At 38.5% G+C, this 72,089-nt stretch overlaps 1 protein-coding gene across 1 annotated transcript; it reads right to left on the bottom strand.

The window, feature by feature from the left end:
- Positions 1-26,800: 26,800 nt before the first annotated feature.
- LOC149001922 (uncharacterized) lies at positions 26,801-64,270 on the bottom strand. Its single transcript, XM_089136184.1, has 8 exons — positions 63,924-64,270; positions 63,554-63,838; positions 62,064-62,123; positions 61,758-61,967; positions 47,701-47,837; positions 47,480-47,577; positions 27,407-27,531; positions 26,801-27,314 (listed from the first exon to the last, which is right to left on the bottom strand). Exons 1-8 carry the CDS (start codon positions 64,185-64,187, stop codon positions 27,150-27,152), a joined length of 1,344 nt encoding a protein of 447 aa, XP_088992310.1. The 5' UTR covers positions 64,188-64,270; the 3' UTR covers positions 26,801-27,149.
- Positions 64,271-72,089: the final 7,819 nt, after the last annotated feature.

The raw sequence follows: 72,089 nt of genomic DNA, 5'->3' as shown, positions 1-72,089 counted from the left end.
AGGTACTTTCCTTAGGGAGGTCACTTGGATAGGTGCCTTCCTATAGGGAGTTGAGCTGAATAGACACCCTCACAAAGAGTGGTGACTTTGCCCTTCCACACATAGCCTTTGGGGTTCTATATAAACCTATTTTTGAGTTCATTTTTTGACATTGAAATTTTTTTTTCTTCTCTCTCTCCCTATTGTTATTCTATTTAACAGTGAACATAACCTGATTATACCTTAAGTAATCTTTCTGGGGTACAACCTTAAAGGTTTGGGTTGACTAATCTTGGGGTGAAGACACATTTAGTACCCGTATCGCACAAATTGGGGTATCTAAATACCTTAAAGAAAGTACCTCTGGTACGTTTTAGCTTTGACAAAGTGTTGTGATTGTTCATTTTTTGACACTGAATCTCTCTCTCTCTCTCTCTCTCTCTCTCTCTCTCTCTCTCTCTCTCCTTGTTGTTATTTTATTTAACAGTGAATATAACCTGATTATACCTTAAGTAACCTTTCTGGGGTGCAACCTTAAAGGTTTAGGCTGACTGATCTTGGGGTGAAGACACATTTAGACCCGTATCGCACAAATTGGGGTATCTAAATACCTTAAAAAAAAGTACCTCTGGTACGCTTCAGCTCTGACAAAGTATTTTGATTACAACAACCGTTCAAGTGTTCGTGCAAGTTCCTCAACAATTATAATCCTAATATCATGTAACTCACAACTATAAGGTCTCAGCATTGTTATTATTGTACCAGTACACGTCATTGTTGTGTGCCTCTAGCATATCATCACATAAGCAATTATATGTAAATGTCAAAAGAGAGACCAACCTATATCTCATTAATTCCTAACCCCTACTAGAAGGGTTGGCAGTCCCAAGGTCAAATATTCCTTTTAATTTCCTTTATTTTACTGTACTTTAGTTGAGCATTGGTGCTTCTTTAATTTCTTTTTCTAACCTCTATTTTTAACCGATAAGTTTTTATCACAACTTTAAAGTGAATCCCTACCATCCACCTTATTATATAATGGACCTTAAAAGATTCTTAAAAAAACTCTCACTAATTCCATTTAATGAATACAAGGAAAACATGCATATGCATAAAAGGATCCTTTCATTTGTATGTTTATCTACAGTACTTTTCAATAATTCAAGCCTAAATTTTTTTTTTTTTATTGTCTCAACATTAAACTAGATCTTACAGATACTTAAATACGATTAAGATCTGTTCTACTTACTCTTGGAATAGAGGAAATATGCTTCAATTGTTAGAGATAAGATAGGATTCAAATCCTATCTTGTAGCATGCACTTATCCAGACTCTCTTATCCACATGAAATAACGAAATCAGACTTGAACTCAAATTCAAATGATGGATAATCACTTGCACTTGAACTCTATCCACATAAGCTAGTAGCAATCAAGAATTATAGAACAAACAAGAATCCTACATCAATAGTAACTATAGTTTGGTGAAATCACTTTTCAAATTCAAAATAGTTGTAAAACAAGAAGCAACTACACTGATGAGGATTTGGATAGATCAGATGTAACACGAACCCTTGGATCGGTTGATGAGGAAACAAGGATGGTGTAATAAAGCAATTATGAGAGGTAAGTCATCCCAAATAATGAAGCATTGAGTGAGAACAATTTAATAGTGGACGTAGGTTGCACACTGCAACCAAATAACTTTACATTTGTGTTTTTTGTCTTCTTTCTTCCCCTATTCTTCATTTTTTTCCTCTCTCTTAAATCTTAGTTTCAAAATCCATCATCTATACTAATCAACTTATATAAGTATCACTAATCACCTATAGTGTCAACCAATAGTGTAAAGTAGAAAAACCTAAATAGGTTCAATTTTTCCTAAATGACTTTGTGGGATCATATCCCTTTTCAATATAACTCGTCTTATTATGACTACAATACTCATAGGCCGCTTCTTAATAGATCAAATAATAAAGACAACTAAAGATATAAAAAAGGGGCTTAGAGTTTTTCTTTTTCCAAAGCTTAGAACAACTTGAACTCTTGATCTTCTTGACTAATATAATGATTTTTTCTCTCTTGTAACTTGTACCATTCCTAAAGCTCCTCTAATTTTTTTTTTTGCTCTTTCTTTCCTAGAGTGAAATGACTTAAATTGATCTGATAACCATCTCTTTGAAAGATTAAAGCAGGCTCTCTTTTTTTTCTTTTCGACAAAGTTTTGCAAACTATGTTTATTGCATCCGGTCTTCTTTAGCATGCTGATTCACTCATTCTTAGTTTATTTGTGACCCAAGAATATCGCCAACATGTAGAGGCGGGATGGAAAATTTTATCTAAACTAGAAAATATTGATTCAATTAAACTTTACAACCAAGTGGGATACAATTTGCTTGCCAAAAGATGAAGGTGATTTGGGTATCTGTCGTCTTCGTGATGTTAATTTGGCACGTCTTTGTAAATTAGCATAGATTATAAAACACAAGGAGAATTGTGGGGCTAGCTTCTTGAGAGAGCATTTCTTAGATTTTGATGCAAATTTAAAATCTCTTTTACACCACTCTTCCCTCTTGGGTAGTTTGAAAAAGGTGTGGAACTTTTTATAAAGGAAGGAGCAATGGGTAATTGGTAATGGTATAAGGTTAGATTTTGGTTTGACCAATGGTTGGGGAAGTTCTCTATTACAAAGTATGCTAACTTAGAAGAAGCAATGAGGTTGTCTTCCATCCATCATAGTGGCAGATTTTATGAGAGATGGTGCTTGCATATCTCCTGCTATTTTGTCAACACTATAAAAGAAAATTTTGATCTTATGCACACTATCTCTCTTCCTGATGAAAGTCAAAAGGATGTGTGCTTTTGGGTGGAATTACCTTAGGTTTTTTCTCCATAAAGTCAGCTTGGTCCTTATGTAGAAAGAAGACAAACAAAGTGGGATGCACCCATGGTTTGAAAAACTAAACTTCATCCTGAGCAACATATTTTATCTTGGTGTTTGTATCATGAGAAATTCTAGGTGGATGAATGGTTTAGCAAAGAGGGGTACCATTGGCCTCAAGATGTACTACGTGTTTAAAGGAAATGGAAGGTATTTTTCACCTCTTTTTTACTTGCCCTGTTGCTATTATATGTGATGCATAACAGTTATATTGATGCTGCTCCCGACTGAGCCCCCTTCAAGCCGAAGACGATGAGTCCTGCAAAAAGAGTTAGACGCGGGCCGGTTAGAGTGCCTCCGATGGCTAAGTCAGACAGTGAACAGACTAAAATCTCATGCAAGGATTACACAAGACTATGCTCAAAATGTATTGGATGCTTACTGAAGGGGTATGTCCCTCTTCTTATATTGTAAGTGTTACCTTTTATGTATTTGGCAAGTCTACCCAACGGAGGCTGTTGTTGCTCCTGAGATAATGCCTCCATGTCATTGGTCCTGCTCTATCAGTGATGGAGTTGACCTTCCTCATCGAGAATGGTTGCTATATTAGTCCAACGTGTGTTACGCCTTGACAAAGCCAGTCGTCTCTTATCCCGACTTAAGGTATGTGGAGCCCCGGCCGGGTCTGACCCGGTCGGGTAGGAAACTTCCGTATCAATATGCTGGGAACTTTTTGCTAGTCATTTTGGCAATGGATATCAAAACTATCATTCCAAGAGTATATTTCATGGTGGCAGCAACTAAAGAAGACCATTGCCTTGGGCTTTGTATGGATTTCAGAGTGCTTACTTGTTTGTTATTACCTCTAGCAAGGTAGAAATAAGCGTAGGTATGAGGGGACCATTTATGTGTCAGAGTAGGTGATATGACAAGTCTTCTATGGTCTTGGGCATGTTGAACTCAAAATTGAGGAGAGGAAGATGAGTTCACAAGTGCCCGCCCATGCAAAAAATATGGGGTCTTGTTGAAGATTTCTTAGTCTCCCACTCCATAAGAAATACATTGGGTTACTCCATTCAGATGATGGATAAAATTGAACATTGATATATGCTCGACGAGGAACCAAGTCAAGTAGGGGTCGGAGGTATTTTTCGTGACATGGCTACCGATATCTTAGGCTTGTTCCATGTTACTTGGGATTGCAAACAAATTTTGAAGTTGAGTTGTAACCCTTTATCTCGAGTTTAGAATGAGCAAAGCATTTACAGTTCTAAAAGGTTTGGATACAATGTGATTCAAAGGAGTTAATAGGCTTCTCCCAAAGAAAAAAATCTTCCATAGTGGATTCTAAAAAGGTTGGGAGGAATCCTACTGTACCTATAGGGCATGGAATGAAATATTGTACATTGCAATAGGGAAAATAACCTTGCAATAGATTATCTAGCAAAATTGGCAGCAATGGAGAAAAGTTCGCATGTGAATGCTCCTTGGCCATTGCTGATTCGGCTTGCCCTGAGATGGGACACAACAAGTAAACCAAGATTTTGGTTTACTCCCTATTTCAAAGCTTATTGAGTGTGTACTTTGTCCACTTTAGAGTTTTAGTGAGTGTAGGTGTATTGGGTGCAACTGCTGTTACGGAATGAGTGACAGTGGTTCATTGACATGGTAAATATTGTGGACTATAAATTTTTCTATTGCTATTTTAATGTGAATGACCTTTTAGCCAAAACAAAATGTTTATTATAATTAGGATCCCATCAGCAAAGCTTATCTGAAGATAGAAAGACATTAACTTAGGGCATCATGAACTAGCAAACAAGGTTGGGGCAAGTTATGTAATTTAAACGTATCCTTATAGTTGTCTTTAGTAGTACAAAAGGATGCCACTACAAAAGGTGTAACCTGTAGCCTAAAAGCCAAATGCTATATATAAGTATCATTTTCCTCCAACACTAACATCCACAATTATCCTAACAACCATGGGATAAATTCACAACTATTAGTAGGGTCACAACTACTATCAAGATACAATATATATATATATATATATATATATATATATATATATATATATATATATATATATATATATATATATATATATATATATATATATATTGAAAGGTTAATATGTATTAAAAAAGTGAAAAAGTTATACTACATGCACAATAAAAAGGGAACTACAATCACTCAACCCGCAATAACAATTGACCCCAATACACCTAACCTCACTGGTTCCCTAAAATAGCAAACACGATGCGAATGATTTATAAAGAGAATATCCTACTCTAATAAGACCTTAGAAGCGATATCTTAGTCAACCAGTGGCATCTCAAGCAAGATCATCCATCACCAATACGGGCCAATTCAAGTGACTTCCATACCAGAACTTTTTTTTTTCTAGCTACCAATTTTGCTAAATAGTCTGCAATTGGGTTTGTCTCCTTATAGTAATGAGAGATTTTCCAAATAGAGGATAGGAAGTATGCACTACGACCTCTCCAACGCTGTTGGGACTACCATGGAAAGGATTTATTCTAAAGCAAAACTACAATAGCTACCAAGTCACAACCCACAACATCACGATCCATTGTTGCTTCACCCATTCCATCCCTAACAGGCTTCCATTTCAACTTCAAAATTTGATCCCACACACAAATAGATGTGAAAGGCTCCTATTACATTAGCATTTTCATCTTGGAATACACCACCTGCACCAGCATGTCCAAGATTCCTTGGCGAGCACCCATCAATATTGAGCTTAATCCATCCACTAGAAGAAGCAACCCAAAAAACTTCTTGATGAGAAGGAACTTATATCACATTCAAAGAGATCATCATTCTCTTGGACAAAACCAACACATCTAGGTTTAATTTCCTCCCATCAATCTTAAGTACCTGTTGTCTTAGATCAAAGATAAAACATTTCGAAGTACCCACTCAAGATCACCAATGATGTTGTCATATTTATGTCTATTTCGACATTGTAATTGGTAATGATACATGAGGAGGCACACAATGGTCCAGGTAGCATCCAAAGCAAGTGCCCTCCTTTGTTTGCACCACCATAGAAATATTTCCTACAGGAATTGCATTGCTGTCCAAGTAACTTTAAAGCAACCAAAAATTTTCCCCCGCCAGCACATAGAAAAAGGGCATGATATGAAAATTATCCTCAGAAGTACTCAAGCATAACTCACACTTGGAGGCTAGGACCACCCTCCTCTGCTGTAGAAGAGTGTCTACCTGAAGCTTCTCATGAAACAAATGTCAAATGAAGAGTTGCTGTCTTGGTAAAAACTTCGATCTCCAAATCATTTGAGCCAAACTAGTTTTTGCAACATTTTTTCTATAAAAGGTTTTAGGCTAACTTTATGGAGAATTCCTCTGATATCAGCTCTCCAAAAGCAAATATCTTTGTGATTTGGGCTAAGAATAAGGGTCAAGTGAATGAGATCGAAAATCCCCTACAGAGCAGGCGACTGCATAGCTAGAGTTATCCACCTTTCATCTGCCATACAATCACCTACCCTTAGATCTGAGAAACCCATAGCATCTTCCAAGCCAGCATACCTAGCAATGGAAAAACCTCCTAACCATTGATCTGACTAGAGCGTAACCTTTCTCCCATTGTTCATTTCTTGCATAAATTTTTGGGCCTTTCTAAGATCACATAGAATGGAGGAATTTTGAATATTAAGTTTCAGATTTTCCTGAGAATCAGTCAATTTGCCTTTCAAAAAATTTGCACCAAGACCCTATTTATGTTTTATCATACATGCTAATTTATAGAGACAAACAATATTAATGTCTCAAAGATGTCGAATCCCCAAATTACCTTTTGATTTTGGCAAACAAACTAGCTTCCACCTTACTGTGATATTTTTTTGCTGACTCAATGTTTCCAGTTCATATAGAATTCCTCATCTAAGCTTTTGCCTATTTGATAATATTTATGGCAACAAGTAAACTAAAACATGTATTGGAATACTAGAAGTCACATATAAAACTAGTTCCACATGCCCAACCTGGGATAACAATTTCCTTTTTCATCCTTTGTAGTTTAGATTTTATTTTATCTAGAATAGGTAGTAGCCTAGCTCTGGTCACTCGCCCTCTAAAGACATTTACTCCAAGGTATTAAGTAGGAAAATGTGAGATTGGCATCTCCAGAAAATCAACCACTCTATGTTTGCTATGGGGGCCTATTTTTCCTAAGAAGAGCAAGGGATATTCTGTTGACCAGAATAGTCTTGGTATTTTTTCAAAAATTCCACTAGATTCTTAACATATTTGACCAAAGCATTATTGAAAATAAAAATATCATTAGCATATAATAAGTGGGTAGGGACCTTTACATTTCTAGGCCTGGTAGCGATTTTCACATTCCCTTACTCACTAAGAGTCTCAAGCCTCTGCACAAAACTTCTTCTGCAATTAAGGATAAAAGTGAAGATATTGGGTCCCCTTGTCCCAACCCCCTTTGGACACCATAAAAGCCTAATGAATCCCCATTTAGAAGCATATAAATTATTTTGGACAACAACATCTCATGGATCCACCCAATCCATCGATCAGAGTACCCAACACCTTAATACATCAAATGAAAATTTCTAGGACATAGTGTCATAGGCTTTCATGATATCTACTTTTAAACCCAATCCTCCCCCTCGAACGGACATATGCAATAAATTAGTTAATTCAGAAGCAACAAAGTTCTTCTCAAACATGATCTTACCTTTCTGAAACGCTCCTTGCTCTTCTGAAATTGGACGAGGGAGAAGGATAATGAGATGTGAAACCATCACTTTAGAAATGATCTCGCAGAGAAAGTTCCCCATATAGATAGGGAAAATTTTCTCCAGAGAGTCAGCATTTGACATCTTGGGAATGATAGTAATGAAGTAATTATTGAACCACATCCCAACATGCTCTATAAAATGAGTCAGGGAACCCATTAGGGCTAAGTCCACTGTCATGATTTGGATCCCAAACAACTTTCCTTAGAAGGAATTGCCTCCAACATTTTACAATTATCTGCAATTAGAATACAAGGGATTGCATCTAAAATGTCTAGCTGATTTGAGTATGTACTTGCCATATGAATTTTTTCATAAAAATCCACCACATGATCCTTCAGTTCCTCCACCCTAGATGTCATTGCCCCATCTCGTTTTCTCAAGAATTTGATTTGATTCTTAGCTCTATGAATTTTGGTGGAAAAATGAAAAATCTTATAGTTTCTGTCTCCATTGTGGAGCCACTTCATCCTAGCTTTTGGTGTATGAGGGAGTCCAAAAATTTGATAGCTTTCAAGAATTTTGTCTTCGTATCAACTTCTTGATGGAATATATTATTTGCTATCCCCTGAATATCAATTTGTTGTTGTACCGTTTCTAAATCAAGTTCAACCTTAGTGACTTCAAAAAATAAATTTGGAAACTTTTGCTTTGCCCGACCATTCAAAATGCCTTTCGATCTTTTCAATTTTTGTGCAAAAACATCAATCTCTTCTCCTTGAACTGAATCAACCCAAGAACATTCTACCACCTTGAGAAATTTGGACTTCAAGCCAAAAATTATTGAAATGAAAAGGGGTATTAGTGGGTCGCTCACCAAATTCAGAAGAAATAAAGATAGGATGATGATATGAAGCTTGAATTTTCAATTGCTACCTCACATACCCAAACAGATCCAACCATTTTTCATTACTGAAGCTCCGGTCAAGGTTGGCATGAACATTTCCCCTGCGATCGCGATTCAACCAAGTAAATTTACATCCTAAATAAGGAAGTTCAATTAGGCCACACATGTCAGTCATTGCCTGGAACTCCATTGCAAAGGCAAGATTAAAGCGCCCAAGACCCTTCTTCCTTGGTGATATCAATATAGTACTGAAATCCCCCAAATTGTCCATGGTAATGCATGCAAGGAAAGACTAACCACGTCCAACCATAGCTCTCTTTGTTCAGCTTTAAAACTGTGAAATCCCCTATGATCCTACTTGAAAACTCGTATTGTAGGTCCGAGAACTCAGAATACGAGTAGAAGACAACTATGGGCCATCTAGATAGAGACCATTGGATTGGAATTTGAAATCAATAGAAGTAGATGGTGATGATGTTGAAGCTGGAGTTTTCTTGAAGTTCGGAAGAAAATCTAAGTCGAATGTTGACGGAATTCGGAAAATAGATCAAGAGTTCATTGACGGAACTTTTAGAAGTCCCAAAGATCAAGTAAGAACCCACTAAAATGTGGGTTTAGAGTTGAAAAAGAGCCATGGGAAAACCACCCTTGAAACTCGCTCCTGGATTAAATTCCAAGGTCTCCCTAGGCGAACCCTATCCGATGCCCACTGGTAAAAAGGGGAATAATTGGAATTTTGAGTTTCGAACCTCTATTTAATGAGTTTTCAACCTAAATCTTATTATTTACTCCTAGTCGTCAGAGAATGTCAGAGAGAGCATTGCGAAGGAGGAGAACTTTGCGGAGATCATCTGGAGAGTTACCCACATACCAACTGCGAATCTTGAGGTTAGTTACTTCCTCCTTTAGTAATAGCTTGTTTCTTTTGATCTTTTGTCTAAGGAAGAGATTTGTAGAGAGAGTTGTAATTATGGGGAACCTAAACCCTATTTTACATTACTTCTAGAGTGATTTTGCAATCACTCTAATTAACCGATTTCTTCACGGATAGATTTTGGAGAGTCCTAAATTATGATTTGATAGGTTATTGTTTAGATTTGTGTTTTTAATTGATTGTTGTAGTTATATCTTGACCTTAGGATTTTTAGGAACTTCCTCTTTGTTCTCAAAGTAGTTTAGAACCCAAATTCGTAGCCGTCTTAGACCTTGTTGGTTGGCTGTTTGCACTCGGACAGGGGTTTCCCATCAAGGGTCTCCCCAGGTGACCCTACCTAGTTCTGACCAAGTGACCCTACCCCTGAGGGTCAATTGGCAAGAGTCTCCCCAAGCAACCCTACCTAGCACTATTTAAGCGACCCTACCCTAAGGGTCTCCCTGGGCAACCCCTTCAAATAACCCCTACTCTACTGTTTTGACTTTTGTTTCTATATTCGACATACGACTTTTAGGGTTGTTTCTAATGCCTAACAAGTGTTTAAATATGACTGTTTGGGAAGTGCTAGGCCGTTTTTTGCTTCACTTTGAAAAGAGGATAGTCTACTTGCAAGGTGAGGAATTCAACTGCATATGTTTATCTTTGAAGTCTAATTCAATATCGAATATGCATATTGACTTGTATACTATTGTTTATGACTTTTACATTTGTTTAATATTATAAAATTGCTAGAATCATGTTCAACTATTGCCTTGCTGATTTTAAAGTGTTGTCATTTAGTTTGCAATATAATGGACTTGACCTAGGGTTGTGGTACAACTACTGCCCTAGGAACCTTAGTATAGACATGTAACTTAAATTGCATTCTTAGGATGTTTATTAGGGTTAGGATTACCCCTAACATGTTATAACCCTATTAGCATGGGAATTGAGGTTGAGTGACCCATGGAATCGGTATTTGGTTGGTGGATGCCAAAGAATGTGAGAAGCATGAGGGGACACAATATTGCCATGGGGGCCATTCATTGGTATGGTTGCATATAATAGGCTTGGGCTTGTGACACCCAAGAATGTGAGAAGCATGAGGGAACATGAGAGCTTCCCACCTGTTATATGTGGATGACCAATAAGGTTACGAGTCGTTGTTTGAGTTCGTTGGTGCCATAGGATACAACAACCGTAGACTTGGGAGGATATTGAACTAAGAAGGCGAGCAGCATGAGGGGAGTTGGTTGGACCTCGAGTAATTTGTTAAAGTAGATGACTATGCATTGGCTAAGTAATACCCTGACACGTGCCAATACTCATGCCAATGGTTGTGATGAGAGAGTGGTGACCTAAACCTCAGCCAAGGTTGATGATGTGGACTGTACCCCTTTACCTGGGATCCGAGAAGGATCAAAGTGACAAGACTTACCTAGAGGAAGCAAGTGTCATATCTTAATGCGTATCTACCTAGATAGCTATTTGCATTGGTTAGTGTATAGGAGCATTATCTCATCACATTACATAATCATGTCACTTCGTATCATATCAACATATAATTATTGGCATATCATGTTTGAATGATGGATATGCATATTTATTTGATTTACTCGCTGAGTTCCTCGAAACTCATCTCTAATGGAATTGTTATTTTAGACTTTATTGCACATCAAGATGCCACGAAGTTTCAATATTACGAGATGTTGATGATTTATCCATATGATGTATTGGATTATGGGAGTGGTGACGTATAGGGTGACTCATGTGTATGTCACGACGGTGCTTACCGAGAGTAGTCCCACCCTTACCCTTAGGAAGATAGAGATTACTTGGGGAATTGGGACTCGAAATTCATTTTTATCATTTAATTAAAAACACTTTTTTGATGTAATTCCTTAAGTGACATGCCTTATTCCTTTTCAGTTTAACCTTCCTTAAAGGATTATGATTTTTATTAGTTTGACTTTGCTTCCGCTTATTGTTTTGAGATCCTTCTGAGATCATTTGTTTATTTTTTATATTTTTACTTCTAATATTAGATTCTTGATTTATTCTTGCTGCTGATTATGTTATTATGTGGAATGATGTGTGATATGACATGAAACCGAGTCTTGTGATTGTGGATCACTCCCTCCAGTATTTAGGTAAATGGATACCGACTGCGTGGATGTGACAAAAAAATTTCCCATGAGCTACTATTAGTCCACACTTAGTATGCTGCTAAGTAAACTCCACTGAAATGTGCTGCTTTGGAGAAGCCACCACTTGCAAACTATCTAAAATAGCCATAAACTTGGTACCTTACCCTCCTAGAATTATACAAGAGAGAGCTACAATACCCCTATCTGTTCAACAATAGCATCAAACATTTTGAAGCCTCCACTTTTGGTTATGCATGACAAAATAAATTGTGTGTTCTTAAGAATAGGTTTAATGCCCTCCTACCAGCTAATTTACAAACCCCTCTAATATTCCAAAAGAAAATCTTGATAATTGAGAAAGAAATTTAGTCAGCAGATCAGTCATCCCAAGAAGAATGACCCAAAGTAGTGGGCAAACACAAATGTTGGGTCTCTCAGATTGGTCTTGTCCACAACATTAAGATTTGTGTCTGAAATTTCCAAATTGAAATTAGAAACTGAATTTTCAAAGTTAAATTTCCTACCTTCCTTTCATTCATCTACACATCTTTTGAATCCGACATGGCTTCGTCATGAGAATTTTTGGGTCCGACTTGTTGCTGTAATTGATTAACACTAGAAGTTTGAATTTGGATTGAAACCGAATTTTCCAAATTCAAAATTCCTACTTGCCTTTCATTCTCCAACACTCCTTTTGAACCCAACATGGATTCTTCATGGGAATTTATGGGTCCCACTTGATGAGCAAGCATCCTTACTCGATACTGCCCCCTCATTAATAGGTAACACAATGTTCTTACTCGATACACCCTCTTTAACAATAGGTAACTCAATATTCTTACCTGATACAACCTCCTCATGAATTGCTAACACAATATTCAAATTTGATTTTCTTGAATTCTAATTCAAAATATGAAGGAGAATCCATCAAACTAGCTTCCTTAAGGCCCCATGAATTTGAATTTGGAGAGAGGTAGGTGTCTTCTTCCCCACGACCTCAATCAGACTCCCATTCTTAATATGATCTGAAGTTTTCTCCAGTTAGAGAATGAGATTGATTGAAATGAATCACCCTCTCTCAAAACGATAGGAATGACTGTATTGATAAGTACTTTCAAAGGATTTTGAAATTACATTTGTCTACAACTCGAACATATTCACATGTAAAAGAGATTACAAACAACTCAAAGTCCTTAATTTTTATCATGAGGAGATTGTGATTTGGTTGTAACAAGCCTTATCACAATTAAGACTTATTCAAATGGTGTTTGAATTTTGAATCTTCAAATTTGAAGATTTGACTTTTGAATATCCTTGACACGAAGCACAAAATGGCAAATCTGAACTATGTGGCAACTAATAATGATGAAGCAAAAAATCTAAACTCTTTGTTGATAGATGTCCATGCCTGTCGTGCCAAAGTTGACTTAGGAACTTTCTCTCCAACATTGGCTCTTATTTCGGGAAGCAATGATTTATTTGGTGAAGGCACGTGATAAAGTCCATTTTAATCAACCCTTTGTGCAGCGGTATTCCCATTTGTAGATCCTTCACATAGCAACAAGTGGGATGAAATTCAAGAATCACATTATTATCATTGATAAATCTACTAACAAATAATATATTTTTCGTAAATATGTGGAAAATTAGGACTTGAAGTAGATAGAGTGGAAGTTCTAGTGTGATAGATATTCAAACTTGCTCCATTACCAACTTTGACTTGTTCGTTGCCTTCATAACGGTTGCAAATCTTAAAATTGCAAACATCAGAGGAGATGTGGTGTGTAGTGACAGAGTTTGGATACCATAAATGATCAAATGAAGTAGTTGGAGTAGTCAGATATGCCTTCGGATTGGGAGTTGGAGCTGTATAATTAACATTCTGATTGAACCTGTTATAGCAACAATGTGGTATGGTTGATTTCAAATTAGACAAACAATAGGACTGGGAAGAAGAGGGCCTTTATGTTAATTATTATGACAACCACGGCCACGATGAGTTGAATTTCTTCCATAATGGCCATGACATCTAAATTGAGATCTACCTCTCCTATGTGTGTTGGAATAAGTAGGAGAGGGAATACCTTGTGGTTTGGTGGTTGTATGTGCCTCAACTATAGGCAAATCAAGAGGCCTTTTTTTGGGTGATCATTGAGAATTTCTTGATTGAGAAGAAAACCGACAAAATCATCTAATTGAAGAGGTTCCAAGCGGGAGGGGATAGAGGTTGCAAAATTTTCATAATCAGAACCTAATCCACGAAGGATACTGAGAATGATGTCTGATTCAATGACTAGGTTTGGTATTGCCGCAAGGTTATTTGCAATGCTTTTGACACGTTGAATGTAATCCGCCATTGGCTGAGTATGTTTCTTGAATTGATAGAGTTGGTATTAAAGTTGCATAATACGGGCTTGATAATGGGACGCATAGATGCATTCATGGTAAAAAAATCGAGGGAAACTCAAGTTTCGACCGGGTGAAAATGGGAAACTTAGTGGAAACTTGGAAAATCTCGAGGAAATCGAGGACTTTTCCGTATAAGTTTTGATATCAAGTTTCAACAGGTTTTAAAGAGTATTTTGGGGTGAGATTTTGTATTTAAGCTAATTAGAGTATAAAGAACATATTGGTTGTATTTTGCTAAAAAAATCAATGAAGATATGTCATTCAATGTACATAACATCAATGTAGAGTTGTTCAAAAAGTACATTATAAACTTAACTACTTAAACACATAACATTCAATATATAATTTCTAATTTCAAAATAGTTGACAATAAAAGGAAAATACAACTTAGTGCTAAGAGGAGTGCCAAGAGTGGATTCATCCTGTAAGCTGAGTAGTACTATACCTGTAACATCCTCTCCTCCAACCAACGAACATAGACATCCCATGACATTTTATGCCTATGGTTGTCAAGGTAATCGACAACTGTAACTTTATGAGTCTGGTCATCAACATGCTTAAGATAACCCACCCGATGGAATACACACTTTGGATTGGGAAGTCCTGATGGAGGGGGTATTTGTCGTGGTATTTTGGGGAACATGAAATAAACAAAAAAATTAAAAATTTGGAAAAGCTACAAAATTTACAGGAAAAAGTCTCAAGTTTCTACGAAATTTGGGAATTTTTTTCTCATGAACCAGCTAATCCAACAGGGTTGAACCAAAGTTCGACAAATTTCAACGAAATTTCGACAGTTTTGATCGAAACTAAGGACTTTTTTCCCCCGGTCCTCATGAGTTTCATTTTGCATTTTTCAAAATGCGAAATTTCAACCAAAATTTGGCACATTTCGACCGAATTTTGTACCATGGATGCGTTCAAGAGTTGCCTAGACAGCCTCAGAGGAGGAGAGGCCAACAATGTGGTGAAGGTGCCTTCAGATAACACTGAAATGATCCAACTAAGTATAATTTGGTCTTTTTATGCCATATATTATGGATTCGGCTTGGCTGCCGTACTTGAAGTTGATGAATTGGGAGGGAGAATTTTGAGTGGAGGAGAGTTGGATCCATCGATATACCCATAGAGATCGTGGGCATGCAGAGACAGGAACAAACTGAGATTTCCATAGGAGGTAATGGTTTTATCAAGTTTAATAGGTAAAAGAGAAGCAATGTTTGACAATGGCAACATTGGGGTTGGGGAGGAAGAGGAGGAAGAAGACATTTTCAAATTTTGAAGAGGACGGTGGTCACTGGCTCGTGATACCAAGTTGGAGAATGAGATTACATTTGTTTACAACTCAAACTCTATTTACATGTAAAAAAGATTACATACAACTCAAATTCCTTAGTTTTTATCATGAGCAAATTGTGATCCGGTTGTAACAAACCTTATCACAGTTAAGACTTATTCAAATAGTGTTTGAATTTTGGATATTCAAAAATTTGAAGATTCGAATTTTTGAATATCCTTGACATCTCCTTTGAAACTTGTCATCTTGCAATGCTGCCTTAGATGACCTTCTTGCTCGCAAATAAAGCACTTCTAAACACCATCCTCATAAATAACCTTTTGTAAGAAAATAATACTTGCTTAGAACCTGGTTCAAGACATTTGATTTGAACCTCTTCCACATGAGTGGCATCAACCTCCAACTCGACCAAAATTCGAGTGTAATGGCCCATGGAATCTTGGTGAGTTCTTCTATTAGGCGAGACAAGTCTCCCTATAGTCTTTGCAAGAAGAACTTTTTCATGCCAGTACACAAGAGGTAAGTCAGGGAAACGAACACAAATGAGCTTGGCTGCTAGTTGTGGGGAATGAATATTAAAATCTAGGCACTATCTCTGAAAATGGATGTATAGCTTGCAGACGTTTCACAGTCCCTTTCACCAAACCTCCATCATATCTGCCTCACAACGGAATTGAAATATGATAAACCCTTTCCCTAGAGAGTGTAAAATCACCCTTGATTAAACTGTTGTGACTTCCTTGTGAGATCTCGCAATTCATCCATGGTTGTTAAATGAAAATCTACTCATCCAATCAAGGAGAAACAAAACTAATTGCATTTGCTGATCACAATCTGACGATATGAACCAGCCTGCATTGGAGATAGGAGGGAGTAGTTCTTCGGCATTTTCGAACTTCCCACCACACCCACATATGATTCTTCTCCTCCCTTTGTGACATGTTCTCCCATAGCAGTCTCTTTTGGAGGCTTCAAATGCAAGAAGACCAGCTCCCTAGGCACCTCTGAATTCCCCAAAGCTTCTCTCTCTTCCATCCCTCACTTACAACTCCAATAAAGATGAAAAAGTCTCTTATAGCTCAAAATGTTTGAAAAAAATATTTTAAATATAACTTAATTGTCCAAACATATATCTCACATTTTTTGCAAGAGGGAACAAATCCATCACCCATTAAAAAATAAAATATTTCGAGTACGGGTTTTTCTTGTAAAGAAAAACCACCATTAAGTAGGGGATGGGGTTTAAAATGCAGTTCGGTAGATTTTTTATTTATTTTGCCAACATGAACAAATGTACATTCAATTTCCATTTTAATTTAATTTAATTTAATTATAGAACATTTTTTAGCAAACTTTCTACAAAACAAATATTTAACTAGGATTTCGACTTAGTCTAACTATTTCTTACTTGAATTTTATATCTAAATGGGTAATAGAGAATTCATCATCACCACCTCTCCATTACCATTCATACTATGTATGCAAGCCAAGTAGCTAATGAATAGTCAGTCATATTGGTAGACATCAACCATTGGCTTTTCACAAATGCAAAAAATATAAATGTTACACTATATGCCTCTTCTTTATTAAAAAAACAATATTATATGCCTCTTAAGCATGGGCAAAGACGCCAAAAAATTCTTACTCTTTTTTTTTGGGTTCAAAAAGAAATTCTTATTGTCAAAGATAACAGACACTGCAGCATTCACCATTATAAAATATATATATTTTTGAAATCATAGAACAAAGTGTTTATGTCTGTTCATGGTTGAAAAGAAATAACTGTCTTATTTGGCTATTGCACTAATTGCTCGTATAATTACAACAAGCACAGGAAAATGCCATTAGGTTTGCTGGACATACATCAAATCTCAAATTATCCAACAGTTGATCTGATTTCATTTTTTGTTTTGGGAGTTCTTTCTTTAGTCTTTTGTGCTTTACTATTTCAATTATTGAGTTTTTGTTTTTTAATGGGAATTTGATATTTCCAACAATCACAAGATAAATCTACATCATTCATTTCTATGATTTAAAAAAAAATATATACATTGTCTATTTGCATTCATGGTTGACAGATTAGAAAACGGTTGTAGAGTATTGGTACATATGCATAGATTTTGATTTTGACATGTTGCTGACTTAATCTAGATTTTTCTGTTCAATAAATTTAATGAATACACATTTGCAAAGGAGAAAAAAAAATGCATGCTCTCAATATAGTGTTTTTTTTCTTTACGGAAGCTAATGCAATAGCAGTCATTTTCTAATAAATCAAAACGTAGCCTTTGCGTTTATTCGAATGAAGAAAATGGCATTGCCATGGACTCCTTAGTTAAAAAGCATTGTCAGTGCCGTGTTTGACAATTTAGCCTATCTCCTATCCATGGCTTGAAGAGTTGATCTTCACTCTACCAAAATTTGCGAATTCTTTTGTTCAATTTAAAACTTTTTTACTAAAATGAATAAATAACCCTTAGTATTCGAAAAGATGAGTGCAAAACCAAACAATACTCTTTTTGTGTCTGTCTTAACATAACTAATTCTCTAGCAATCTCACTTGATCACTGTGAGAAAGAGATGTGCCATCATAGATTGATGTCTCCTTCACATTAATTTGAAGAAAAAAAAAAAAAAAAACCTGCAGAATTGCTGATGCAACACAAAGCTATTTTTTGGATGAGTGCCTCTGCAAGCATATGGTCTGGCCTTGAAGATGATGCATTAGGATCAAATTATGGATAATAAAGTGCATGCAAACCCTAATTTCTCCCCTTGGGTCCCAGAAGGATTTTAGATATCTAGAAACAATCTAACCCTAGCTAGCCAATCTAACTATATATTTCTTTCTTTTCATTCATATTATTGGGTGGAAAACAAAATGATGGACCAAAGAAATGTTTGTTGGCTGCATTGATATGCATTAGAATAAAAAAATCTCGTGTTCAGTTCGCCTAAATCTGTTTGATTAAACCTTTATACCAACTTGAAATGACCTTAACCAAACCTTGGCTGATAGAGCCAAACAAACCACATAAATTTCCAACGAACCAAATCTCATGGGTTCCATGTTTAGATTCTTCCTCTTTCAAAAGAATAAGAAAAGGACTCTCCTTTTTCTTATGTGCCCAAGAAAAATATACCATCTGTCTTCTGGTTGGAAGCACATCCCTGGTTTTTAAGCAAAACCCTATTGTCACCATCAGAGGTATTCTTTCGTGGACTGTGACCACTCTCCTCTTCTTTACCATCAACCAAACACCACTGACATCATTTGATCAACATCCAATGGCTTTATATTCATGGGAAGTACATGATAAAGTAGTGTGGACCACTACATTATCATCTTCATCACCATCAAGATTCATTGTACAAGTTGTCTCTTAGCATGATTGAGTCAAGCTGCTAATCTTATTGATGGATCATCACCCACTGTAGGGAAGACTCTAAGCATATGGCGTGGGAAGCTTTGGGCTCCATTGCTTCCTCCATCAAGGAAAAAGTGAGGTGTGGACTGAGAACACGCAAGAAAGAGGGTGGCAATAGTGACTTCCCTTGGTTCTTATTCACAGATGTCTTTCTCTTATTCCGGTCCCCACCGTCCCCACCCTTCCCCTCTCCTCTCTCCTTCCCTTTCTTCCCAATGGTTGTCAAATCAACTTCTTGAACATGTATGACTGTGGAACAGTGAACAAAACTGTCTCTTACTTCCCCTTTGCATGCTTTGGATAGCTACCGTTATTCTCCAACCTTCCATCCACCAGTTGGTGTTGAATTTAACCTAAACCGGTTCACCCATCATGGGTTAGAAATAACTTATGAGGGAGGACCTTGGAGTGTTAGGTTTAGGTTTCTATCATCTTTGGCTGCAGCAAGGAGGGAGTATTCATGAACAGTGTTCATGAATAGTTTTAACCTTTTTAGCTTTATGAATTGAAGCACCAACTATGCAGCTTCCTTCTTAGCTAGGGTTAGTTCAAAGTTTTGGATGCATTTAACTACCTTGCTATGAGACTATGAGAGTGAAGTCTTAAAAGGCTTGGAAACCTAGCTAGAGTCAGCTTGAGATCCTTCACAGTTTCAACTACCATTAGCTACCCACTCTTGTTTGTAGCACTTTTTCTCAAGAACTGGACCTTCTATATATCAGAATATTTTCATGAAATACCCATAAAACTACTATGAGATTCGGAAATATTACTCTATGGAGAACATTCACTATAACTAAATCATCCAGCTTAAAATAAGAATTAAAGAACAAGAAAGACTGAAAAATTATTTAAAGAAAGGGAGCCTTTGGGAGCAAGACTAAGGCTGGATAAAAGAAGAAATGATTGTGCTTGAAGGTTAATTTAAGCCATTATTGTATTATTCCAACCATGAGAATATGTGATAGGTAAGGTAAGGAGATGCATGGATAGGGCCCATTCAGTAGGACCAAGCGAGATCAAAATTCCAAAGCTTCTATCCATGATCAAGAAAAGGAATGCGAACAGGTACAATCATCACATGGGGCAATGCCGAAAGATGAAAAAGCCGAGTTTAAGGGAAAAGGAAGAAGAAAGAGAGAAAGAGAGAAAGAGAGAAGGAGAGAGAGAGAAGGAGAGAAACAAAGAAAGAAAGAAAGTGTGTCATGTCAACATGACATACGATGGCATAATTTATTGCTTTACCGAGGCACTACTACTCAAACAGTAATATAAAGTAAACGGATTGAATAAGAATAAATTTCTGTAGAGGAAAAGAAAAACGTTTTCTTGTGGTGGTGCAGCTCTGAGAGGAGATGAAGGGTGAAATTTGAATGTTTTTTTTAACAAACAGAACCTTGTTCAGTGAAGATCAAAAGAGAAAGAGAAAGAGAAAGAGAAAGAGAGAAAAGGAAAGCGGCGGTTGCAGAAGAAGGGTCTCTCTGTCTCCTCTCTTTGCTGTTTTCTGCTCTCCATTTATTGATCATTCCCAGACCCCAATATACATATAAAACCAAAACCTTCTTCTGGGTTCCATCCCTCAGATAAGAATCTTTCTTTTAATGCCATTATAGATTCCAATCCAAAGACTTAAAAAGCATAATCTCACGTCAGCAATTAATTTTGTATAGTTCTTTTAGTACTACAACAATACTGTGTCGTTTCTCAGAATTTGTCTCTCTGTATTAACTCAACTCACTCAGATTGCAGCAGAGACCAAAATCATTCATTCTCTTGCAGAGAGAGAGAGAGAGAGAGAGAGAGAGAGAGAGAAAGAAAGAGAGATGAAGTTGTGGGCTTTGTGGCTTGTTGCTTTGTGGCTCTTTTCTCCTTGTTGGTGGGGCTTTGGTCGTGTTGGAACTGCTGAGAAGCAACAAAAGTACTTGAGCTGAGAAGAGAGATCCCGGGTTTTGTTGAGCCAGTGGTCACCTTCACAGCTTCACAAGGCTCGAGGCCAACCTCCCTTTATGGCTTTCTCCCTCTTGTTGGAATTTCTCTCTCTTTTTCTTCATTATTTTCATTATAAATTAGTTATTATTTAAGGGCTTGTTTGTCATGTAGTGGCACAAGGGAAGCAAAGATGTCTGAGTCTGGGTTTCTGACTACTCTAAAATCCCTAGTATTGTCAGACCTAGGGCTATTGTCTCCTCCATTTGTCGACACTTGGCAATAAATAAGTGGTTGTTCACAGTCGGGTCTTGTCATGGATCATCCAACTCTTATCTCATTTCCGGATCCGGCATATCTGTCTTTATGCAGTTTTGGCCTTTCTGGGTTTCAGGGGAAAGACATGACTCCCCCCTCCTGCAGGTCTCCTCTGCTGCATGTCATCATATGTATCCATTAGAGAGATCTTCTGTTCTTCCCTTCATCAGCATCTCTCCCTTCCCTTGGTTTCCTCACAAGATTGACCCGGATCAGTGTATTAATCACTTGGTTCGGGTTGGTTTCAGCTTTACAATGGTTTGTTATTTGATTAGGTTTGGTTTGGTTCAATACATACTTACATAAACCTATAAAAAAAAAAAATTTGGGTTTCTTGCAGGGGTATGTCTACTTTGCTCAGATTTTGATCTGGGTTTTGGATTAATTTCGATTTCGGTCATTGATATGGCTTTTCAGGATCATTAATATCTCAGTCGGAGACCTAATCATTAACATGGAAATTGACAATCGGCGAATTGGTCTTGATCATTATTGATACTCGATATGTATCAATTGTATTAAGACGTATCAGACGATTTGGTTTTAGTTTCAAAAAAAAATTGATATGTTCTGACAAATTTTGCATCTAATAACATCTTTTATACCTAATATAAGACCTGTCTAAGTACCAAAAAATTTATAACCATAGGAAAAGGTAGGAGGGTTACCCCCTAAAATTTAATGTAGTTTAGCTTAGTGGGCCTAAGCTAAATTAGGGTGGGGTTGACTCTAAGAATTAAAGGCCATAAATACACAATATTCCAATTGATTGACTTTAATTAGTGGGCAAAGAGCATACCTTAGTTTATTTGTTTACAATATATATTTTATGGTGCAGGCTTTGATGTTTGGGCTTTAGTGGATCTTGAGCCTAACTCTTTCTGGTAACTTATAATTTTCTAGTAGCTTTGCTTCATGGGCTTCAATACCTAAATATATATTGAGTAAGAGCTGCAGAATTTCAAGCCCTAGCTAGAATCCTAGCCTTAGCTTTTTCTTTAAACGCCTGTTTTGTCACTAGTCAGGAAGGATTGGGGGGACCGGTAGGGCGCCTTGAACGTTGACGGCAATTTCGATGCCGGACGGTTGGTGTTGTTTACCGGCTACCATTCGGAGAATCTAGGGTGGAGGCCGGAATATTCCTTTTGAGAAACAATGCTAGTATTTTTTGCTTGTGCAATTTAAAATGGATATCAAACCAATTCAGTTAAATCATTTCTCTATGGATCCCATAATTGATTCCGTGTGGTTGGCTCCTAGAGTACTATGTGCCTCGCATAGGATCTAGACTATTGCCTTCTGGTATGCATGGATGGATACTTTCTCGTCAATGTAACAAAACATCATCAAACTTGAGTGCCTTCCTTTAGGGTTCCTCCCTTTCTCTTCACATACTTGAGAAAGGGCAAGTGGACCAAGCTAATTTCTTTGAAAGTATAAGAAAATTTGATAAAAAAAATATGATTTTGAATGAATAAATGAGGAAAAAATGCCCTTGGGTAGATTTATTTATATCCACCATGTGTAATTATAGAGTTGGACTCATGATTGACATTTGTCTTTCTATTTTTGGTTATTTGGGTCTATGTAAAACACCAAAAATTGGAATAATGTGAGAATATTATTCTCCAATGAGTTGACTAACCAACCAACCAAACAACTACATTCAACTGCAGGGTGGACCCCACCATGCAGGGTGTCTTAACAAGGTCAATGTAGTCATTTTGCTCTTGCTTGTCTATGGATGAAAGGAGCATGGTCAATCAGCTCATTGGAGAGAAACGAGATCCCCAAAAATAATCTATGGTTGAAGCATGCAGATTCTTTCTTGCATTGCCTTGTAGAGAACTCTTCTTTTAAGAACTAACAAGCTAATGAATAACTGACAAACATATCAAGAGGATAACTGTGTCCATGTTCCTCTATTTTCTTGATGATCTTCTTGTTTAAAGAATGGATTTTCTTTTGGTACCAATTTATACCCACTAAAGCTCACTCTTTTATGGTATGTACATTTCGAATAAAAGAACCAAGTAGATACCAAAAGTTGATGGCTGTTATCTTGGATGATGATACTGTCTAGATTTGTCTTTTAAATAGGTGATAACATATTGCCTACGTTTGTTTAATGGTGTTCCATACCCACAAAGCAAGACATATATAAAAACCATCCACTTACCCACTTTGTTACATGCAGGGGAAGATAACAAACTACTGAACAAAGCAGGATGGTGTTTGGGGATGGTAGAAAATGGAAGTTTTTATTATTTGACCACAGGAAAAAATCGAAGGCAACGACATCATGAAGGCATTGCTAGGGGCAATTCAAGTGGAACTATCTATAACATCATCTATGGGCATGATGCCATACGAAATTTGGTGAAACTTGGAAATGGTCTTTGATTTGCTACCCAAACCATGTCAACAGGTTTGGCCGATGCTTTTAACAACACAGTTAGATCAATATTTTGACAAACTATGATGGAGCAGCGTTTTGTAGCTTCAAATCCCCTTCACTTCTCTCTAATTTTACTAATTTAGCACTAAGGGCTGCAAATAATAGTAGCAGCAATACTGTTTTTATTAGTGAGAAGGAACTGTACCTCACATAACTCCTTTTAGTAATATAGTTTTCTTTTCGAAAAAAAAAAATGGCGTTCCATGGCTTTTGTCTTTGAGATTGTTTCCATCAACTTTATTTCCAACCAAACCCACTAAAATTCCCCCCTCCTATCGAAACAGATGAAGCAATCACCACATCAATCAAGTTACATATACAAGAATTGTTAACCATGGTGTACTAGCATACCAGTTCGGCAGCCCATCACTTGGATGTGGTGTGATATCGTTTAGCTGCACCTCATTGGTCTTCTACTTCAACCAAGTCCAAATGCAAATGGGTTCATTGGTGCAGCCCACAATGAAAATATTGTTTCAAACCACGGTTGTACCAAGTCCCAATACTGCCTTCTGGCATAGTAGTGATAGCCTCCCATAAAAAGTAATGCCCAAAGAGCTCTGCTCAACTACAGAAGAGACTCTTGGTTAACTCTGGATGAAGATAAATTTAGCTTTCTGGGTAATTCAAGCCCAGATCCTGAACCCATGAAGCAATTTCATACATGCATTGCCTCCTCCTCTCCTTCCTTCCAGTAGAAGCAATATGGAACTCTGAAATGTCTGTTTCAAATGACAAGACAGACAACGGTATTTTGCGAATTTCCAACCGTATGTGTCTGATCCTTCCAAGTCTTCTACAGAGGCTGAATGCCATTCTATAGCATCAGATTTGTAGAGGAAACCCAAAGCTTTAATGGATTTCTTTCTTTCTTCCTATTAATACTTCCATCATCGCCCTCCCCCACAGCAAATTCATTCCCTCAGAAGAACACTTCCATTCATTCACTGTTTCATATTGTTATTGCTTTTAACTTGATGAAATTGTAATTGCTTGTAAACATCCATGAAAAAATTTCTAGTTCCTACAGCATACATCTGCAGTATTGTTTTAGAAATCGGTTGCAGATTGGACCCCTATCAAACAGTTCCTGTTCTAAATTCTTGGCAGATCTCATTTCAGTGGGATCAGTATGAACAAAAGTAATATGATTAAACAGTTGGTTTCCCCCCCCCCCCCCTAACTAAAAGACAACTAGAACTCTCCTTTCTAGAATGCGACCTGGATCAAGACCAATCCCATGGTCTAGTCAGAAATCTACATGCGAGGGGACATTTGCAGAAAGTAATCTTGTCAATTTTTGCAGAATGTCACAGCAAGGTCTGGTCAGAAGTACAATTAACCCATGGAACAAGGCACTTCGTGGGTTCTTATGCCTTCGAAGTCTGCTTCAAGATCCTGTTGGCTTTGTTCATCTTCCTAGGATGTTTTTTTTTTTGGGTCAAAAGTTCAAACATTTCATTCATAATTGAAATAAAACACAGACACAAACACCAAACAAAAAGAAAATAACAAGAACTAAGGGATGGGCTGAGCCCAATAAACCCTCAGAATACTGGTTTCGACAACCACAGAGCCAGAAAAACATAATGGGTATGATAAACATAACAACCACCACCGCCTACGGAGACACACCACAAAGGCGGACACCGACGCAGACATAACCACGCCACAAAGGCATACATACCAGACGCCTCAAAGGCGAAAACCAAGCATGCCACAAGGGCTTACATACCACACGCCTCATAGGCAAAGACAGAACACGCCACAAGGGTGGACAAAACACACGCCCCAAGGGCTTACAAACCACATGCCACAAGGGCGACAAACTAGCACGCCACAAACGCGAAGACAGAACACGCCACAAAGGCGCCAACTCAGTTGTTGAGGCAAAAGCACCCGTTTCTGAACTCCCATCTTGAAGCCGCAACCCAGTATACCATCAGTAGCAGAAAATGAACAGAACATAGTAAAACAAACTCCAAAACGGCAGAAAACTCGCCCAAAAACTTGCATCTACCACCGGTCTTTTTTTTTCTTTTTCTTTTTGTGAACCGAAAAAGTTGAAAAACAGAGAAAGAAAAATGGCGAATAGAGAAGTGGTAGAGATGGAAAGAAGACGAAGAGAGGGAGAGAAGAAATAACGAAAAGATAGAGAGGTGATGAGAAGATCGACAGGAAGAGAAACAGATCGAAGTAAAAAAACTTCAGATCGTGGTTGCGAAACAGATGCGGAGAAGATAAAAGAAAAAAAAAACAAAACCGAGAAATAGAAAAGATGAGAAAGTGAGGAAAGAAAGGGAGAAAACAAGAAACGTTCACGGGAGAGAGGCGAAGAGAGGGAGGTGGAGAAATCTGAACAGGAAACACAGAGAGAGAGAGAGAGTTGGAGAGAGGGAGATAAAAGGAAACAGAGAGATGAGAGTCGGAGATAGGGAGGGGAGCAGCGATGAGAAAAAAATAAAAACCAGAAAACCAGAGAAGCGGAGAGAGGGAGGGGAGTAGATGTGATATGAGGCGGAGGAGGTGGAGAGACAGTCTCTCCACCTCAAAGGGCGGCGGCGGCGGACGGCGTCTTCAAGTCCCTCATCTTTCTATGATGTTGTATTGTGATAACAAAGTTATTAGTATTCTCATAATCAAGTGTAGCATGACATACCAAGCTTGTGGAGATTGACATACCAATCTTTATGCCTTTTATGAAGACAGATGATCACTTGGCTGGCATTTTCACTGAAGGATCAATTGGGAAGTTGTTTCATCCTATTTTATGTAACACCATAATATATAAGCACCAACTTGGGGGGAGTGTCCAGATCAACCCAAAAGAGCATTTTGGAGGATTTCACCCCTCACACTCACTTCTAGTTGGACTTGGGCTGTGGGAACTTAATTGTAATTTTACAAATAGAAGAGCTTACTGGTCATATAGGATCATACAAGTCTTCAAACCAGTTGGCTGTTAACAAGTCTAATAGGTGACTCACCCAATTCCGGAGTCCAATTCCACTAATATACTCCCACCCCCAACCCCAAAATGGATAAAATGTCATATATACACATGTATTGACAGTCCAACCATTACTGTGTACCCATCGATAACCTGTGTAAGACACTGTATGAGAACTACCTAGTGCAGTTGGTAGTTGTATTGAGGGTGAAAACCCACCCTACCAAGAGGTATTGGGTTCAGGCCTCCTGATTCTCATCCTCCCACCTGCACTCATAAGATAGGCACATTCCCCCCCCCCCCTCTGGCAAAAAAAAAGGAAAAGAAAGGGGGGGGAGAGAGAGAGAGAGAGAGAGAGAGAGAGAGAGAGAGAGAGAGAGAGAGAGAGAGAGAGAGAGAGAGAGAGAGAGAGAGAGAGCATTGTACTCTTCTTCGGTATGTCTGTCAAAGGAGAGAAAAGGATTCGGGAGATTGTTCTGGATAAGGTTCCAAGTATTACAATTGCATTGTTTGATCACCAAACTGCTAAACTAAGTCCCCCAAGGACATCACCATGTAGTAAGATTATAAGAGAGCATTGCAATACAGAATTTACAATAGGAGACAGCAGCGCAATGCACAAGATTATTCTGACTCAGGCTTTATTACAAATAAACAAGTAATGCACAGTAGAACAAACTTACACTCTAAACATGCATTGAGGATCGGAGGTAAAAACCCACATAATGCATCAGTGATCTATGTGTCAGCAATGTGTACACCGAAAAACTGATTGAAGGCAATTTTGATTTTGCACTACCATGGTTCAGAGTTTTTACCAAAGATACCTTTACTAACGTAAGCAGGGCTATTCCAACCTTCTTCCAGGGAAATGAGCTTGAGACGAACCATCAGTTTCTCCATGGCTTTCTTCTCCAGGTTTCTTATGGCATCCGAAGATTGCTTTTGTATGGAAGAACTCTGAAATATTGCAAATAAAACTCAAATTTACAAATTCTAAGTTCATCTACACTGAAAAACAACCAAGCCCACAAAAGATGTAAATAGTTTACCATCAGGGATTGATACTTTTCTAGGTATTGTAGAGATTCCTTATACAATCCACAGTGATAAAGTAAAATGCTGTAATCTCTCAATTCATCAGAATCAAAGTCCAGCAAGATCAGACGTTCACAGGCTGTTAGTGATGACAGAGAAATAATTACCACATGAGAACCAGCATAAAGTTCCTTCAATATGTTGAAAGGATGACAAATATCTGAAGAAAAGTTTATGAAGAGAACTTTCTTTCTTTTGAGGCAGTTATATACAGATGAAAACCATGTTCAAAAGATAATTATCACTAAAAAACATTTATACTGAATATAGTTAATTTTTTTGACCTTGATTATGTGTAAAAGTGCTAGTATAACCATAAAACAGCACCATAATTTTGAAACCTTCCAAGGTATTATTTCTCACTGGGTTTTGAAGGAACATATCGGGTAAAGTTTGGAACCAATGGCACAAAATTTGATTATATTTGTTGTAGCCCCTTTATATTCAACTGTATACCTTCCTTGATTTCTTCCATGTCAATAAATTACTTTGTTGTTCAGTAAGAGATATTTTGCATTTGGTCCTCCCTAAAATCAATTCGTTTTTATCAATTTCAAGTTTAATAATTGTGCCCTTGTGAGGCTCTTGATTTTAGTTGAAGCCTCCAGAAAACATGCTGCGTAATTTGAGCTCCTGTTTCCGATGAAGGGGTCAATAACATTATTGGGTGAGAGTCTTTTAGGCCTGTTGGTTTATCTAAACTTTTCTGAAGTTCATAGACATCTACCACACCAATCTCCTCCAGAATCTGAGGATTAAATCCCAATTTATAGCAGCTGGTCATCATCTTCATTCAGTCAAGTAGACAGACAAGTTCATTGAACTCCGCACAAGCCTCTAGCTATAGAGGATTCCTCCAGCAGTTAGTTGAGGTCGTCAAGTAGGCATATTTTGAAATATTTACCCTTCAATTTGTCTTTTGTCTGAAGCCAAGTACAACAGGCGGTTCCCCTCTTTCTGTGGTTGCCTCTAATAATGATTCCACCATTCTAATCCGGGTCCTACTCACTTGGTGGGTCAGACTTCCTCTTCTTTGGCTCTGTCAGTTGTACCAATTAGAGTAATCATCCAGACAAGAAGCCAACGAAAAATACCTCTAGAATGTGCATGCTTTTGTACTCGTCTGCTTCAAGTACACCTTGTGAGAATCATTGTTTTTGATGAGGTGGCAGTCCTGCATCAAAATATTCACGGCCTCTTTAGAAGGAAGAGGTTGTGGCACTGGTACTAAATGTTGAAGCTTATGATACAACCTTCTGAAGTTATTTTCTGTAGACTGAATAGGAACCATAGTTGTCAGTGTGTCAACATGCCACTACTCAGGTGTCCAGAGTCAAGGCACTCTGTTGCATTACTGCCCAAGATGCTCTGATTTTGGCAGCACATGGTCATCCTTGAAACAAGACCTCCACGAACTCAATAATAAGGAAACAACATAAGAACACTGCCTCTGCCAGTGCCAAAGCAGCGGCAGTAGCAGTGTTATAAGTAGAAGACAATGAAGATGGAAGGAGGGGGAGGATGAAGAATAATAAGACTGAAGCAGCAGTCATAGTGGTTGCCACATAAATTGCAGCTGATGAAGAGAAGTTGCAATGGCCATTGCCATGCTGTCATCACTACCATATAAGGTGGGGGAATAAGAAAAGAAGGAAGTGCGTCTACTTCAGCTCCATCATAGCTGCCACTCCCTTCAAACTGATGCATCTGTCTTGAGAACAGGCAGCCACAGTCTCACAAATATTTCAACGCTGAGTGTAGAACATATTACTGGGAGCCTGTGAGGACAAGTGGTGGTTCCTGAAATTGTTTCCCTGGACACCAATCTTGCATCAACACTGTTGCAGCTTCGTTAATAATAGGAAGCAATTGAGTTGCAAATTTTTTGACGTTGTGTATAGCACCATCATTATAGGACAACTGGACTTTTCTTTAGTTTCCCTTCTATAATCTATTGAAATCGAGAATCCCCTCAAAACAAGGAAAGATAAGATAAGGAGTGATAATATTAGAGCTGGTCTAGGAGTAACTCCCTTAAGTGATAAGTTACAAGAAAGTCATTTGAGGTGACACGACCACTTTCAACAGAGGCCTGTAAATGGCCTTGACGGAGAAGCGATTTAATCTAGAATGAAGGAATTAGAATTTAGAAGAACTAATGGTAGACCTAAGATAACCTTAAGAGAATTGGTGATAAAGGATATGCATAGCTTAGGCCTTGTATCTAGTATGACCTCAAGTAGAGCAGATTGGAATGCAAGAATCCATGTAGCCAACCCCATTTAGTTGGGACAAAGCTGCTTGTTGTTGTTGTATATATCAATTTATGTTCAATGTATAACACATTACTGGGAGCCTGGGAGGACAAGTGGTGTTTCCTGCATTGTTTCCTAGGACACCAATCGTATCAACATTGTTGCAGCTTCATTGATAATAGGAAGCCACAGAGTTGTTTGCAAATTTTCAGTGTTGCGTATAGCACATTCGCTATAGGACGAGTGGTCTTTTCTTTTTTCGCTTCTATATTGAGAATGCCCTCAAAAAAGGAAATATAAAGAATGATTATATTAGAGCTGGCGTGGGAGTAGCTCCAATAAGTAGCCAACCCCATTTAGTTGGGACAAGGCTACTTCTTGTTGTTGTATATATCAATTTATGTTCAATGTAGAACACATTATTGGGAGCCTGGGAGGACAAGTGGTGTTTCCTGCATGGTTTCCTAGGACACGAATTGTATCAACATTGTTGCAGCCATGGTGGGAGATCTCACGAGATCTCGGCAAAATATCTCGCTATTTTGACATAGCGAGACGAGATGAGAGGCGAGATCTACGAGATGGGAGATCTCGCCACATCTCGCCAAGATCTCGCCATATCTTTCCGAGATCTCGCCTCTCTCTCACTGCAACCATAAAAAATTGTCACAAACTTGATTTTTTGTCGGAATTTGTTGGGAATTCCACTTCTAAACATCTTTAAAACATCTACAACATCAAATTATCATCATTCAAGCCTATTTCAACTAGATCTACAACAAAGGTAAGATTTTCCCCCCAAATTTGAATTTTTTCAAATAGAATATTCTACAATAGGTGTGTGAGTTTAGTGTAAATATATGTTGATCCACAAGCTTTGATCTAACTTTCATGGAAACCAAATTAATGTGATATTTAAACCTATACGTGACATACTATAGTGATGAGTTGACTTGGGAGTCATATGTGGCCACCATTCAGAATCAGTTGATGCAGAATGCTGAGTGATACTCTTGCTGTCTTGTAGTCTTGTAATCTTATTACTCACATACTCTTGTGATTGTGATTGTGAACTTATGGATTATGATTTATGACTTAATAAAAGTCTAAAACTTCTTATGGTTGTAAAATTTTGAAGCCATTTAAGTTCTTTGATAGTTTGATGTGTAATGTATTTAATACTTTATAGTTGATAACATGAATTACTTGATATCTCTACATTTCGGTTTTACACATAGGGTTGACTTAGAAGATGTAGATAGGGTTATTTTCTCACAATTCTAAGGCCACCAATGTGTTCAAAAGGCCTTAAATAGATTAAATACCAAATTTCAGCCCAACCGGGGCCCTAAAACCCACCGAGATGGGTCACCGAGATTACGCCAAAATTTTGGTAGATCTCGACCGAGATCTCGCCATCTTGGTCGAGATCTCTCTATTTTGGAGTGGCAAGATCTCGCTCGAGAGCGAGATCTCCCACCATGGTTGCAGCTTCATTGATAATAGGAAGCCACATAGTTGTTTGCAAATTTTCAGTGTTGCGTATAGCACAATCGCTATAGGGCGATTGGTCTTTTCTTTTTTCGCTTCTATATCGAGAATGCCCTAAAAAATAGGAAATATAAAGAATGATTATATTAGAGCTTGCGTGGGAGTAGCTCCAATAAGTGATTTAGTCATTTGAGGTGGCATAACCACGGTCAATGGAAGCTTGTAAATGCCCCTGTATGGAGAAGTAGTTTAATCCAGATTGAAGGAATTAGAAGAACTAGGGGCAGACCTAAGATAACCTTAAGAGAAGTGGTGAGAAAGAACATGCATAGCTTATGCCTTGTATCTAGTATGACATCAAATAAAGCAAATTGGAAGGCAAGAATCCATGTAACCAAACCTATTTAGTTGGGACAAGGCTTGTTGTTGTATATATTAATTCTTGTTGATGGGATGTAACCTTCCCTAAGGCATAGTTTGTTTGCTTAATTTGAAGTGGGGTGGGAAAAAGTAAATCTTTTCATGAAATCCCAAAGTATGGTTTGTTTGGTTAAGTTGGGTGAGAAAGTGGGCAAACAAGCTTCCTTAAATTAATAAAGCCTATCTCCTGACGTGGCATGTCACTTTATCACCCCATCCCTTTTAAAAGTTCTACATATATAGTGGGACTTTGAAGGGAAGTGAGGGATATAATAAAAGTGGAACCCACATTTACAATTTTTCCACAAAATTCTTTCCTTTCCTATTTCTCCACCCCACTATATGTGAGTACCACATGGTCATTTTTTCCACCAGTTTTTATCTAGCAAACAACCTAACAGTACAAGCTTTTAGGTGAAACTACAGATAATATGATACTAAAGCAGCGAGTCTTTGACCCCTAGAAAGTACATTGAGAATGCCCTCAATCCTCCTTTTCTTAATAAGATATTTGTTTACTGTATTTTAACATATTAAAATATTCAACTTCATTATAACCGAAAGGAATTGGAGTAAGAAATTGGCAAAGATTCCAGTGTCTTTTGGACATTTAAGACTGAGATGATGTCAACTCTTATGAGAATACTTAAAAGTACAAAAGCACTTAAGCAAAGCCTATGCGCACAACTTGTCGCCTATCCACTGGCCCTCAAACGTCTTGGATTGCCTAGTACTTTGACAGATATGATAGAAATTTTTAAGCAAGGCCTTGAAACACTATCACCGAGCTCCCTTTGCTGTTGCTCCATATTTACTACTCATTGGGTGAATTGTGTCATCACTGGATTGAGAGGAACTAGCAGGAACAGAAATTTGGGTGTCAAGAAAACAGAATTACAAACTGAAGGAAAACTAATTCAGCATCTGACCCAGCAGTTGATAGATTCCATATGTTTTATCAAAAGTAACAGGGTAGAGCAGGGATGATATATCAAACCTCATCTTCAGTCTAAAGGTCGGTTCTCCAGAAACCAGAGATGAAAATTAAACTGGGAAAATAGTTGAACACGCTATCACTGACAATAGTAGACCAGAAAGCTTCAGAATACTGGTATATATCTGTTAATTAAACTATGAAAAGCATTGAACACCTGGTTATGAAACCTACATCAGTAAGGATTATGCTGGATTTTCCAGACAGAATTTCAGTTGAAGAACGAACCGGAAAGAAGATAAGGAGGAAAGATGATGACCTCAGCTTCACTACCAAAGACAATGCTCTGGGGAAAAGAGGCTGAAACTGGGTTTTGGGAGCTTTTAGAATAATATATATCATACTACTACTATAAAAATATGAACTCAAAGAATATGGTTACACTTTATTTCCTTAAAAGCCCCTATTCATTAACTTAATAGATGTGACTAAATTATATCTAAAATTGCAATTTTATCATTTAATGAATGTGAAATTAATTAATATTAATTGTAATCTCTTTTTTAGAGACGTCATAATTACCTTCATATATGACTACATTTTAGTTTTCTTAAAAACCCTTAATTATTAACTTTATAGATGTGACTAAATTATGTCTAAATTAATAATTTTATCATTTAATAAATATGGAATTAATTAATATTAATTGTAATCTCTTTTTTAAAGACATCATAATTACCTTCATTTATATTTCAAAATTAATTGAATTTAATTAATGACACACTAAATCTCCTCCCCTTAATTTTAGGTTTATATACCCAAAAATTCTTCCATGGCTGATTGATTTGGTGCAAGGAGGAATAATTTGTACATGTTCTTTGGTATTGGGGATATCTTTTACGAGTATATCCTACGAGCAAGGTTATGTAGGTTTTGGTCTTTTACTATGATTTAAATTAGTTATACAATCACCAATTTATTGTTTTTCTTGGCCATTAAACTTTCAGGTTGTTTGGTATAGAAAAAGAGTAAGTTAATCCAAGATGCTAAATTGAAAGATGAAAATTGTCATTGATTATTGTATCATTATGTCATTCAATTTTTTTTTGAACTATTTAGACAATCTCAATTGACACTGTAATATATATTTTTTTAACCCAACTTAGAGTTACATGTGATACCAAAGTTGGATTAAGCAACTTTGCTTACTAAGAAAACACTATTTGATGTCAAAATCTAAGGGTTTCCCAAAATTAACTTTCCAAGAATTCTTTTATCGAAATATGATAAAATAATCACTAAAGATAATCAATATATAAAACTCAACATATTTGATTTTCAAAATCAGAAAAAAGGACAATTATTGATGCCCTCTTGTATTATAGCTTCATTACTACCTTATCCCCTATATTTCTTGAAATTATGAATCCAACCTTAGACTTCACCTCAAATTATTGATGCCCACTTGCCGTTAAGCTCCGTTATGTTAACTGATGACATGGCATCTTTGTATTTTTCAAAAATCCCAAAATAACCCTGATATTCTTATTATTTATTCATCTCATCAAGATTTGACCATTTGAAATCCAAAATGACAAGAATATAAGGGCAAAATTGGTATTCCATGCGGTTTTTTAAATGAGGGTGATATTGTATTTTGGCTTATAATTCTAAGAAAGGGCAAAATGGACATTATATATATAACCTTAACAGCCTCTTAACACCATTAGTAGTGAGGCAATAGTAATTTCATAAAGAATAGGGTTCAATTAGTAATTAAGCTATAATATAGGGGAACAATACAAATTATCCCAAAAAAGTAACGGATAGACCTATTAGTGTTATTTTAATTTATTCTTCATAGACATTCTGTTGGTGCCTCCCGAAAAACAGCACACCTTTATTTCTACTTACCACATGTGCATTGCACGTGGAATTTTACTTGTACAACCTTGAAGAGAAGTGGTGGCAGCTTGGGCAGGAAGATTAGGGAAAGCTGGAAAGGCTTAAAAGGTTAGGCTCAGAAGGAAAACACAAACTTAGAACAGTGGTTTGGGCAGAAACAGAGCAGTTCAGTGTTATAAAAACAATGCAGCAGACAAAACAAGAAACAGAAGATAGGCAAGTACAAGAGAAATTTCACAAGGAATTAAAATTGGAGAATCTAAAAATAAGAGGCTTCCATTCTTGACCCTTTTCTTGGGTTACAAGGCATATTTAGCCAAAGCTGATATGAAACAGACCTAATATCAACTTAAATGAAATTAAAAGACTAACTAAACTAACATAGTGGACTACAACTTAAACTAGACCAACTGAACCACCGAATTGATTGGTTCATCACATGACCCAAACGGATGAAACATAAAACAACCCATAGACAAATCATGACCTGCTCTGGATGCAACCCTTCTTCTTCCTCAAGTAAACCCTAGGCTCTATGTCAAAATCCCAAACCTAACTTTGTCTTCTAGGCTTCAAAATAGAAATAATGATGTTTGAGGAAACAAAAACAAGTGCTACAAAGCTCTAAACAAACAACTGGAAAAAAACCTTCATTGGAATTTGGAATCTTTCGTTTGATGGAAGATTCAGTTAAGTCTGCTTATGAAGGTCTCGCTGCTAAAGAAATGACTCGACAAGATAATTATTGTGCGACATTCTGGGATAGGTGCTGGAAACTCAAGCTGCCTTCTAGATTCTGTTCGTTTTTCTGGCTAGCTAGCAGGGACAGACTGTAACCAAGGCTCCTATGAAATATCTGTATTTACATGACGAGGACCGGTGCGATTTTCCAAATTGAAGTAGAAGAAAATATTCACATATTTAGAGACTGTAGTGGCTCCAGCTTGTTGCCCCTCTCCACAGGGAACATTTCCTTGGTTGTTGTATGAAGGAATGGTACGTTCTTAACATTTGTGGTGATGCATCCAGATGGGCATCAGATTGGTCGGAGAAATTTGTTTGCATTCTTTACTTCCTGTGGTTTTGGAGGAACAAAGATTTTCATGATCCTGATTATGTTAGGCCAGGGAATGGAAGGGTGGTTATTGAAGACTTCCTTGAAACTGTGAAGGAGACGTGGATGTCATGCCAAGCTCCATTGAGAATTCAAACTTTGAATGCTAAGAAGGAAAGCTGGTGTAGACTGCGGGAGGGATGGTTCAAATGTAATACGGATGCATCCTTCTAAAGCAAGAATCAACCCAATTGGGAAGGGTAATAAGAGATTGCATTAAGGATATATCTGGAAAATCAACCAACATCCTAGCCACCACTTCATCTCAAGCATATGCGGCTAGGATTGCTTCCAAGAGTTCCACTGTTGTTAGAAGTTCCACAATTGATCAAACTTCCAAGAGTTCTACTGTTGTAAGAAGTCCCACAGCTGATCAAACACCAATTATTACATACAATAAGAACTCTACAATTGGTACTCACAAAGACACTAGGCAACACAAAGGAGATACTGATAGGTACAAACTCCTAATCAATATTTTATGTAATCTAAAACACTAGAGTCCTAGCACCACAGCCAAAAGACTCCTAGAACTATACAGAGGAAGGACTCCAAGAACACTATGAAGAAGGACTCTGTTTCTATATAAGCCATGTACTAATTCATTGTAAATCATCAATGTGATTATTATTTTCTGTGCACTTTCATACGCACACTCAACCTCTCTCTCTCTCTTCTTCTTCTCAACGTCTCTCTCTCTCTCTCTCTCTCTCTCTCTCTCTCTCTCTCCTTCTCTCTTGCTTTCTTCAACTATTATTATCTTCAACATGGCATCAGAGCACCAGGTTTTTTCTTCCCCCCTGCTTCGCTTCCCTCCCTCAACAGTCTCCTGACCATCAAGCTCACCGGCAACAATTACTTACTATGGAGGTCGCAACTTGTTCCTCTCTTGTGGATGGCTCCTCCATCTGTCTTCCTGCAACTACAATCATTGAAAAAGACTCCATTCTTGTATGCACATCGAATCCTGCCTACAATTCATGAATTCGTCAAGACCAACTTCTCATGTGTTGGCTTATTGCTTCACTCACATAATCCGTCCATGCTCAAATTATTGGATGTACTACCACCAGAGCAGTCTGGCTTCATCTTTAATCTACCTATGCTACACCTTCTACAGCAAAGATTATACAACTTCGCCTTCAGTTACAAAACATGAAATCGGTAATAGTACGATTCATGATTATCTTCTTCGTATTAAGCATACTACCGATCAACTTGCGGCTGCTGGTAAGACTATTTCAGATGATGATATTTGTCTTCATGTTCTCAATGGATTGGGCCCTAATTATTCGGCCTTTGTTACTTCTATTACAACTCGTGGCGTCCCTATCACTTTTGTTGAGTTAAAAGGAATGTTACTCACTCAAGAAATTCGTCTTAAGGATGACTTAGCCTATGACTCCTCTTTCCCTTTGGCTAATCTGGCTCTGATTTGGTACTGCTCGCAATTATCGTCCTCCCTTTAGGGGTCGATCGCACTACAGAGGTAGAGTTTATCGTGGACATTCCTCTAACTATCGTCCTCCTCTTCTTGCCACTCCACCCTCCACTAATGGTTACAAACAATAGCAGTCCTCTCTCATTACTTGCCAAATTTGTGATCCTCACGACTATGAAGCTCATGATTGATATCAACACTACAATCATGCTATTCAAGGTACAACCAATGCTCCCCCTCGTGCATGGTTCCAAACTCTCTGGAGGCCCTTATACAGACAACACTTGGTATCCTGACTCTAGGGCTACACATCATATCACCAATGCCCTTGACAATCTTCAACTGGCTCACCTTTACACTGGTTCGGATCAGGTTCTGGTAGGTAACGGTACAGGCTTGCCAATCACTCACACTGATACTTTTTCTCTCCCTACACAACTCTCTCCTGTTTCTCTCAATAATGTTCTTCATGTTCTCTCCATTCAAAGAATCAAAAGAACCTTTTATCAGTTTCTAAGTTTACTCATGACAATAATGCTATCTTTGAGTTTCATCCTGACTTGTTCTATGTGAATCGAGCAATAGGGGCTTGTCTTCTCCAGGGAACCGTTAGGAATGGACTTTACCAGATGCCCTTAGGCAACTTCTCTCCCCAATCTTTCATTGGTGAACGCACTTCTATCTCCCAGTGGCTCTCTAGACTTGGCCATCCTACCTTTAAATTAGTTCATCGTCTTGTTTCTTAATTTAGATTACCTGTTACTTTTGAGAAAAATCAGTTTTTGTGTGATGCTTGTCAAAAAGGAAAGAGTCATAAACTCCCCTTCTCCTCTTCTACTTCAATCTCTAAAGCCCCTTTGGACTTGATTTATTCGGATGTATGGGGAGCCTCTCCTATTGCTTCTATTGATGTTTTTCGATACTATGTTATTTTTGTAGATGCCTTTAGTAAGTACACTTGGTTGTATCCTATACATTTGAAGTCTGAGGTTGTTGGAATTCTTCAACGGTTTAAATTATTTGTTAAAAATTTATTTTTCAAACGGATTAAACGCTTTCAAAGTTATTGGAGTGGCGAATATCGTCCTATGTCTACCTTTCTCACTTCTTGTGGGATTGATCATCGCCTCCCTTGTCCTCACACTCATGAGCAAAATGGGGCTGTCGAGCGCCGTCATCGCCATATTGTTGAAATTGGCCTTACCTTGTTAGCTTATTCTTTTTGCCCTAGAAAATTTTGGAACTATGCCTTTGAAACTGCAGTATTTCTTATAAATAGGACTCCTACCCCTGTTTTGGGCAATGTCTTACTCCACTACAAACCCTTCACAGTCCATCCGGACTATGCCTCCTTAAGAGTTTTTGGTTGTGCATGCTACCCTTACCTTTGTCCTTACAACAAACACAAGCTAGAGTTTCGCTCTAGCATGTATGCTTTTCTTGTTTACAGTCCTTGTCACCATGGGTACTGTTGCTTCAATCCTTAAACAAATAAACTCCTAATTTCCCGCCATGTTGTTTTTGATGAGAAACAATTTCCTTTTCACCATCCATCATTCACTACGATTACCCATCACTCTCAACCACCTTTACCTTCTCTTCTTGGACCTCCTGTTGTGTTTCCTTCGCCTCCTCCATCTCCTCCTCCTCCGGTCCCCCCAACCCCACCCACACCCTTGGCCAAATCAACTCTCCTACAAGACCACGACTCCCCTCCCCACCTAACCCCTGTTTCTTCTCCTAGCCTAATCCCCTCCCTTATGGACTCACCACCCCCATCCCCACCCCTGGCTGAATCACCTCCCTCTTGGGCCCCACCCCTCCACCTCATCCTTATTTGCTTCTCCTTCTTTGGATTTTGTTATTGATCTCCTTTATGATCCTCACCATCCATCTACTCCCCCAACCACTTCTCTTAACACTCATCCCATGGTAACTCGCTCCAAAGCACACCACCCATCCAAAGCCCTACTTACATCCATCTCTGATGATACCCAACTTGAGCCTACCTCTTTCACTACCGCCAATAAATACCTTCACTGGCGAACGGCTATGGATGATGAATTTAATGCCCTAATAAAGAATGGCACTTGGTCTCTTGTCCCTCCTCCTCCTCAGACAAATGTTATAGGTTGCAAGTGGGTGTTTCGAATTAAAAGGCAGTCTGATGGTTCTATTGAAAGATACAAAGCCCGTATTGGTAAAAGGGTTCAATCAACAAAAGGGTATTGATTACAATGAAACCTTTAGCCCTGTTGTCAAACCCATTACTATCCGCCTGGTTCTATCTCTAGCTGTTTCCTACTCTTGGCCTATTCACCAACTTGACATCCAAAATGCCTTTCTCCATGGCTTTCTAACTGAAATAGTCTATATGAAACAGCCACCAGGGTTTACTGACCCTCTTCATCCAAATTATGTTTGTCGCCTTCACAGATCTCTTTATGGTCTCAAACAGGCCCTTCGTGCTTGGTTTGATCGTCTTAGTTCCTTCCTATTGGAATTTGGCTTTGTTGGTTCTAAAACTGACACTTCTCTTTTCATTTATCATAGTATCTCTGAAACACTTTTTATCTTAATTTATGTGGATGACATCATTGTTACTGGTAGTTCTGAAATGTTACTATCAAAATTTATGACTGTTATTGCCTCTATCTTTGCCATCAAAGATCTTGGTCCCCTTCATTACTTTCTTGGAATGTTTGTTTCTTTATTCTCGGATGGTCTTCACCTTTGTCAATAGCAATATATTACTGACCTTCTTCGCAGGGCTAACATGAGTGATTGCAAGCCTATTACCAATCCTTTTTCTCCCTTTACCCAGTTGAGCAAATTTTCGGGGGAGCTAATGGATGATGCTAGACTATACATAAGTATTGTGGGGGCCCTACAGTATGCTACTATGACTCGTCCTGACATACAATTTGCAGTCAACAAGGTCTGTCAGTTTATACAAAGTCCAACTCTTGATCATTGGTCTGCTGTCAAAAGGATTCTGCGGTACTTAAAGGGTACACTCTCTCATGGAATAGTCATCAACAAATCCTCTAATATGACTTTAACCGCCTTTTCCGATGCTGATTGGGCTGGATGCCCTGATGATCGTAAGTCTACCAATGGTTATGCTGCCTTCCTAGGGCCAAACATCATCTCTTGGAGTTCTCGAAAACAATCCACTGTTGCTCGCTCCAGTACAAAATCTGAATATCGAGCTCTTGCTAATGCCGCGGTTGAGCTCACTTGGCTACAATCTCTACTTCATGAGCTTCATATATTTCTAAGTGCTGCTCCTATACTCTGGTGTGATAATATTGGTGCCATATCTCACTGCAAATCCTATCTTTCATGCTCGTACCAAACATGTCGAGATTGACTTCCACTTTGTTTGTGATAAGGTTGCCAAAGGAGATCTTTATGTTCGTTTCCTATCTACTAAGGATCAATTAGATGATATCTTCACCAAGCCGCTATCTACTCCACGTTTCAGCACCTTACTGGCCAACCTCAGGGTCACTTCCCCTCCCTTGAGTTTGAGGGGGTGTATTAAGGATATATCTAAAAAATCAACTAACATCCTAGCGGCCACTTCATCTCAAGCATATGCTGCTAGGATTGCTTCCAAGAGTTTCACTGCTATTAGAAGTTCCACAACTGACTAAACTTCCAAGAGTTCTACTGCTGTTAGAAGTCCCACAGCTGATTAAACACCAGTTATTATATACAAGAAGAACTCTACAATAGGTACTCACAAAGACACTAGGCAACCCAAAGGAGATACTGATTGGTACAAACTCCTAATCAATATTTTATGTAATCTAAAACACTAGAGTCCTAGCACCACAGCCAAAAGACTCCTAGAACTATACAGAGAAGGACTCTGTTTCTATATAAGCCATGTACAAATTCATTGTAAATCATCAATGTGATTATTATTTTTTGTGCTCTTTCATACGCGCACACAGCCTCTCTCTCCTCAACGTCTCTCTCTCTCTCTCTCTCTCTCTCTCTCTCTCTCTCTCTCTTCTTCTCAACATCTCTCTCTTGCTTTCTTCAATTATTATTATCTTCAACAGATCGGGACGGTAACTTCAGAGGAGGTTTCTCCAAAAAGGACATTTGCAGTGATGTGCTAAAGGCGAAATTGATGACGATAAAGGAAGGGCTTCAAATGTCTCTTAATCTTGGGGCGTGGCTAGTCCAAGTGGAGTCGGATTCATTGAAAGCTATATCTCTTTTGGAGCCTAATGTGAAACAAGGAAAATATGGCGACCTAATTTCAGTACTCCGGAAGAGCTACCACTTGCATGGACATGTTTGGTTTACCTATGTGGGTAGGGAAGGAAATAAAGCTGCTAATTGGTGTTCAAGAATGCTCCTACCGTTGGACATTAACTCGTTGATCATTCAAGAACCTCCTTCGGACCTGAAGGAGCTCCTTAAGGCAGATCTACTGGCAAAGCCAGTGTAGTTTCTTTTGTTTTCTTTGGGTCCGGCTTGACCCCGTTATTTCTACCCAAAAAAAAAAGCTATTTATCAAGAAACAGATACCAATTTCACCCTATTTCAGTGTGAAGACCCAAAATTATTAAAACAAAAGGTTCACTGACTAGGAGAGTTGGGATAAAAACTGAAACCTATGATACATAGACAACTTCTCCATAGTCTATAGTAACCCATAATTTTCTTAACCACCTCAAACTTAATAATGCTATACCATAAGTGAGTGGCACTTGATTTTGACATCATTTTGTGTGTGTGTGTGTATCTAAGTTTGTCTGGTATATGAACTACATATGTCTATTGTGTCAACCCCAACTTTTCAAGCCCGTATTGTCAATCTTTTTCATCTAATACTTAGCTTCCGAAATAAGATATTTAAGAAAATAATGGATAGTGTTAGAAAAGGGCAATTTAGGAAAGGATTGATCCATCGAGAGTTAGTGCTTTGCGCTAACTCTCGATAGGAAATAGTGGTAGGAATGAAGAGTTTTATACCAATTGAATTGGTTTATGCTTTCCTATATAGAATAGACTTGTAAATTAACCTATAAATAGTAAAGTTACTTTGAGGAGTGCTCATAAGAAATATCAGAGCCTCCACAACTAAGTCGTGGCTTCCATCCTCTCCTCTCTCTCATTCCTCACCCTATTCTTTCTCAAATTAACATGGTATCAGAGCTAACAGTTGACTCTATAGAAAGGAAAGAAATTGTACCTGGTGTGAGGATCATTTCCAGCAATTAAAGGGATGCAGCACCTTACACTCCACTTGTAGCTTGTCTTCGTTAAAGATCTTGTCCACAATTGATGTCGAATCTGCATTTTTCAGGTACGAATAAACTTTGATTTACTGAGATCTTTTAGTTTTATGATTTGAGGCTGAGAATGTTTGTTGGATCTGCTTGTTCTTGCTGTGGGTGGGAAACAAGTTGAATTTCAGAAAGAGAGAGTGAGAGAGATCGATCGAGTAAGAGAAATCGATCCTACCTGCGATCAATTGTCTTAGAAAGAGAAAGTGAGAGAGATCGATCGAGTGAGAAAAATCAATCGTAGTCTTGCTGTCGGTATAAGTTCAGAAAGAGAGAGTGAGAGAGATCGATCGAGAGAGATTGATCGAGAGAGATCGAGAGATTGATCGAGAGATCGAGAGAGAGCAGCGACCGTCTGAGAGCAGCGATTGATCTTTTATGACTGGGGTTCTTGCTGTGGGTTGAAGTTCAGAAGAGAGAGTGAGAGAGATCGATCGAGAGAGAACAACGACTTCTCTCAGCGTCTGAGAGCAGCGATCGATAGAAGAGCAGGGATCGATTTTTTTTATGACTCGGTTTATTGGTTTGGTTTGACTTTAAGTTGGTTCAAAGTGGTCCAACTGGTTTTTTTATGTTTATGAGAATATTTTGATTCTGGTTTCTGGTTCTTTGATTCTGGTTTCTGATTCTGATTTTTTAGATTTGATTTTAAAAGTGTTTGAATATGGGAGAAACTTCAAGTAAAAATACTATGACTGAAATTATTTCTTCATCCTCTCACCGATTAACTGAGAAGAAATTGGAGGGTGGATCAAATTTCCACCAATGGAGGGCTATAGTTAAAATTGTTCTTACTGGACGGGGACAGATAGATCATTTGACTAAGACTGTACCCATAGATGATGATACTTGGGCAATTGTTGATGCACGAATACTTGGGCAGATGTTTAATTCATTGGCCGATAATATTATAGATTTGGTTACTCACTTACAAACTGTGAAGGAATTATGGGAGTATTTGAATGTGTTGTATTCTGGTCAGAATAATCTGGCTAGAATCTACGAATTGTCCCAAGAATTTTATCGAGTAGATAGAAAAGGCAGAGATATTACCCCATATTTTGCAGATTTTAAAAGAATGTATGAAGAACTAAACTCTATTCTACCAATCTCCTCTGATGTCAAAACTATGCAAAATCAAAGAGAACAATTAGCTGTTATGGGTTTCTTGGGAGGTCTTGGAAAAGAGTTTGAGGCAGTTAAGAGCACAGATTCTTGGTAGTGATCATATACCCATGTTAGCTGACACATTTTCAAGAGTTCTTCGTGTTGCAAGGGAGAGTACCAATAACTCTACAGAAAATTCAGCTTTGGCAACAGTTTCTCTAGGCACTTATGGTGGACAAAATATAGGACAAACTCGAGGAAATAATACTGGAAAATATCCAGGTTCACACAACTCTACTAACAGCCCAAGACAAGTTAAGACTTGTCATCATTGTGGTCGTCCAGGACATATTCAACGATACTGTTGGAAGCTTCATGGGAAGCCCCCACACATGGCAAATGCAATTATCACTTCTGAATCAGCGTCTACAACTACTAAAGTTCATCCTGAGGGTAAGACTGTAAAGATGACTGAGGAAGATTATATTCGTTTCACTCAATTTCAGGCCACTCAACCACAATCAGCCACTGCCACCCTTGTTCAGACAGGTAATGCTACTGCTTTCCTTTCAACCACATCTCACCCATGGATCATTGATTTAGGAGCTTCTGATCATATGACCGGAGCTACAGGTATATTTTCCTCTTTTGTTCCATCATCCTCTTTGGTTACACTTGCTAATGGCTCTCATATCAATGTTAAAGGAGTGGGTACAATTCAACTCACTCCATCCATTACTCTACCCTCAGTTCTTTACGTACCTAATTTGCCATTTAACCTATTATCCGTTAAGAAATTTACCTCCACTAATAATTGTTTGGTGAAATTCTTTCCTGGATATTGTTTATTTCAGGATCTTACGACGAAGAAGATGCTTGGTAGAGACCGTATGTCTCGGGGGTTGTATCTATTCGAGGAGATATCCACTACTGCTTGTTCTAGTATTTCCATCCCCCATCAAATACATTGTCGGTTGGGGCATCCCTCTCTGAAAACCCTAAAATTGGTAGATAAAAGTTTTCATTCTCTGTCAAAGTTGGATTGTGAGTCTTGTCAATTTGGAAAACTTCATCGTGTGAGTTTTCCTCCTCGTATAAATACCAGATCAGACCACCCTTTCTCTCTAGTTCATTCTGATGTGTGGGGACCCCTGTCTGTTAGTTCTACTTCAGGTTATAGATACTTTGTTACATTTGTAGATGATTTTTCAAGAGTCACTTGGCTTTACTTAATGAAAAATTGCTCAGAATTATTTGACATATTTTGCAATTTTGTTATTGAAATTCGTACTCAATTTGGTGTTCCTATTCGTACTTTTCGTAGTGATAATGCCAAAGAATATTTCTCTGATCCTTTTTGTAAATTTATGGCTTCTAATGGGGTTCTTCACCAATCCTCATGTGTCGACACTCCTCAACAAAATGGGGTTGCAGAAAGAAAAAATAGACACTTATTGGAGGTCACTCGTTCTCTTTTATTTGAGATGAAGGTTCCTAAATCCTTTTGGGCTGATGCAGTTTCGACTGCTTGTTATCTTATTAACAAGATGCCTTCATCTGTCTTAAAAGGTGGCATTCCTCATTCTCTCTTATTTCCTTCATCTCCCTTATTTACTTTGCCTCCTCGCGTATTTGGTTGTGTGTGTTACATTAGTAATCATCGCTCAGGGATCTCTAAACTTGATCCTCGTGCACTTAAGTGTATTTTTGTGGGGTACTCTCGCACTCAAAAGGGATATCGTTGTTATTCTTCTGACTTACGAAGATATTTTGTTACTGCAGATGTGTCATTTTTTGAGTCAACTCCTTTTTCCACTGAATCTCATAGTTTAACTGACCTAAATAATGATCTATGTATTTTTCAAAGTGTCTCCACAGGGTACAGTTCCTTCCCCTCCACCTCTGCCAGACATCACCAAAGTGTACATGCACCGGCCAAAACCACCGGCTCCCCCCTCTACACCTACGGTCTCTACCTCTGTGCCGACTTCGTCTGTTGATCCTGCGGATGTTCCTGCCAAATCTGACCTTGATATTCCCATTGCTCTTTGGAAAGGTACTCGTTCTTGTGTTCAGTATCCCATCTCTAACTTTATTTCATATTCTACTTTATCACCTGGGTTCTCTACTGCTCTATCTACTATTGAGACTTATCCTATTCCTAAGAATGTTCTTGAAGCCTTGTCTAATCCTAGGTGGGTCAGTGCAATGAACGAAGAAAGCCTTAGAAGACAATCAGACTTGGGATCTTGTGCCTTTACCCTCAGGAAAGACAGCTATTGGTTGTAGGTGGATATTCACTGTGAAAGTTAATCCTGATGGTTCTTTAGCTCGCCTGAAAGCTCGTCTCGTTGCCAAGGGCTATGCTCAAGTTTATAGCATAGATTATGTTGATACTTTTCCGCCTGTTGCCAAGCTTACTTCCATCCGTATTTTAATCTCTCTTGCCGCCACATACAAGTGGCCCTTGTTTCAGTTGGATGTGAAGAATGCCTTCCTTCATGGAGATTTACATGAGGAAGTGTATATGGAGCAACCACCTGGGTTTGTTGCTCAGGGGGAGAAGAATAAGGTATGTCGCCTCCGCAAATCATTATATGGTCTCAAGCAGTCACCTCGAGCATGGTTTGGACAATTCACTACTGTTGTAATAGAATTTGGGATGACTCGTTGTGAAAGTGATCACTCTATATTCTTTAAAAACTCTGATGCAGGCAAGATCTTTCTTGTAGTTTATGTTGATGATATTGTCATTATAGGAGATGACAATTCAGGAATTGATAGGTTAAAGACCTATTTACAAGAGAAAATTCAGACCAAAGACTTGGGCAAGTTAAAGTATTTTCTAGGAGTTGAAGTTGCCCAATCAACAAAGGGCATCTTCTTATCTCAACGGAAGTATGTACTGGATTTGCTTTCTGAAACAGGAATGTTGGGATAAAAACCCATAAAGACACTCCCATGGAATGTAACTTAAAGTTAATGCCAGAAGATGGAACCATTCTTGATGATCCAGAGAAGTACATAAGGCTTGTTGGGAAGCTGAATTATCTGACTGTGACTAGACCTGACATTGCCTTTCCTGTCAGTGTTGTGAGTCAATTTTTGTCTGCCCCACGAACATCACACGGGAGGATGCGATTATACGAATTCTGAGGTATCTTAAGAAAGCACCAGGACAAGGGCTTCTTTACACTAATCATGGACATAGAAATGTAGAAGGATTCTCTGATGCGGATTGGGTTGGATCACTTATTGATAGAAGATCAACTACAAGGCTCTGCACATTCATTGGAGGAAATCTTGTATCATGGAAGAGTAAGAAACAAACTGTGGTAGCAAGATCAAGCGTAGAATCTGAGTATCGTGCTATGGCACAGGTAACATGCGAGATGGTATGGATAAAACAATTACTCCAGGAATTAGGAATTATTGATGACACACCAATGAAGTTATGGTGTGATAATCAAGCTGCGGTTCATATAGCATCAAATCCAGTCTTTCATGAACATACCAAGCATATTGAAGTAGATTGCCACTTTGTTCATGAGAAGTTACTACAAGGCATAATATCCCCCAAGCATGTGAGGATTGGAGAACAACTCGCAGATTTGTTCACCAAAGCTCTAAGGAATACAAGGGTTACCTATATTTGTAACAAGCTGGGCATGAGTAATATATATGCTCCAACTTGAGGGAGAGTGTTAGAAAAGGGCAATTTAGGAAAGGATTGATCCATCGAGAGTTAGTGCTTTGCGCTAACTCTCGATAGGAAATAGTGGTAGGAATGAAGAGTTTTATACCAATTGAAATTGGTTTATGCTATCCTATATAGAATAGACTTGTAAATTAACCTATAAATAGTAAAGTTACTGTGAGGCGTGCTCATAAGAAATATCAGAGCCTCCACAACTAAGTCGTGGCTTCCATCCTCTCCTCTCTCTCATTCCTCACCCTATTCTTTCTCAAATTAACAGATAGTAAATAAAAGAACTATAACTTAACATGGAAAATTTTGACCAGGAAGCACAAAAATTTGGAAAGTGAATACCTGATAATGCACGGCGCATATCTCCATAACGTGCACTAGTCCAGACTCCACGGTCTAGCCTATGTTGAGCAGCCGTAGCAGATGCAATGTCAAAACCACTACAAATAAAAATAGTAAGAGAAGAAGATTGAATGATTAAGAAATATGAGGTGTCAAACTATAGCATTGGTAAATTAAAATTTGTCCCTCAAAAAATAAAAGTATGGAAGGAAGCAAGAGACCTTTCTTCTGCAATGCTTGCTCCACTAACGCAGTTAGCAGCATGGGCAGCCCTTAAGAATAGGCTCCTGGTGTGATCAGACTGGAAAGGCCAGAATGCTTCCTTCAGATCTCTCAGCATCTGCACTACAACATAAAACTAAAATTTAATCAAGATCCTGATAATGAGGATATTTGAGTTGACAGGTGTTCTAAATCACCTAAAGGTTAAGCCTCAGAAATTGCAATAAACAAGAATCACTGGGAGCAGGAACATAAACCAGATTTGAGAAACTCTAGATATCTTAGGAAAGAGGAGTCAAATGTAGCTGAATTCCTGGTTGAATGGAGTTCCTAAAAAAGTAGAATAGAACTGCAAAATTAGGTTGTCATCTGAAGGACAGATTCCCAGGTAATGAAATAATTTTACTGAGAGTAGAACACTGAAACACTGTTTGTTTAATGGGAAAGGTGGGGTGGGATTATTGGGGGTGACGGGAACCACATGTCGGTGGGGTTTTTTGGGTAGGTAAGGTTCAGACAATGGGATCCACATGTTACATTTCTCATGAATAGAAACCAAACTCCCACCAATTGGATAGAATGGAGCTGGGATGAAACCTCTGCCAAATCAAGTCTAATCACGTTGGTGGCTGCAAGTTATTCAGGCAATAATTGCTGGAACATTTCAGCCTGCTCATTTGAAAACTTTTGGAAAGGTTGCCATGGCTGGTTTATCCGTGCTTTGATACTACTTTGATGTAGATTCAACAGGATTGAGGGCCAAGTGCAACATCTTAATCTGAACCAACACCGTTCTAGGGGTTTAGGTTTTCAAAAGGGATTTGTGCTGAAACTTGGATTGAGTGTCAGAGGGCTGGTGGAAGGGTTCAGTCTAAATTAGGACTCTAAATGATGGCTGAACCAAAATTGCTAAAACCTAAGACAGTCTAGAAGATCTAAGAGTCGCCGGTCAAAGGGGTTGCAAAGGAGACTGAGGCTAGTGTTAGAGTTGAGTCAAGGGTTTGTGATAGATATGCTGTCGTCCATAAGTGAATGTATAGGATGAGAAAATACAAGAGTTGCAGGTTGGTTTTGGAGGAAGTTAGGGCTTAATGGAGGCCAGGTTTCAAAAGGCAGAGGAAGCTCTAACTTGGATTGGAGGGGGATACTGTAGGGTGACTCCCTGCTGGAACTTGTGGTTAGATGGATAGCTATATGATCTGGAATTCAGTTTAACAGGTTAGTGTTTAACTGAATTCAATTAGGGCTTGGGGGAAGACAAAAATTAAGGAGGAAAGAGGGGGTTAGGGCTTGGATCTCCTTGTTGCAGTCCTTCAATGGCAGTAGCTTGTAGGGACGATCTATAATCATATACTGGACTGATTCCACAGTCAGATTAGGGGCTTGGATGTCACACACCAAACTCCAACCAGCAACATGGCTACCATGCATCAAGAAGCATGCAACCTGGAAATTACTTTCCAAGCTATAACTTCATCCTAGATTTTATGCACTACACAGGATCACATGAAGAAGAGGGAGGCAGCAGCAGCTTGCTCAAGCAAATCCTATTAATTCAAGTCTACTTTTCTCATTCCATCGAGGGGTATAAAAAGGGGCCTAAAAGGCCTGCAAAGCTAATTTCCAATATGCATGGGAATAACTAACTTCACTAACTTTTTGCTAACTCAAACTAACCTAAAACAGAAGAGAAACTCTCCTGGAGATGAAAAAGAGCCAAATTACAAGCTAAAAGACTCAGTTGCCCTACCTCAAATTAATCCATTTATTTCTAACTTAATTTTAACCATAAGCGTCCAAACTCTTAAAACATACAATAAACTAAGTCACTAACCTATTATTCTGTGGAGTTCAGCTACCCTATTTTAGACCCATCACAATTCAAAACCCATGGGGTCAAAGACCCAAACCTAGGCTATTTCCTGAAAAGAAGCCTAATCTAGTAGTGGATCTGGCATCAAATTGTCATCATGGAAGTAAATTTGATGAGAATGACCTAGGGTTTGTCTGAGTGCCTGCATGGTTGATGCCTCTACAACTTCCCGGCCTTTCTTCCCTCCGATCCTTTTCTCACTACCATCCTCTCCCTCTTCCATATCTTCCCTGCTAGACATTCTCCTCCCTCCCTTCTTATTTCTTCTACCCCTAATCTATTTTAGCAGTACCATTGTTTCGACTTCAATCTTTCTTCTTTCCCTTTCTTCCTCCTACATCAGTGTTAACATCCTTCTCTACAGTGACCTAGTACCTTGAATCTCACACCCCCCCCCCCCCCTCCAAGAAAAAGAAAGAAAAAAAACCCAAAGCTCCATTGTGAGAAACACTCTCAGTTCGAGGCCTGGTTCAATGTTTTCCACCAAACCAACTTGCTGAGAAGGGAAAGTTACCTATCTACCAGAGAGATTCATTAGGGTATTTAGTATCACTTGGCACTTAAACCTATGCACAATGAACAAGTCGATGTTAGAATGTAATTAGGGTATTTAGTATTTGTCCAGTCTATTTCAGCTTAAGCTGTAATATCAGTTATTCACTGTTTGTCATCCCCCCCCCCCCCCCGGGTAAAAAAAAAAAAAAAAAAAAAAAAGAAGGAAGAAGAAGAAGAAGAAACCATACCCAAGGTAGTTGTAATTCTCCTTATGAGATGCTGATATATAGGCAAAAGTCTCTTGCCCATCATTCAGAGTTTTAACATTTCTGTTGCAGCACAACCAGTTACTGTTCATGCTACAGTAACATAAAAGATTATTCTTCCTATTTGGTGGGCCCCAAGTCCAGCTTGCAAAGAGATAAAATAGGAGATGCTATTTATTTTGAGTCTTAAATATAATGTTGGATTTCATTTCTTTGTTTCTGGGGATAATTACGTAATCAGATTTTTAACTTGGGTAGGATATTTAGGATCAGCTTTAGTTAGTTTTAAATTTTTGGGATCCTAGTCTGACCAGTTTTAGTTAGTTCTAAATTGCCAACAGTCCTACTACATTTGTTCTGTTCATGAATTATATCGCGTTTATTATTTAAACACTTGTAATCAACTTATCGAGGATGCAATAGGAAAGACGAATTAAAGTTTGAGCTTTGTACGTTTTCAGCCCCCCTCCTCTCTCTCTCTCTCCTCTTTTACTTCTTCTTATGAGTGTTCTTCTCCCACTTCCCTTGCTACAACTCTGAGTTTTCTCAGGTTTCTTTCTTGTCTATTTTCTTCTCTATTCTGTCACCCATTAATTTTAATTTTTTCTCCTTCTTCTCTCTAAACCTTCTTCAACCTACATCTTCTCCAACTCTTCTTCTCCTTGTTCTTCACTCTTCCTGTTCTGACCAGGAACCAGATCAGGTCTGAGAGTAAGATAAGCACTCCCTTCTCTTCATCCCTTCTCTTCATCCCTTTCTTGGAACCCTAAAAAGGTAGAGGGTTCCATTTGAGGTTGTACCATGTAAAGCTATACAGCATACCAATTACCCATTTACAGTTTGAACTGAAGAATCCTTACATCTTTGAAGTCATATGGAGCCATTTGAAGCTCACTGGGCATCTAACAAGTCTACTGAAGGGTGATTTCCACATATCTTCTTGCTGAGGGCTTCAAATGATATGGATTTCAGCTCGCCCGAATCACCTAGAGGTCCTCCTTGACTGTTCCAATGAATAAATCAGGTGCTGCTAGCATGTGTTCTGGTTTGTTTCCATATTGTGTGGAGATGACATGAAGTGCTGTTCTTGTGAATGACTGCATGTTGTGGACCTTCTTGAGTATTATTGACCTTCTCTTGGGCATGGAAGCCCTTTGTGTGCTGCTGGGATGAGTGTACTAGCTTCCCACCTGCAAGGTCTGTTGTTTTTTGGGTCGGAGTGTTCTCCCTAACCTGTTGGTGTTGCTTCTTGCTGTGTTTGCTAACCAGAGAGGGGCTGGTTCTCAAGTTCATGGCTCCACCTTTAGTGGTAGTTGTAGTGGTAATCCCCAAACTGTGTATGAGAATCCTCATGTTCAGATTTTCCCCTTGTTAAGTTAGATAACACCAACTTGGACTGGTCTCAATCAGTGAAGTTGTCCTTAAGGATAGAGGGAAACTGGGTTACATAGCTGGTTCTATCAAAGCCTCACTTCTAACTACTCCCACAGTGGAAATAAAAAAATTCCACAGTTATGAGTTAGCTAGTGCTCTCCATGAAGCCTGAAATCGAGAGAAGCTTTATGCACAAGGAAACTGCAAAGGAAATATGGAATGAAGCATGTAAGACATATGATCAAGTGGCAGATTCAGCCAAGATTTATCAACTTCTCCAAAAAAATGATCAATATGAAACCTTAAGAATTTTTTAGTACTATGATACTGTAATTGGCCTCTGGGAGGAGTAAGACTACTATTGAGATCTTAAGTTGATTAACTCTGATGATTGGGCAAATGTATACAGATCTCTTGAGAAGGAAAGGATATTTTTTTGGTTGAATAACTTTTTTTTTTTTTTTTTTTTGGGGGGGGGGGGGGGGGGACAGAGGCTAACCAAAGGGCAAACCCAACCAAAAGCAAAAGAAAACAAGAGCACCACAAACGGCACCTAGCCTTTCAGCCAACTAGAAGGGAGACAACAAAAGAAAAGGAAAACTGGAGAAACACTAGGCAGAAAAAGGCCAAAATACAAGACCAATAGGCCAACCTGAACTCAATCGAATCCTAGTTTTTCTCTATTCTTTTCTTCATCTTTCTTGGAGACTTGAAATCAACAATAAAATTGCCATCAACTTGGTAATGCCCTTTGGGAGAATAGTTCCTTCTTCTACAACCATCATGTATCCAAGATGTACGAATGGGCTGAATCCTTATCTCACAAACGAAGAAAGGTCATTTTACTAGGGATGGGCTGCTTGCAATTGAAGGAGATAGGGGACCAAGTGACAGAGAAGGGGCTAGCAAAGGTTTGAGGAATTTGGATTTCCCTAAATTGGGGAGAAGAACTGGACATGGCTAGAGAACGAGTGTTGATTGGCTAGGAATGGAGGGAGGGGAGGAGGGATGGTTCTAAGATAAGGTGGGCCAGGTTAGAGAGGGTGGGCTGGGATTGGAAGGGGGGAGGGGTTGGGGAAGCTCGAAGAGGAAAGGGCGGGTTAGCAAAGATTGGTTCGGGGCGATTCGAGCCGTTTGAGGGGAAGGTGGCCGGGCCTCGCCCGAGGGAAGCTCGAAGAAGACAAGGTCGGGTTAGCAAAGATTGGTTCGGGGATCAATTCGAGCCAATTTGAGGAGGATAAAGAGTTTGGTTCACAGAGAGCACATGCGACCGAGGGAAGCTCGAAGAAGACAAGGTCGGGTTAGCAAAGATTGGTTCGGGGATCAATTCGAGCCGATTTGAGGAGGATAAAGAGTTTGGTTCACAGAGAGCACATGCGACCGAGGGAGGGGAGGGTGAGGGGGAAAATAGGTTTGGTAGGCCCATCAACAAGGGATGAAGGAGAGTGGTGGCGCCCAAGCAGGTTTTGAGGATAGCAAGTGCTCAAACCTTCAAAACCATAAGCAATGAGGGGAAATGAGGGGTGGTGGTGCCCAGCTAGTAGTTGTGGGGAGCAAGGAGAGAAGAAAAGAGGAAGAAAGCAAAATGGGAAAGAGGGAAGAGAGGGGAGGCTGTAGGGGTTAGCGAGGAAGGGGAAGCAAGGTTGGAGGGTGAAGACAAAATAGCAAAGAAATAGAGATGAAGAGAGCAAGGTGTTAGGGGAAAGGGAGTTAGCAAGGAGGGGGTATGCCAAGAGGTGTGACCCCAAAGTAGAATTGTTGGTCATCTCAGGTGCAAGAGGCAAAAGGCAAGGGATTGCTGAAGTTGGCCGGTCATGTCTGTTGCAGATAGATTGTAGAGAATTGGTAGAAGTGGAGCAGGGAGTAAGGTTCACTTGATTAGTTAATGACGATTGGAAGTCTCGTAGAGGCAAGGTCAGGGATAGAGAAGGCTGGTGTAGTGACAAGTTGACAGCATCTTGAAGATCCTCCGTTCCAGTAGCAATAGTGGCATCAATTGCGAAAATGGCTTCAGTGATAATATAGGGGAGACAGAGTCCTTGGTAGAGGAGTTGGAGAGCGATTAGAATAAGTCATGCTTCCTTCTTCTCCGACGATGGTAGCGGAGCAAGTTTCGGCCTCAGTTAGGCTCTTTAAGAGATTCGATGGTGTAGGTGGAAGGTAACGATGTGTTCCAAGCAGTGGTTAAGATGAAGTCGCAAGGTGGCGGGTCGAGGATTGAAGGGTTTATGGGGCAAGGGAGTAAAAGAATGGGTTGACAATGGGGGTTGCATGAGATTTGGAGGGCAGTTGGAGGTGTGATAGCCAAAGACATTGCAATGATAACGGGGGAAGGTAGGTTACTGGTTGTCAAATTCTAAGCATTATTCATCTTTCACCAAAACAAAAAGATGTGGGGGTCTAGTGGCTACAACCTCGACACAGGTTCTTGTGTAAAAGGATCTCTCCATTTTGTTTGTTTGAGCATCCATATATAGAGGCTTACCAGTAATAGAGCCTATACTACTCCAGCAATCTGGTTCCCGACATTCTAGTGGCAAACTAGGAAAGCAATCCAGAAGGGAATAGTTTTGAAGTCAATTTTCCTAAGGGCACCTATGGATCTCATTGGCAAAGAAATATCATTTTTTTGCTTACCGACCATAGGACTCCTTCAGGAGCTCTAGCTCTAACAACTTCATTTGGAATCTTGAAGAGAAATGCTCCGGAGTCAATCATGTAGATTTTAAGGCCTCCCAGTGCTTTTCATCGCTTCATGAGTGAGGCTAGAACCACATTGAATGATGGTCGTGGGACTAGTTGAGGGACAAATGACAATGGTTGTCGAATCAGCAGTGGAGGGCTTAACATAATGTAAGGCCAGGTTAGGGTTGGCAGCATGGCTGGAGGTGGAGGATGAGATGAGTGGGGTCCCCAGGAGAGGCAACCTAGCTGAGGATTTAATTTTTTTTTTGTTGGGGGGGGGGGGGGGATGCTAGGCCTGAGAAGGAAAGGATATTAATTTTTCTATACAGGCTGAATGTGCACTCTAATGATTGAGGACCAGCTCCCACTACTCCTTTGTTGGGCTATCATTATTCCCTTCTCTTTTTTGACAACTAAGAGTCCACTTGAACTTTCTTCATGAAACAAAAAGTGATGTGTGTGCTGCCTTTACTAACTGCTGTCAGTTAATTCACACCTAATTTAATTCTTGAATTCAAATTGTTCAGTTGGATAAGGGTGGTGCATACATGTATGAGGGGTTACAATAGTTTTTTACTGGTCATGGCATCATAAGCTAGATTCCTTGTGTTGACACCCACAACAAAATGCAGCGACTGAATGGAAAAATAGCATTTGCTAAGGTCACACGAATCTCTTGTTTGGCATGCATGTTCCTCAAGTTCTTTGGGCTGACGCACTCATTGTTGCTACTTTTTTAGTCAGTTCCATGCCTGCTCAACTCCTTGGTTCTGAAACTCCATTGGAAACTCTTTCTCCTTCATTCTCTATTCATTCTAAGGTGTTTTGATGTGTATTCTATCTCCATGTAAATAAATCCTCTCAGCCTAAGCTTGACCACAGATCTCTTAGTTGTATCTTCCTCAGTTCCTTGAGTGTTACTCCTGTTCTAAGGGCAGCAAGTGTTAATATCACTCTTCTGATTGACATCTTCTTTTTAAAGATGTCACCTTCTTTAAGTTTGTCCCTTTAATTCCTGTCCTCAAAATCCTCTCCAAGGGGAGAATCACAGGAGTGAAGAGGTTTTTCCTTTTCTTCCAGCCATGCATACTCCCCCAATTTTATTTGCCATTGGGAACCATAGGGGTACTGTTGAATAATTCAAGTTCAAGTGGAACTGAAATTTGAAATGAGAAGGATTGTCACATTTTTTACAGGCAAGGACAACCAGGAGCCAAAGACCTGCCAAGGAGTGAAGAGGTTGTTCCTTTTATCCTGCTTTTGCCTACTTCCCCATTTGCATTTAGCATTGGGAAATGTAGGCTGATGTGGACAATTCAGGTGGTACTAACTTGTAGTAAGAAGGATTATTGTTAGAAAACAAGCTTTAAATAATCAGAACAGCAGTTGAACTTGAACAGAGAAAAGAGAGAAGAAGAAGAAGAGAAAAGAGATGAAGAACCAGTAGAAGAGGCATGTGATTCTTGCTTAAAAGTCTTAAATCACAAAGCCCTTTTATTTATAGCTTCTAATGAATCTAATACAAATTGAGAGACAACTAATTGTCTTCTAGAAAAAGGAAACAAAAAATTACAGCTTTAGTAACTTCCTAGCTACTAAAATAGAAAGTTCTGAAAATAGAAACTGACACCAAAATAAAAACTATGCTTTTTAAAAACTCCCAAACTTATGTAGCAAGACTCCTACATTAGAAATAAAAAGTACGGTAGCATCACTAGCATTATACTGTTCACATGAATAGTACAAACAGATTTTACTGTTCACTTGAACAGTAAAACCATACCTTTACTGTTCACGTGAACAGTATCGTGAATAGTATCGTGAACATAAATATCTCAAAGTGTATATACTTCAACACTCCCCCTCAAGCTGGAGTGTACACAAAGAAAACTTCAGCTTGCACAATAAGAATAAACTTGAAAGGTAACACCAATCTTGAATCGTGTAGTAATGGCAAACGTCAATAAACACTGAGAAAACTTCACCCAGGAGATAATCAACACCAACTTAAAAAAAACTTTAATTCTTCATGTCAATAGAACCATCCAATAATAAGAACAATCAACGATGTTGAAGACGAACAAAATCCATAAGTATAACAGGATCAAAGATACTATCCATATAATGCCGGTAGTAAGAGAAATATCCACACTAAATCTTCAAAATTGCAACTCCAATGTCCATAAGTATAGCAGGATCAAAGACACCATCCACATAATGCCGGTAGTAGGGAGACATATCCATACTAAATCTTCAAAATTACAACTCCAATGTCCATATAAACGATTCGCAAGAAGGCAAGTAGTAGGTAAAGTATGGATAAGTAAAAGGCAATATAGATTACTGTGGACCAAGGAGGTAAGGTATTATGGGTTACTACGAACCAAGTAGGTAGGTAAAAGACAATATGGGTTACTGCAGACCAAGTAGGTAAGGTAAAAGACAATATGAATTATTGCGGACCAAGTAGGTAAGGTAGAAGGTAGTATAGGTTACTGCAGACCAAGTAAGTAAGGTAGTATGGGTTACTACGGACCAAGTAGGTAGGTAAAAGACAGTATGGGTTACTGCGGACCAAGTAGGCAAGGTAAAAGATAGTATGAATTACTGCGGACCAAGTAGGTAAGGTAGTATGGGTTACTACGGACCAAGTAGTTAGGTAAAAGACAATATAGGTAAAGATAGGTAATGATATTGTTGTAGAATGCCATAAGTTGAGGACAAAGATCTTCACAAATAATATCCATTAGCACATCTTGAGTAGATATAAAATAAAGTACCATTCTCACCCTCACGTGTAGCATTACACGTGGACAATTAATGATGACCAGTGACAAGCATCTTAAAGTATAAGCACAAAAGAAACCCAAGAAGGAAAAGTAGCAGCCATAGAGTAGTGCTTATTCACCAATAAAGTTGATCAATCAGTAGTAAATCGTTTAACAAGACAAAGTCATGTTCACCAGGGGGAAAAAAATTATGGACCACCACTAACCCTTAAATAGGGCAGGAGCAAATTAGATCAGGAGAAAATTACTGAACCAGCTTGGAATCTGAGAATTGCAGTAGTCGCTGCAGCAATCCACTCAGAAGAAGTGCAATAACAGTTGTTGCAGTAGCAAAGAATATCAGATCTCGGACCATAGCAGCAAACTTCTGCTAGATTTGAAACTCTAACAGATCTTGATATAAAAGAAAAGTAGTCCTCTAGGTCTTTGTAGAAGTATTAGATAAAAAGAAGGCTAAACTTGATTATGAAATAAACAATGGAAGTAGTTAGGTAAAGGACAGTAGTAAAGCAAGACAGTAGCAGCAGAATTTTTCAGAAGAGAGAAATTCAATGAAACAGGGGTACTAGTATACGACTTGCAACAAAACTTATAGTACAAACAATGGAAGACAATACTTAGGTCTTGCAATCCGAATTATGGGCATATCTTTGCAAGAATCAAGAGGAATCCCAGGACATCAATATAGTGCAGATCGAACTTCAAATTTGCACAAAAAAACAGGGTAGTAGCAGCCTCAGTTGAATCAAATAGGTAGACATATCCCGAAAGGTTGGGGCCCTTTTTGTAGTATTAATACATAGATACTTGGCACTTCAAAAATCAAAGAAGAAAGACAGCCATTCACAATTACTACAGCGAAGGTTGGGGCTGCCCTAGATAAGAAAAAGGAAAAAAGAAGAATAAAAGACTAGGCAGCCAAAAGAGAGAAAACAGTCCCTAGGTTGATTAAACTTGCTCTGATGCCATGTTAGAAAACAAGCTTTAAATAATCAGAACATCAGTTGAACTTGAACAGAGAAAAGAGAGAAGAAGAAGAAGAAGAAGAGAAGAGAGATGAAGAACCAGTAGAAGAGGCATGTGATTCTTGCTTAAAAGTCTAGAATCACAGAGCCCTTTTATTTATAGCTTCTAATGAATCTAATACAAATTGAGAGACAACTAATTGTCCTCTAGAAAAAGGAAGCAAAAAATTACAGCTTTAGTAACTTCCTAGCTATTAAAATAGAAAGGCTTGAAAATAGAAACTACACCAAAATAGAAATTATGCTTTCTAAAAACTCCCAAACTTGTGTAGCAAGACTCCTACATTAGAAATAAAAAGTACGATAGCATCACTAGCATTATACTGTTCACGTAAACAGTACAAACAGATTTTACTGTTCACCTGAACAAAAAACCATACTATAATGTTCACGTCACGTGAACAATACCGTGAACAGTAAATATCTCAAAGTGTGTATACTTCAACAATTATCATACTGTTTATAGGAGAAAGAACAATAAGGAGCTGAAGACCTGCCAAGCTCCCTCTTCAGGTCCACATCCTGAGTCTCCACTCCTCGCGTAAGGTAAAATACCTCACTCTCTTTCTGAGTTGGATCTTCCCATTGTTATTTATAAGGGTAAGAGAACCTATACTAAACCCTTACCCAAGTTTATTTCTGATTATGCTATATCTCCTGTGGGTGTAGGCTACTAGGCTTCTCTACTTCTATCTCCTCATTCTCCATTCCAAAAATCTTGATGAAGCTGTGTCTGACCTGAAGTGGAGGGAAACCATTTTTTGTGAAATGTGAGCACTGGAAGAAGTGGTACCTGGCAACTTGTTGATCTTCCCAAACGAAGAGTTCCTACAGGGTGTAGATGGGTCTAACCATCAAGTACGAATCAGATGCTACAATGAAAGATACAAAACTGGATTAGTTGCCAAAGGCTGCAATTAAGTCTATGGGGTTGAGAACAGAGAGACATTCGCTCTCATTGTAATGTAACCCAGGGTTTGGTTTAACAACCAGGATCCTCTAGACAGGAACCAGCACTAATTGGGTATGATTGATAGCAGAAATTAGGGTTTTCAGGATCTCAAAGTCTTCTAATAAGTGCAGGAAATTCTGCAATCTTTCTAGTTTCCTATTTCCTATCAAAACAGAGAACCAAAAGGGGGTGGGGAGGCTTCTAAGGGTCTGAAACAGCAAAGTGGAGGGGTTTCTAGGGCTTGTGGGGAGTGGGGGTGCTTCTGGATTGATGCGGCAGCAGGGACAGGGTTAGGGAAGGTGGGAGAGGGAAGGGGTGGGGAAGTGTCTGTACCTACTTGGGGCTGCTGAGAAGGGGTGAAGGCTGCTCGTCGAAAGCTTGAAGGCTTCTGTGGACTTGATTGCTGAGATTGGATGCTTAAACACTTGAAGTTGAATAACTAGAGTTACAGAAATAATAGCAAATACCCAGCCACAGGTCACCCCAAGGGATCTGCCAATTCTCAAATCATAATTTTATTTATCAAATCAAGCTGAATATTACAATGTGAGAAGAGGCTATTTATAGCCTAAAAATAAAAGACTTTGATTGGGGTTGGGAATCCCTAATAGACAAGGTTCCCAATTCTTGACCAAAACACTCAAAACGGAATCAAATTACCACAATACCTCAATCCTTAGATTGGAATCTTGCTAGGACACTTAACTAAACAACTTCAAATACAAACAAACTCTAAAAGCTAAGATCCCTTTGGATAAGGAACCCTATCACAACCAACCAACAAACCTTATCACAGCCAACTTACTCCAGCTTAAACTGAAACTCTTAAACAACTCAAAATTGACTAACAAAAATAAAAATATAAAACTAGATCACCAACTAGACCCATATTCAACCCTAAAAAGGCAGGGGGAAATGACAAAATACCCCTGGGGTATTTGGCTAGCTTTAAGTGACCTTTTTGGGTCTGGTTTATTTGGGCCCAATTTTTGGGGGTCCAACCTAGGTTACATCACATTGCCAAACATAACTCAATTAGAGCCCTTTTGTTCGTGATAGCCAATAAGCGTTGGCCCTTGTACCAACTACATTTCAAGAATGTTTTCCTTCATTGAAACTTAGAAGAAGAAATCTACATGCAACCTCCTAAAAGATTCAAGGTTTCTTCAGCTGAAGGGAAAGTTTGCCTCCTAAAAAGAGGCTATACATGGGCTCAAACAATCTCTTAAGGTCTGGTTTGAAAGATTTAGAGGATATTTTGAAACATGGCTATTCTCTCAGTCAAGCTGATCATACATTGTTCATCTAAAGAGAAAACAACTCTAGCTCAGATCTCATTCTCTATGTTGATGACATGGTTGTCACTGGGAATGATAGGGCTGACATTAGTAGTTTGAAATCATATCTGGTCAACCAGTTTGAGATTAAAGACCTTGGTCCCGTGATATACTGTCAAAATGGGCATCAATATCTGCTAGAGGCAGTTTGTGTTGGATCTGTGGAGAGAAAGAGGGAAGTTGGATTGCATAGCACCAAACTTTCCAACTGAATCAAAACCATAAACTTAGTGAAGACTGTTGCTCTCCTCTCCTTGATGTTGGTGAATACCAAAGGTAGGTTGGCAAGTTGATGCATTTAGCTCGACCTAAAATTACTTATGTACTTGGAGTTGCAAGCTAGTTTATGCATGCTCCCAAAATAGCAATTTAAATGTTGTCTCTCACATCATAAGATACTTAAAAGTCTTCAAGAAAATGACTCCTCTCCCGGAAACATGACCATCTGAAGATCAAAGGCTTTACAGATGCTGATTGGGCCGGTTCAGTTTCAGATAGAAGATCCACATCAGGTTACTGTACCTTTGCGGTAAGAAAAACCTCATTACATGGAGGAGCAAGAAACAGTCTCTTGCAGCCAGATCCAATACTGAAGCAGAGTTTTGAGCCATGGCTCATGGAGAATGTGAACTTATCTGGTTGAAGAAGTTGGTCAAAGAGTTGGGGTTTGATTTCTTAGAACCTATGACTCTATTGTGACAACAAGGCAGCATAAGTATTGCTCATAATCCTGCCCAACATGATTGGACAGAACACATTGAAGTGGATCGACATTTCATCAAATAGAAGATTGACTCCACATATATCTATACTCCTTTTGTAAAGACAGATGATCAACTGTCTGATATCTTTCACACCAGTTCAGTGCCCTCCCAGGCAAGCTGAGAATTCTTGACATTTGCTCTCCAGTTTGATGGAGAGTGTTAAATGTAATAAAGTGCAGTTTGTCCAGTCTATTTCAGCTTAAGTTGTAATATCAGCTTTCTACTATTTACCTTTTAAACTCCCCAAAAGGTAGTTGTGATTCTCTTTATGAGATGCTAGTAATGAAAATAGGCAAGAAAGTTCCCACTCTCATGCCCATGATACTGAATTTAACATTTCTCTCATCTTTTACATCTCCTCTGAACTTCTTCAACCAATGTCTTCTCCAACTATTCTTCTACCTGTTCTTCACTGTTACCCATCCTAACTGATGGAGCAATCAAGATCACTGAGATTCCAAAAGATAAAAACAACAGAAAACCGATCCATGCTTACCGCCACCAAGAGGGACTGTGTTGTCATTATGTGTGGCTGATCAGATTCTTTGCTTCTCTGTTTACAATAACCTTTAGGATGACTGACAAGATCGTGAGGGAAATAAATCTCTACATCAAAATTCAAAAATCCCCATAACCGTAGCATTTTTATAAGTTCCGAGTAAATGAGCGTCAACATAACAGCTGAACCTGAACGATGTGTCAAAACCTGTTCAAAGAATTTAGAATTCAATGAACCACACCACACTGTAAAGTTGATATTCTTATAAAAGGTAAACAGAAAAGAACAGGTGAAAAACCACACTGAATGGAGATATAAAGCCCGTGGCTCTGCCTGGATTCTGATATTTGTTCTTCGAAATTCCTGAAAAATTGAACCACATTAAGATTAGTCAAGTATTTTGCAGTTATTGGAAGATGGGATTTGAAAACTGAAGTGGACAAACAGATAGTAAGTTAAGGTTTAGATGTTTTCTGAACTCCCTAATTTATCTCATCAAATTGTCAATCAACAAGAAAATAAGGATAATGAAATGTTAAGCTTTCCTAAAGTAAATCAAGTAATAGCTTAACCCTTTATACTTATTGCCTATTGACTAAAAGACATGCCCAACCAGTATAAGTAAAAATAAGTATTATGGAGAACGAAGAAAGACTTGAGGTTCCTCAAAAATGCCGCTCAGACAATAAAAACAATTTTGTTTTGGTAAGTAACTAAATTAAGTGACATTTCCTTGTCGAGTAGAGTTTGTCTTTGTTTATGAAGTTGGATTAAAGACATTTCCCACTCATCATTCTCATATTTGTGAGGAAAAAGTAACTATAGATCTTAGATGAATTGGCTAACTATAAATTGTTATGAAGAAAAGGGGGGAGCAAAATGTGGAGATGGCTTTATGAGTGATTCTCATGTCAAAGAGGGGAAAGATTGGTTGGAGGGCACACATGCACAAATAGGGGGGGTGGGTGTTGATTGGGGTTGGATGGGGAGAAACCCAAAGGCAAACTATGCTTAGCAGAAGTCCTGCACATTCATGCTTCTTAGTAACTTACATCAGAACTCTTCAATGATGCTTTTGTAGTCTGTTATCCAAGAGATGACCAATGGAAGGAAAGTAAGGAGAATATATAAATATCTATATATATCTTAGTGAAAGCACCCCAAATATTTATTTATTTATTTTTTCATTTCCTATCTCTGTATATGTATTATCAATGCGTGTCAGGCCCATGTACTGGCTTCAGGTATGAATTAAAGCAATTCATATGGACAGAAGAGAGTGGATGCCTTATGTAGCCCTTCCCTGTTAGAAATTACTATGGTAACTTAATTCTAGGTTCACACATGGTGGAGGGTATCAGAATATATTCCTCCTGCCTCATGTGTGTTGAAATATCAGTGCTCTATCTCACCAAAAAATTTCCCTTCTGAACATCATCTCATCCAGACAAGTGATATAGTCCATGCAAAAGTTACTAACAACTAATTTTAAGTCATGGCATCTACCACAAACAATCTCAATTGCCCTGCTCTTCTGTATGCCTGTTAGTAACAGAATACTACTATTCGCAATTCTAAAAAATGAGTTATATCAATATTGATAAGTAATGGTGATCACTCTCAAATATGCCATTAAGCCACACACATAAAATGTCAATTAGAAATCCTGTTCCATATATGTTTGATTTCAATCAGAACTGAGCAAGCAAAACACAATCACAGCCTATGCAGTAACATGCACAATTTATTATTAGAACAAAAGAAAGGAGATCAGAGTGAACGCGCAACAATACCTTCTGAACATACAAATATCTCTCAATACAGGCAAAGAATTCCTCCGGCGGAAATCGAAAGGAGGAGCTGTAGAGGGAGCAATAACCCATTGAAAGATTGTCCAATCTTTCAATAAAGGAATCAACAGGCAGAGGAACCGAAGAGTGGGATACGATCGAATCATCTTCGGCACCAATGAGTAAAGCTGTTTTCGCCAAGTCAACCCTTCTATTGATGCAAATGCTTGTCTCCCTCTCTAAATTAGATAACCTCTGAATCTGAGACCAAAAGCCATCTCTCGCCTTCTGCTAATCAAACCAACCAAATCATCAATCGAACAGATTACGTACGGAGAACCAGAGAGTGAGAGACGAAAGGAAAAAAGCTCACCCGAGCATCTTTGGTGTCAATCCCAGAATCATCCAGGGCATCATGAAGGACGAATTTAAGGTCACTGCTGAGATTTTGGCATCGACAGATGAGACGAGTGGGAGTTGATGGTGAAGAATTCGAATGGTATTTTGGAAGATTGGAAGAAGAAGAAGAAGAAGAAGAAACAGAGGAGGAGAAAGTGAGTGCACACTTCGTTTTTGTTATTGATGTTGCAGTCCATGAAGTTAAGGACGTCATCACCGTTTGAGAATTCAGACACATGAAGCAGGACCTTTCACGGAATTTGGTTGAAAGCTCAAACTGTCTGATAACATTTAAGACTTTTAAGTCTGACTCTCTGAACAGTGAACATCCAAATATTGATTTTACTTTTCACTATTATTAAATCATAGCTTTACTACTGAAGTCTTTTTCTCTTTTCTTTTTTTTTTATAAAAAAATATTACATGGCACAAGGTGTTTGGGGATGATGTTGCTGGTGTGAAATTAAATAATGATGGGTGTTTGGTGGAAAGTCCATGGAAATGTGGCTTGGATGGTATTTTTCAAGACGATAATGAAAATATATTGCGTGCTCCCCGAATATCTGCAAAAAGACTAATTTTTAAAGCTGAAGTAGAAGTAGTGATATGAGGATGGAGGAATAGGGGAGAAGAATTGGATGGAGGAGAGAGAAGATCTAGGGAATTCGGGGGTGCCTAGGCAATCCATCCTCTTGCGGTTGAAGCCTCTTGAGGTGCCTGTCAATGGTGTTGGTTCCACTATAGGTGGGAAAAATTCTTATGCAGGAGTAGTGGGGATCTCGATTTTACCAGAGATTGATTCATTTCCTCCTATACAGGCGAGAAAGTTTTGTAGGATTGTAATCCCACAACAGGAATACGAATTACAACGAAATCAATCCCGGTTTTCTTTGCTTGGAAGAACAAATTTTCGCATCACAACCATGGATGAATTGCGAGAGCTTGCTAGGGGCACTTGGAAATTGTCTAAGGGGGCGATCTTGCATTCATTGGGGAAATGGTTTATCATCTTTCAGTTTCATAGTGAGGCAAATATGACTGAGATATGACGCAGATGATTCTAGAATGTTGGTAAGCATTACATTCTTTTTCAGTGATGGCGACCAGATTTTAATATCCATTCTCCTCAACTTGCGGGTAAGTTGGTTTGGGTTCGTTTCCCTAATTTACCTCTTTAGTATTGGCATGAGAAAGTGCTTCTTTTAATTGCAAAGTCTGTGGTTCGCCCCATTTCTCTTAATAGAAGTACTCATCAAGGATATGTTGGTCACACTATGCTAGAGTTTTGATCGAATTGGAGGTTGATGCTGTTCATGAGAATGAGGTTCAAATCGAGCGTCTTAAACCAGGGACTTATCGAGTTTTTAGTTTTCTTCAAAAGGTGATTTTTGAGGATGGTATTCAGCGGTGTTCTCTATGTAACCGGGAAGGCCATTTGAGTCTTCATTGTAAATTCTCTTCAAAGGTGGATGAGTTACAGGTGTAGCCTTCAAGCGTTTCAGCATAAATTCCTACTGTGGATGGGATTCCTAATGCAGGTGTGAGAATGCAGACTCCTACCTCACTTCAACAACATGTCAGTGTGGCTTCAGCAGATTCATCCAATGAAGATTCGGCTGATTCAATTTCTAATTTGAATTCAAAATTCAAATCCAATAGAGCGGTTCCTTTTGATGTGGTAGTTGAGTCGGGAAAGAGTTCTTCTCTTGAGCTTTTTCTCTCTCTTTGAACAAATCCTTTTCAAATTCAAAAGATTTTGAATAAGAAATTAGTGTGGACTGCTATGCTAGAACATGTGGGGCCCAACAAAATTTGAATGGAGATAATGATCTGTTGGTTGAGCATCAAGTGGGATCATGTGGGGCCCAACCAAATTTGGATGGAGATGATGATCAGTTGGTCCAGCAAAATTTGGGTAAGCTCTCCTCTCCTAGTCTTTCTCTCTCACTTGGAACGGATTTTATTCAAATTCAAAATTTTTTGAATAAAGAATTGAATTCAAAGTTGGTTACAAATCCTTCAAGTAGCATGGACTGCTCTGTTGGAACATGTGGGGCCCAACAAAATTTGAATGGAGATAATGATCTGTTGGTTGAGCATCAAGTGGGATCATGTGGGGCCCAACAAAATTCAAATGGTTTGGAACGCTCTACTTTGGTCGTTCACTCCAGTATGGATGACCAACAGCTTTTGGAAGTAGTTCTTCCTTCAAGCTCTCTTCCTGATCAAATGGAGGGTGGCTCTCTCCGTCGTAAGTCTGGTCGCCCAAGGAAAAATAAGAAGGTTAGAGCAAACAACCCTACTATTGTATCAAGTTGATTCTGTTTTATTGAGAGAAAGAACCAAACAAGCTGGCGTCTCTGATGGGGAGGTTTCTTTAGCTCACTGACCTCTTCCTATGAATCTATTTTTTTGGAATATTAGAGGAATTGGTATATTAGCTAGTCGAAGGGCTCTAAGGTCTATGTTGTCGACTCATCAACTAGACATTTTCTATATTGTTGAACCAAAGGTGGAGGTGTCAAAGTGCCCAATTCTATTACTTAATCAATTAGGATACTCTTCAACTTTCGTGTATAATTTTTGTAGTAATAAAGAATCAAATTTATGGGTTTTTTGGAAGCGAGAATTGCCTCATCTAGTGGTTCTTGGTTTCTTTGATCAACAAATATCTTTGCAATTTGTTTGGAAAGGGGTTCAATTTGGCCTCTTTATGGTGCATGGGTGTTGTTTTAGAGTTGATAGCCAAAGATTGTGGTTGGAATTGACTGGTCATCTATGTTCTAGTATGCTGTGGGTTGTTTTGGGGTATTTTAGTGCTATCATACGGTCTTCTGAATGAAAGGGCTCAGGAAGGTTTAATTTGGGATCTTCGGCGGATTTTCAAGCTATGGTGGACGCTTATAATTTGTTGGAGCTGCCTTCTTTGGGTCGAAAATTTACTTGGTCAAACCATCGACGAAGTGATAATGTTTTATCAATGTTAGATGGAAGTTTTTGTACTTCTGACTAGTTGGAGATATTTGGTGATTCTAGGCAACTTACTCTTACTAATTAGGCTTCTAACCATTCCCACATTTTGGTTACTGTTGAGCATGTTCAAAAACCAGCAAATGTTCCTTTCAGGTTTAATAATTTTTGGATGACTGATGATTCTTTTCTTGAAGTGGTGGGGGTGGCTTGGGGGAAGCATTTTGTGGGTGATCCCATCTTTGTGTTGGCTCAAAAAATATAGTTTCTTAAGAGTGTGCTAAAATCTTGGGCGAAGCAGACTTCCCTAAATGTTTTTTTGGAGGTTAATAGGCTGAGGTGGAGTTGGAGGCTATTCAGAAACAAATAGATGATCATGGGATGAATGACAATCTTTTTGCTCAGGAGACAGAGGGAGGGAAAAAAAAAAAAAAAAAAAGATAAGAAAGGTTACTGCAAGCTATTAAATGGCAAGATTCTTTGCTTCATCAAAAGGCAAAGGTCCATTGGTTAAAAGATGGTGGAAATTCTAAGCTTTTTTACTTATCTGTTAAAGTTCATAGAGCTAAAAACTCTTTCAAGTCTCTTAAAAAGGAGGATGGTTCTTGGACATATGGGAAAGATGAGCTACATGATTATGTTGTTTCCTGTTTTGAGAATTTTCATAAATAGGGTACTTACAGTCCTCATATGGATTTGTTGGCAGTGATTCCTAAGTTATTAACTGAAGATGATTGTCAATCTCTAGAAGGGCTGCCTTCTAAGGAGGAAATCAAAAGGATGGTGTGGGAATTTTATCCAGATAGTGCTCCTAGTCTTGATGGCTTTTCAGACAGTTTCTTTAGACATTGCTGGGACATATCTCTCGTGATTTTGGGGCTGCTATTACAACTTTTTTTTGGCATGGGAAACTCCCTAAAGGGTTCAATAATAGTTTCATTACTTTGATTCCGAAAGTGGCGAATGCCGCTTCTTTGGATAAATTCCGGCCTATTTGCATGAGCAATTTTTTCTGCAAAGTTGTGTCAAAATGCATGGCTTCCCGTCTCACTCTTCTTCTTCCCAAATTGATTTCTGACGAACAAGGAGCTTTTCAGAAGGGTAAGTTTATTTCAAAAAGTATTTTGTTGCTTCGGAGCTTACCAATATGCTGTTTTTATCTGTTAGGGGAGCTGGTTTGGGTCTTAAAATTGATATCCAGAAATCTTATGATACGTTATCTTGGGAGTTTCTCTTTGCTGTCTTGAGAAAATTTGGATTTCTAATATTTGGGTTGGGTGGATTCATGAGATTTTGTGTTCTTCTAGAATTCTTATTCTATTGAATGGGGGTCCTGTGGGATTTTTTGGTGTTGAGAGGGGGCTGCGTCAAGGTGATCCCATCTCCCCTCTTCTCTTTCTTTTAACAGAAGAAGTGTTGTGTAGTGGTCTTCGCATGATGATTAAGTCAGGGCAACTTAAGGCTTTGCCTGGTCCTAGGGTTTGGAAGTACCATCCTTTCTATTATATGCTGATGATTTTTTATTTTTGCTATTGCTTCTTTGCGATATGTCAAGGGATTAGTGGACTTTCTGGGAAATTATCAATATTTCTCTGGTCAACATATCAACTTTGAAAAAAGTGAACTCTTTCTTGGAATAGTTACTCCTCATAGGAGGCAAAAAATTTCAAAACTTCTTCATGTTTCAACAACTTCTTTCCCCACAACGTATCTTGGTGTTAATATTTTTAAAGGGAAAGTGACTCGATCTAGGCTGTTGCCCGTGCTTGATAAAATTAAAAGTCACTTTCTTGGTTGGAAAGGGAAGTTCCTATCTATGGCAGGAAGAGAGGAACTTGTTCACTCTGTAGTCTCTAGTATGCCCATTCATAATTTTTCAGTGTACTGTTGGTCAGGAACTATTATAAAGTAACCTAAAACATGGATGCGTAATTTTATCTGGACTGGTAATATAGAGTCAATAAAGAAAATCATTGTCAAATGGGAGTTTGTGTGTGCTCTGAAGTGTGAAGACGGGTTGGGTCTTCGTTGTTTGCGAGATGTCAATTTTGTTTGTCTTTGCCGGTTGGCCTGGAAAATAAAACATAGTAACTCTTTCTTTTCAAGAATTTTGAGAGGAAAGGTGATTGATGATAAGGGAAATTTGCAGAATTCTAGGGTTCGCTCTTCAATTTTTTTTGTATGAAAAATGTTTAGCATTTCTTGCTTCTCATGATAGATGGACAATGGGCGATGGGACAAAAATAAATTTTTGGAAGGATCGTTGGTTAGGAGACTTTACTGTTGTTGCTCATTTGGAGGTTCCTCTCATTTTGGTGGACAAGTTAAATCTTAAAGTGGCGGACTACTTTCTTGATCGATAGTGGTGTTTTATGGGGGGGGGGTGCAATCTCTTCTTTTAAAATTTTTTTTTTTGGAACATGTCAATATTATCCATCTTCTTGCTGGTTTTCATGAAGATATTTGTCATTGGATTGGTACTGTTTAAGGAGAGTTCTCAATGAAATCAGCTTGGGATATGCACAGGAAAAAGATTGCGGTTGTGGATTTGGTGAAGAAGATTTGGAAATTGAAGTTATTTCCTAGACAACAGATTTTTTGTTGGCGAGTTTTCCATTGGAAGATCGATGTTGATGCAATTGTTATGTCCAAAGGAATCTCTTTGGTTTCACGATGTGGTATGTATCTAGAGGTTTCTGAAGATATTCCTTATATTTTTCTTCTTTGCTTTTTTGCTCACAGCTGTTGGGAGGCTTTGTGTTCTTCGTTCGGTTTCAGTTGGAAGCTCCCTTTTCTCTTCAAGATTATAAGTGGTGGTGTCTACAGGGTAAGCTTTTGCCTTTGGGTAATATGTGGTTTCATGGCTACTTCTGCTATTATATTATCTGTGGTTTGCTCGTAACAAATAGCGATATGAGGAGATGCATTTGTCTAAAGATTGGGTTTTGCGTTAGATCTTCTTTGATCTCAATTGTCATGATTATGTTCTTCATAGCAGAAAAGTCCCTCCAGTGGTGTTTGCTCAATCGTGAGCCATGGTCTGAAAATTTCTATTAAGAACACTTCTCCTCCTTAAGAAATTTTCTGGGTTTCTCCTTCTGTAGGGTGGGCTAAGTTAAATGTCGATGGTTGTTCCTTGGGCAATCCTGGTATGACCGATGTAGGTGGTTTGCTTAGGGATGAATCATTAGTCGTTCTATTCCATTTCATCACCTATTTAGGTATCAAAAATAATTTTGAGGCTGAAATGGAGGCTCTAATGGATGGTATAGAGTGGGCAGTAAAGTTAGATATTCAACGTTTGTGGATAGAATGTGATTCAGTGGCAGTTGTGGTATTAATTCAGCAAAGGAAGATTCCATAGTTTTTCTTGCAGTGTTGGAGAGGTGTTGATTTTTTTCTTGCCAGTCGTCCTTGAAAGATTTCGCATTGTTATAAAGAAAACAATCAAGTGGCTGATTTCTTGGCAAATCGGGTGGCAAGATAGGGTTCTTCAGCTGTTAATATACCATGAACAACATTGATAAGGAGTGAACTTGATTTAGAGGCTTCTGGTCATTCTCGTTTTAGATTTTGATTTGTTTATATGAGTTGGATCTAGTGAGGTTGGGTGTATTTGAGGGCAACTGATGTTGCAGGTTTGAGGGTTGGGTCTTTGATTGAATGCTTGTAATTGTTCTTTTCGCTTTTTAATACAAACGATCCTTTTAGCGGAAAAAAAAAGAGGATTGGAAATTGGAAAATATTTTAATTTGCGAAAAATTTGGGTGGAAACAGATTCTAAGGCTGTTGCATATTTGTTGCCCAAGAAATACACTGTCATAATTTGTACTGTAGTGCTGATGTGTTTTATATCCATATGTAGAAGTAGAGGATAGGAAAATCAATTATTGCTATAGAGAAACAAATGTTGTGGCTGACTTTTTGGCAAAATCAACGACAAAAGACCAATTGTCTACTCCAACTCAATCTTGGCCAATATGCATTATTCAAGAGCTCGAGAAGGATGCAATGAGTTGACCTCGGTTTAGATTCTTTGACAAGGTTGATGTGGCTTACTTCTTGTGGACAAATTGGTCTCTATGTAGCCCATTGTACATTTTTTTTCTTCTTTTAATACAACTGATATTTCCCTAAAAAATAGTGAGTATTTTACGAGGAAATATTGTTTGAGCAACTTGAGTGAATAACATGATGGAAAATGGTGTTGTTGTCCTTGTAGTTAACATTTATTTACTGACAGACCTCTTTTGACCTTACAATTAAAACCCAATGTCAAAGATTTTTCTCTTGGGAATTTTCAATGTCACCCCTTGAGTTATCCTAAAATTTTATTATCTCCCTTGGGTTACCCAATATAATAGTAGAACTCCTTATAGGGGAAAAATATATGAATGACACCCCCTGCTGTTAGGAAATCATAGTTCAGTGCTGATGTACGCAAAGTTAAACTTTTCAAAATGGCAAGGATAGTCTTGAATGAAGAACCCTATGGTCGACTTGTTTGTTTTCATCTATTGTTTGCAACCACTCTTCTTCTATTTTTTCATCTTCTACATGATTTCTATTCTCCTACAAATATTATTTTGTTTTCCTCTCATTCTCCATCTTTTTCTCTTAGGATGCGGGGGTAATATTAGAAATGGACAAATAAAAATTGTCGAGATATGATTAATGTTGCTAGTAATAAGGTGTCTGCCTAATGTATAGGTTACTCAAGGAGATGACATAATTTTTTTGTCAAAAGGATGGCATTAATTTTGGGGGTAACTCATGGGGTGGCATTGAAAATTTTCCTTTTTTATTTTATTCCCTAAAGGGTCATTCTATTAGAAGGAATGAAAAAAATGAATCAAGATTAAAAAAAGAAGAAAAGCAACAATAACAACATGCAAATTAATGCTAGAATATATTCCTCTAAACTGAGGTCTATCCATTGCATCACATTCCACCTCCCTATGAATATGCAGCGGTAGCACCAAAATCGAAGAGTATTGGACTCTTTGTCACTGATGAAGTCGAAAAAAATCTACCATTTTGTTCATCTCACAAAAGTAGTGTGTTATCTTCTATGAAATCCTGTCCATGTGTTTCTTTATTCCCCACCACCTTTGACATATGAACCACAATAGTGTTGCCTTTTGAAGTGGACATATCGTCGCAACTGAAT

Source organism: Hakea prostrata, chromosome 10, assembly GCF_041222555.1.
Source record: "Hakea prostrata isolate BN-2017 chromosome 10, UWA_Hpros_2, whole genome shotgun sequence".
NCBI lineage: Eukaryota > Viridiplantae > Streptophyta > Magnoliopsida > Proteales > Proteaceae > Hakea > Hakea prostrata.
The sequence above is the reverse complement of the archived record's forward strand: the minus strand, read 5'-3'. Positions and strand labels throughout refer to the sequence as shown.

What these genes read in the sequence shown, in the direction of transcription:
- LOC149001922 (XM_089136184.1), bottom strand. Translation starts at nt 64,187, where the DNA reads ATGTGTCTGAATTCTCAAACGGTGATGACGTCCTTAACTTCATGGACT. An exon ending in CACAGTCCCTCTTGGTGGCG is followed by an intron (nt 47,838 to 61,757) that starts GTAAGCATGGAT and finishes ATTAAATTTTAG; the next exon opens with TTTTATGTTGTAGTGCAGAT. An exon ending in AAAAGTATCAATCCCTGATG is followed by an intron (nt 27,315 to 27,406) that starts GTAAACTATTTA and finishes GCAATATTTCAG; the next exon opens with AGTTCTTCCATACAAAAGCA.